This window comes from Crocodylus siamensis, chromosome 8, assembly GCF_052110815.1.
Source record: "Crocodylus siamensis isolate JL-2025a chromosome 8, ASM5211081v1, whole genome shotgun sequence".
Taxonomy (NCBI): domain Eukaryota; kingdom Metazoa; phylum Chordata; order Crocodylia; family Crocodylidae; genus Crocodylus; species Crocodylus siamensis.
The window spans coordinates 41062994-41134229 of NC_143402.1; the positions used below are offsets into that span (position 1 = coordinate 41062994).

Sequence of the window (71236 nt, forward strand, 5' to 3'; positions counted from 1 at the left end):
GTTTTTTGGCCTCTTTCCCCATTTTCCCTCACAATGGGATCATCTTCCTTTGCACCTGAAGGATCGCTTCCTTTACGGAATGACCACCCTTTCTGGACTCCCATCTCACTAATACTCTTGTCCTGCAGTGCGTCATTGACTAAACTCCTGAGCACACTGAAATTAGCCTTCCTAAAGTCAAGCGCTTCCACCCTACTAGTTCTCTTTCCCACCCTACGCCATATGGTGAATTTGACTGATTGATGGTTACTGTCCCCAAGGTGACCACGAATCTGCAGATCCCCTACCACGTCATCCCCTGTAGCCAACACCAAGTCCAGTAAGGCATTCTCCCTAGTGGAGCCATATACCTCCTGCGTTAGGTGAACGCCCTGTATGCAGGTTAAGAACCTATGTGAACGGTTATTTGGCTGACTCCTCCTCCCAGCAGATGTCAGGGTAGTTTAGGTCCCCCATGACCTCAATCACTTTTAGGGTGTCCCCCAAACTCGCCTACCATAACTTCAGATGGATCTTCAGTGCAGGGGGTCCCCTTTGAGGATGCCTCCAGAGTTGTCTTGTGTCTTGGCGGATGTCCACAGGGTTTCAACCTCCCGTACACCCCGGCCATACACCAACCTTCAAGACGAGCCTCGGGATTTTTAATGGCTAGCCCCTTTCAATGTCTTCCTCGGTTCCTACATGTCCTCCTTCATGGACAGACGCCTTGGGCTCCGACTAGACCCAGAGGGTCTGGGGACACTCTGCCTTCAGGGTTGTCCCTTCTGATGCCCTGACTGTTCTATGACAGATGTTGCTGGTCGTCGCTGTCTTCACATGTTGTCCTTTATCTTCAATTGGGGTCTCTAATCCCCAAAACCCGGTAAGGTGTGCTAGGCTAACCTGCTCTAGGCAGGGAACTAAAATAGAACAGGCCAAAAAGGGAAAACACAAGAGAATACACACCAACAAAAATCCCACACGACAGGAATGACCCGAAGTGAAAAAGGAAATAAAAGAAAGGTCTGAGGAAAGAAAGCAGAATAAAGAAAAAAGGAGAGTAACCATGGAGCTGAGGATCCTACGCTCCCCTCGTCCCTAATGCCCCTAAGCTAGCACATCCCCTAAGTCAGGACCCATGCTTTCACCCCAGCTGGGATTTCTTTTGTCTTCTCCTGGATCTGCCTCCGCTCTGGAGTCTCGGCACCAGCCGCCTTCAGCAGGAGCTCCTTCAACGGCTCTTGTTGCCGCCGCCACCGACTTCTCTGCAGGCTCCTCTGATCCCTGCCAAGCGTCCCTGGCATAGGGATCTCCCGCAGCCCCTGTTGCCACCGCCACTACTCTCCGTGCTGGCCCGTCTGCTCCCTGCAGCGACTGGACATGCTCAGCCCAGTGGTCCCCCGCTGTTTCTCCAGCTTCCGGTGTTTCTTTTCCCATGCTCCCAGAGCTGGTTTTTATCTCCGCCGGGTAACATCTCTTCATGATGTCACCCGGCTCCAGCTGTAGATGAGCGTGGCTGATAAACTGGGGTCTGCCTATGGGTGTGGCTTCCCCCTTGCCCAATCCTGCGTCCCTGGGACACTCAACTTTCTCTTCCTCTTATCCCATTTTGATTAGGGTAGATGTATAACACTCTTTAACATAGAGTGCAACTCCCCCCCTCCCCCGCCACTTTTCCTCCCTATTTTGTCCCATCTGTAAAACCTATAGCCCTCAATGCATACTGCCCAGTTATGGGTAGGGTCTCACCAGGTTTCCATCAGCCCCACTATATCAAAGTTATTGTCTGCAAGTGGGAGTGCAAGTTCTTCCTGCTTGTTCCCCAGGCTCCTAGCATTAGTATAAAGGCACTTGAGCCCTTCGAATGTTGCCTTTGGTGCCCCCCACCCCAGTTCTGATGCCCAGTGGGCCCCTTCATACTTACCTGGGATGTTCTGTTGCATGTATTACATAGATTGTAGGTCCTAGATTCTCTCCATCTTCTGCCTCCCAGTCCCCCATTGAACCTAGTTTAAAGCCCAACATAGGAGATCAGCCAACATCTAAGAAAAGAAACTCTTACCTTTTGCAGAGAGATGAAGCCCATCGCATCCCAGGAAGTCCCTTGCATGGAAGTGCGGATTATGGTCCAGGAGGCCAAAACCTACATGATGGCACCAACTCCAAGAGCCACAGGTTGACCTCTCTGACACAAGTGATGTGATGCCTACTGCGACTGCTGACCAGGAGGATCGATGAGAAAACCACCTGCGCCCCTGTCTTCCTAAGAGTAGTCACTCATGAGACAGTCTGGACTACTCCTGGCTGCAACATTTGTTCTCACATGGATGAGGACCACGGGATAGTAATCAAAGGGCCGGATGACATCTCACTGTGACGTCCCTGATCCTGGCTCTAGGCAGGCAGCAAACCTCTCGCGCCATGGCATCCAGGTGGCAGATGGTTCCCTCTGTTCCTCTCAGCAGGGAGTCTTACCCTCTACAACGATGCGGCATCTCTTCTTCCGGTTACCTGGCTGGCCCTCAGCTCACTCGGTGATGGTTGTGGGCTCCTCCAGTGCACTTTTCTCCACTGCACACTCCTCCAGTGGCTTAAAGCAGGCTTGTAAGGCATTCAATGTTTTGGTTACTGGCACCAAACCAAAAGTAACTAAGAAGGAACAGATTCAGCCATTGAAAAATCCTCACCATTGTCGAAGAATCACTGCATAAAGGCATAGCCTGAGACATCTGGATGACATTCACCTATTCATGGTTGTCAGGGATGTCTTGGCCAACTAATTAGACTCTGATCACCACCTAATTCTCACCTGCCATGACTTGATGGATTGTTCTTTTGGAAGGTGCTGTTGTCTTCACGAGCCTAGTTGTGGTGCTAGGCGTCTTCCCAGTGGGGCTCCAACCTCCCATTTACCCCAGCCATATACCTACCAGTCGTCATCACAGGAACAGATATAAACTGGACCATATGTGTGTGGTCAGCCTAGCCATTTTCTCTCACTCAATGCCAGTTATCGGTACCTGCTCCAGATAATTACCTCTGACATAAAAAAAATCTTTAAACTGTCCAGAACTCAGATTCCAAATAGTCTGCCCAGTCTGATATATCAACCAAATCCTATCCCTCTTTTTGTCTTGTAATCCCTTCTTTTCTAGGGCTGGATGCCCAGGATCCAGTCACTCTGTAGAGTTCCCTTCCTTGATGGGGCAAAGGAAAACTGCCATGGGGAAATCTTCCCCTTCTTAGTAAGCAAAATAAAATGGAATACAAAAAACTGAAATCAGTGCTTCAAGTGCTGCCACCCCACAGGTGTTGGTCCTTTCAACTACAATCCCTCTTTGGCTGGCTAGACTTCACTCCCGGGCTCAGCTAATTGCCCTCATTAACATGAGGGAATGCCCCCCTGGGGCTACCCAGTCTCCTGATCTGCATTGTCAGTGCAACTCAAAAGAGGAAAATGTCCCTGTATACTCAGGTTCCCCTTGGCAGTCCACAAGGCTTTTAACCCTCACTGCCACTGTGAATGCCGGATGGCAGCACTCACAGAGCTCCTCTGAGCTCACAGACCATCTCAGTCTCAAGCCCCATTCCTGGGGATAGCCTCCTCGCTCTCAACCAGAGCTTCCACCTTGTTGGTGTTCTCTCTCCTTCCCCCTCTCCCTCCCCAGGGAAAACTCCCTGCCAGAAGTAGCCCCAGGGCACCAAGAGGATCCAATGCAATGCACCTGGCACTCAAGTAAATTCAGTGTTGGGCACAACAGGAGTTCCCTCAACATCATCACTGCCCTCTTACATAAACCCCAGCCTGGATCACATGTCTCCTCTGAAGAGGCACTTCCAGCCTCTTCACAACCATCAGATGGCTGTAAAAGTTTTGCAGACAGCTTTTGAAGGGAGGACCACCCCCTTAAGAGGAGAGGTGTGCCCCCATCCCCGGTTCATTCTTTCTGATTTTAACAGCCAGTACTGTTTAGGTGACCGCCCTTCTGTACAAAAACAGCATGGGGCTGCAGTGTGGCTTTTATGGCAGGCTGTGGAAAACAAGTGCTGTTTCATAAAAGACAGAAAAGTGAAAGCTATAAGGCATTTGTTATACAGAGGGAAATGTGAAAGTGTTTAGAAAGAGAGGCAGTGAACAGATTAAAAGTTTGGATGCAAGAAAGGGCAGGAGGAAAGAGTAAGAATAAAACTTAAGTAAAAACTGTTCTAAGAAAAAGTTGTAATCCGGTCTCAGTGCCTGAGGTCATGCTGTGGTTTTTTAGGTTAAGTACAATAACTTTTATTGCTGGTCCAATAAGAAGTCAGTAGCAGAGAAAATTAACCCGTGCTAAAAACGGTGCAAATGTACAGAAGTAGAGCCCAAGAAGCCTAAGGAATGAACAGCTTTACAAAGGTTGTTAAAGTATTGGTGTAAAACAGAGGGTGTGAGCAGTGTGGTGTGTTTGTATTGGGTATGTTGCAAGGTAAAGAGGGACTATTGAAAGTGTAAGTGTGGGCATTCTCATTGGTAACCGGGAGTGAGAAAGGAAAGGTAAGAAATGTTTTTGCTACCCAGAATAGTATAAAAATCCTAGAAAAGAAAGTGTTAACAATTTGTTAAGGCAAGAAAAAAGGTGTTTGTGAAAACTAGTGTCAGCTATTAAGGCTCTTGCTGTAATTGATAGAGTTAGTCAAGACAAGCATATAAAGGCATTTCTTAAGGTACAGGCAAAAAAAGTTAAAGATACAAGCATTAGGGATGTGCGAAACGGGCCGCACTTGATTTGGATTTGGCCCAAATCAGAGACAGTGATTCAATTCATTGATTCGGATCACTGTCCTGATTCAATTCGGCCAAATCCAAAGATTCAATGCTGATTCAGAGAATCAGCAATTCTGCCATAGGCACAGCTTTAAAAGTTTTTTCTACGTATCTCAAGGTACCAGGTGCAGCTCATGAACACTGCAATAGTGGAGCAGATGGAGTGTCCCACAGGAGTGGGGGGTGGGGGGTGAGGGAGGAGGGCCTGCATGCTCAGCGGCGGACCCAGAAGTGCTTCTGGTCCACTTCCAGGTCTGCTGCTGAGCATGCAGGGGAGGCCCCTGTGCCCTCCTGGCTCAGCAATTGGCCATGGGGGGACCCTGGATGCCCCCCCAAACACCCAAGAGGCACCAGTCACCAAGCTGGGGGGGGGTGCAGGGGGGCCCCCTGCATGTTCCCTTGTGGACCCAGAAGTGGACTGGAAGTGCTTCTGGTCCACTTCCAGGTCTGTTGCTGAGTGCACTGGGCACTCCCCTACACTCCCGTGGGATGCTTCATCTGCCCCAGCATCTCAGCATTCAATTTGGAAAGATTAAAGGGTCTCCTGATGTGATTTGAATTCAGAGATTTGGCCACCAAACTGGGCTAAATCTCCATCGAATCAAATCAGCAACCAAAGCTTTGCACAGCCCTAACAAGCATGTAGCTTGAATGAAGAATCAAACTCCATCCCCAATAAAGGCAGTGTAAATATTCACTAAATGTTAAAATGAGATTATAATTTATAATAAATAGTTTAAATCAGGGAGTGACAATACAACTCCTTAGGGTATGTGAGTCCCTGACTTGGGTCTATTCTGAAAACAAAGGGGAAAACCTAAAAACAGACAATAAAATTCAGAGCTTTGAATTCAGTAACAACTGTTATAGCTCCTGGTATAGCAAAACACCCTGAAATTCCAGCAGCTATAGCAGAAGTAAAATGATTTTTAGTATTAAATTTGGCTAATATAGGGTTGTTGTTTTTTAAGGTTATTTCCTTGGCACAAAAGTGCTGGTATAATTTGAAATTGATATTCATGAGAACAATAATATTGTTTTATCCAACCATCTTTAAAAATTTACAATGTCCCAGCAATAAAAATATGCAAAAAGTTTAAGTAAATATTCTGAGGGAGAAATTGTCCCTCTAAAAGAAAAACTCATTTCTGAAATAATAATTTGGTTAAATTATAACAAGGGTATTGGCATCCCTCAATCAGACAGAAGCAGGAAGACAGTGCTGTGTGTGTCAGGCACAAAGCATAGGTGAGGACTGCATACTAGGAGCTGCAGCATACTAGGTCTAGCTCTAAGCAGAAGCACTAATAGGAAGAATGCTTGTAGTAACCTGCAGTAGCTGATGGAAGAGGTTGTTTATTTCATTAAACAATCATATGTCCAGAATGAAACTTTCTCCCCCCCCACCCCCAGATCCATTAAACTCTCTCATCCATGTTTCAAGGCTGAAATCATCCTTATGTGGGCAAAATAGCTTCTACAAGCTACACCCTGGCTGAGCAGCCCCTCTGCAGCTTCTGCCTTGCAGCCAGGGAACTCGTCCCACTCTTCTGTATCAGGAGTCAGTAGCCTTCTGCTGACATGTACTGGAGCTTGAAACCCAACAAGCCCTGGCTATGGGTTACAAGTGTCCATCCCTCCTCCTGCCTCTGGGTGGCCAGCTGCCAGATAGTCACCCCTTCTCCAGTGAGGAAAGCACAGGTGAAGCAGAGCAGCAGGCTCCACAGCACACAGTATGGGCTGCATGGTTCAGGCCTGTGGCATAGATCCCCTCTCTGCTGGATCAGACCTTCACAAGCTGATTCAAATCTCCTTGTGGGCCAGGTTTAGCCCACAGACTGTAAGTTACTGACCCCTTTTTTACATAGCAGCTATGGAGGTACACTCTGGTCCATCACCTATGGCTACCTGCTTCCATACTTGCAGATCTTGGCAGATACCATCCCATGCCTCAACACTTGTTGATACAACCATCTCCTCTCCAGCATGGTACATGCTCTCCAGCATGGTCCAGCATAGCGAGAATGAATTTAAAAATGAAAGGAAGTAGAGCAGGACAATAGGGCTGTGTGAAGCTTTGGTTGGTGATTCGATTTGGAGGAGACTTGGCCCAATTTGGTGGCCAAATCTCTGAATCTGAATCGAATCAGGGGAACCATCTAAAGGTCTGAATTGATTCAAAGCTCTCTGACTCTTCGGGAAAGATTCGGAGAGCTTTGATGATTCGGGCAGTCCCTGGTGGCTGCAGCAGGGAGCTGCAGCTGACTCCAAACTCATAAGTACTAGGGGCAAGGGAGTGGGGGTTGGGAAAAGGGGGAGGGGACCATGGGGGGAACCCCACTAGCCCCCTGACCCTCCCCCACTCCCTCAGCCCTCCCCATGGCTGGCCCCAGTGCTCACCGGGCGCTGCTGGGGAGGGGGGGGGCGATCCCTGCTGCCTCCCACTGCCTCACGCTGCATGGGGGGCTCTGCCACAAGCCGCCCAAGCTCCCCTCATTCCCCCAGCCCCTCTCCATGGCTGCTCCACCTGGGCCAGCTCTGGCCCTTTAAGGAAAAAAAAATGGATAAAAGCCCCAGGACTCACTGTTCCTGTAGCAGCCTCGGGGTTTCGGGGGCTCCTGCGGAGCCTCCCACATGGTGCAGGGCAGCAGGAGACAATGGGGATTGACCCCGCCCAGCAGGAGCAGTGAGTCCAGGGGTTTTTGGGGGGGTTTTTTTCCTTAAAGGGCTGGAACTGGCCTGGGCAGGGCACCCATGGGGGGACTGGGGGGCTCGTGCACAGCCCCATGCAGCGTGGGGCAGTGGGAGGCAGCAGGGATTGCTCCCCCCCCCCGACCTGGCAGTACCCACTGATCCGGGGTTTTTTTTTTCCCCAAGTGCCAGGAGCTGGGGCAGCCATTGCCAGGCTGGGAGAGTGGCGGGGGGTGGGCCTGACCTGGCTGATTTGGAGATTCAGCAGCAGCCAAATCTCTGAACCAGATTCAGCCAAATCAAATTGGGACAGTGATTCAAATCACTGAATCAAATCACTGTCCCCTGAATTGGCCAAATCTGAATCCAAAGCAAATACTTACCGCTTCGCACAGGCCTATAGGACAACCAATCTGATGTGGGCATGGGTAGAGAGCAATAAGTGGTGGTTATGCACCCAGGGAGGTTCTTCATGCACCTTCCAGAATCTCTGGATGCCTCCTGCAGAAGACATAGAAAAATGCCACAGGGAACTTTTTCTGCCCTGCCATCACTGAGAAAAACTCACATTGGAGCTTCTTTCTGACTAATTATGGGTATATTATCTCCCTCCACGTCCTACCTCATCCCCTTCATTGCCCAGCTTTATCCCTGTGGGATCAAATTGGGTGGAACTATAGACACTCCTGAGGGCAGAGCTAGGATCCAGAATGACCTGTATAGACTACAAAAATAGTCCACAGTCAATTATATGAGATTCAATAACAAGTGCAAAGTCCTGTACTTGGGACCAAATAACAACATGCACAAATACAGACTGGGGAACAACTGGCTTGGTAGCAGTACTGCAGAGAAGGGCCTAGGGGTTATGGTGGCTGATAAGCTGAATATGAGCCAATAATATGCTCTTGTTGCAAAAAAGACCAACAGCGCACTGGGTTGTATTAACAAGAGTGTTCCTTGCAAATCAAGGACATTGAAATAGGCTACCTAGAGAAGCTTGGAAACTTTCATGAGCAGGTTAGGCAGACACCTGGGTGGGATGGTTTAGTCAGGGATGATACAACCTTGAACAGGATGCTGGATGCATGGATGACTTTGTGAGGATGACTTCCAGCCTTATTTCCTATGATCCTATAAGCACGTTTCAGTCCTCTGTCTCTCCCAGCCTAACTAACTGAAAACTAAAACAAATATGGTCTTTGTGCTCTGGGCCAAAAAGGTTGAAATGTTTCATTTCAGCAGCATCATCATCTTTGTGGCTGAGCCCATGTTCCTTTTAGAAAGAGATCTCACATCGTGATTTAAAGGCTACAAGAAAGTTCACCAAAGCCCATGAAAGCATCACAACATCAATGCCTGAATCCTTAAAGTGTGTGGTTCCTCATGTCCATGGTTCACCCAAGGGCATGACCTATGTTGTGTCCTCCTCTGATCACTCTCGTTAACACTTATGCTGGGATCCCCAGGCTAAGGTTTAAAACAATGCCAGCCTGCTCAGGGAGAATCACTGGAAGGTAGCAAAGTGTATCTGTCAGGAAGACTACTAAGAACACATCAGCAAAGATTCAGTCATTTTGTTTTAAAAATCATTTATGCCTCACAACCAGGCCCCAGTGGTATCATGCAACAATGCTGTAAAAGCAGTAATAAGATGGAGAACCAAGGGGTAGGGATGAACCCCAAACCCTGCACAATGGCAACATGAAACGGCAATACAGTATGTAACACCTGGCCATAAAGGAACACCTGCATTCAGTCTCTACAGCAGACTGTAGCTGTCAGAAGAAATAAAATCTACTTTTAAGGATTTTTCTCTGTGTGAATTAAATGAGAAAGGAAAAAAAAAAAAAGAGAGATCTCACTATGCCAGCCCAACACTGAGAATTCATGGCTTACATGTGCCCATTAGCACAGTGAGCACTGAGCAAACCAAGGCTCCTAGATACCAGGAAAACCTAATGACTGGGCTAAGAGAGAGCACAGTGCTACAATATGTCACTGTTTGGTTTTGGTTGTGAAGCTGTTCTCAAAATATTAATGAGTAACTGAGAGAGATCTAGAATGAATATATGAGACCAGAGGTAGGCTTTTGAAGCTCTCACTGCAATTGTTTTGCCAAACCAAAACCAGGGAGTCTCATTCACACTTACAGACATAGGGAAAGCCTAAAGCTTTGCTCAGTGCAAGAAGACTGTGTGTAAGGTCAGTCAGCCAAGCCACACACTTTGGACCTTGACTTTCACTATTTTCAGGAATTATGACAGCACTCGAGTAAAAGCCAACTTTATGGAAATGGGAGGCTTCTCCCTAGCTTGTTCCTCTGGCCATATGATTGAGGGCAGGTGACACTTGGGGGCATCCAAACCACAAGCCTCTGTGCTTGGGCCTGCACTTAAGATGCCTGCCAACAGACTTTAGAAATATCTGAAGCCCCTGAAGGGGGTGGAAGATATTTGCCAGTTATAGGGCCACTTATGGTTCTGGACTGACTCATGGATTTGGACTTGATTTGGCTGATTTGGCTTGGAACACAAAAAAATTTCTTTAAAAAAAAAAAAGCTGTTACCATACACTCCCAATTATTGGTCACAAAACCCACTGGGGTGTATTGCCTACATTAAAGATGTATTGATAGCATGGCTACTGATAAAAGAATAGATAAGGTTACAGCTTGACCCTTTATTATTTATACTCAAAGCACAAGATACACAGCATGCATCAGGGCTACCCATCAGAGTGGAGCACATGTTCTCACCTGTGCCCTCACTAGGGAGTCATGATGTTGGGTATATTGTGTCATACTGGCAGTAGCTGTTTCCAGGAGCTCTCTGAGCACATCTACATGTGTACTTACTGTGCAGTAACCAAAATTACTGCATAGTATGGGTGCATGTCTACATGTGCACACCCATACTGCACAGTAAATATGGCAACTTACACTGACTTGAGTGTAAATATGATACCTGCATCATGCAGGTATCTAATTTACACCTGATTAGTTACTGTGCAGTAATGCACATGTAGATACCTTACTGTACAGTAACACTGTGTGTAAACTGACTTGGGACTAACTTTAGTCCCAAGTCAGTCCACACATAGCATTAATGCACTTTAACACCTGCACGTGTAGATGCCAGCCTATTCCCACTTACTGCTGTGCAGTAATTTACTGCACAGTAAATTTATGCCTGCATAAATGCATGTGTAGACACGCCCTCTGTGTCCTTGTCCAATTTCCCTCTGATCAAGTCAACGTGTGAATTCTCTTAAACTAATAAGTATCTTCTGATTGGCTAGCTTGATGTTTAGAGAAACCAGAAACCAGCCTGAACCGGCCTATATGTGCATGCAGGTTGTGGAAACTAACTTGAACCAGGTCTTAGTGATCATTTAAGTGTCAATTAGGCAATATTTATGTGAAAAAGAGACTGCACTTTGCAGCAATAAGTGCACTTTCTAAAGGAAGATGCTAAAAACTGAAATAGAAATTATGCTAGCAAACTGAGAGAGAAATTAGATGCATGCAAGGCTAGATCCAGGGAGGGAATACTGGTGCACTTGCACCTCATTTCTGATTCCGTTCACCCAAAGTTTAAGATCAACTGCCTGACATAATAAGCAGTAGCAGCATTTCTAGTCAGGCTGTGCTGAGAGGGTCACTTGACTTCATGGCTCATTATAATCCACCTGATCCCTTCTAAACTCTTCATTCCACAGGTTTTATCAACTCTCTCTTCTTTTTAATAGCCTTGATGCCCTAGGCCCCTCCTATATTAATAAAGACTTTAGTCTATTAGTAACTGGAAAAAAACGTGTTGTTTGATATATGATGATGCATCCCACTTTCAATAATTCTAGATCTGCCCACAACTGCATGTAATCCAAGGTATATTCGAAAGAACAGCTGGAAGACACCAGATGTGTCCACCAAGTGTTAAACCCAGAGCAGCTTGTTAGTTCACATTCAAGAGGTTTAAGCATCTTGGCGGAATATTGGAGCAGTTCAGGGACTCTGTATCCTCAGAGTATACAAGGGAGCTGAGCTGCAGAGGTCAAATGGCTTGATCAAGGACATACAGGAAATCTGTGACAGAGCAGGGAGTTAAGCCCAGACCTCCCATGCTTTAATCACTAGGACTGATTTCCTCTCTCATTCTTAAGTAACAAATTAGTCAACAGTCCTAATGTTTAAATGTCATCACCAGGCCTCTTCATTAGAACCTCCTGATAGGCAGCATTCAGAGCCCATGTTTGAAGTTATATGCAGACACAGAGAGGCAGTATAGCAATGGTGATACTCAGCACATACTTTCAGCATTTTCTTCATGGAGAGCTGGAAACATTTTCTAATAAGCAAAACTGAGATTTTGGAGTGTACAACTCTACACTTAGAAGCCAGTGCAACAGCAACATCACGGAAGACAGGAGCAGGAAAGCCTAGTCCCCACTGTATCAGCCTCTCCTACTACAGCAGCTGGGTAGAAGTCTAAACCCAGAGCAGCTTGTTAGTTCACATTTAAGTTGTTTCTTTTTATGTAGCATTTATCTAGCTTCATAAATGTGAGTTCATTCTGATTATCTCCAGTCTATGGAGAGACAGCACACTTAGGGCCATCACATGGCAGCAGGGTTTGCTCAGGGAGAGAAGCTCAGTCCTGGCTCGCGGATACCTCTACCTTTGCTAGAGCAGGAGGACTATGGGCATAGAGTCAATTATGCCAGCTTTAATAACCAGCAAGTCCCTCAAAGGGGACCATCACTGCAGCTCCTGTGTGATGATCTACAGGAGGGAGAGCTTTTCTGGGGCCGGGCATGTTTTAACATCAGTATCTACAGCAGGACAAAAGCTTAACTAGCACCAGCTCCACTGCAAGCACTTGATCACTGCTTTGCACCAACCTTGCAGAAGTGACAGGGTGAGCCAGGGCACAGTATAAGCTGGAATCTGGCTCTGGGAGGACAGAAAACCACAGAGACACAAACAATCCAGAGGAGCTCACTGGCCCCTTTTGCAAACTGTACTAATTGTAACAAATCACCATCTGGAAACCAAGCCGCATCAGCTCGTTGTTAGCAGAATGACAGGAACTAGTAGGGCCTAGACCTAATCCAAACAATCCTGCACATTATTGGCACAGCTCTGTGTTTTGGAACCACTGTTAATTCCACTATCTTCCCCATTGGTTGATCTCTGTACCTGATGGCTGTTGTGCTGTGCTGAACTCCTGTTACAAATGAGACACATAAATTGTGCCCAGTTACTGCTCATCGTGGTATGATCAGTCAGCAGGCAACTTCAGGGTCTTTGGGAGGGCACTGAATGCAGCAGTGTAGTGCCCTTGCAGAGAAACTGTGCACACAGGCCAGTGTGGCAAAGGTCACTCAACTTCAATAAGGGCAGTTCACAAATGGTCTGTCTGTACAGAGCAGGTGGCTACTGATGGGACAAATGAGAATGTAGGCAGGGAAGTGAAGGGGAGGCCAAGAATCCTAATTTTGGTACAGTGGGTGGGGGAGGGTCCAAGGATGATACTACAGTGTCATCAAAGGCTGGTATGAATTGATGGCCCCCTGCAGTCAGGTGGAGGTCACAATGGGTCAGACAGGAAAGGATGAAAATCTGGACAGCAGTTTTTAGCTATGGGTTGAAAATAGAGGACAGACCTGGGAAACACTAGGGAAACCGCAACTGCAGACTTTGGGGCTTCCTGGGTGTGTGCAGTGGGATGGGGAGGGGCACACAGCTTCCAGGCTGGACACTAGGACAGAGGCAGTAGTTACAGGTGTTTGGAACATGATTCTATCAGGACCCAGACTCAGCTTGCTTGCCTGAGGGTGAACACACTGACTGGATTCAATGCAGTCAGCCATTCAGTGTATTCACCTTCCACAGACCCATCCCAGCTCATGCAGTGGGCTGGAAACCTGTAAACATATTCAGAACTGCCCACCCATGTAGGGTTTCTCTAGCTTGCCCCCAAACTTGGTAATCCCATATGCAAAGATTGCCCTTCATCCCCAGCATCTAGCTACAGTAGCTCTGAGTTTGCCAGGTCAAGTCCACCAGATACCTCCTTTAGCTCAGCTGCTGCACTTGCCCTTTGTTAAAGTAAACTCATTGGCTCCTAGCTTGCTTCCAAGTCCTGCATAAACCCCTTCCTCCTTGATGTAAAGCACTGTCCTGCCTGAGTTCAGAGTGATTGTTCCTGAAGGTGTGTGAAACAGACCCTTTTTGATTTGGATTCAGATTTGGCCCAAATCAAGGACAGTGATTCATTGATTCAGATCACTGTCCCCAATTCAATTTGGCCGAATCTAAATCTGAAGATTTGATGCTGACTCAGAAAATCAGCAATTCAGACACAGATGCAGCTTTTAATGTTTTTTCTAAATACTTTGAGATACCAGGCACGGCTCGTGAATGCTGTGAGGCTGGGGTGGATGGAGCATCCCACACAAGTGCAGGTCCCCACCCCTGTGCGCTTGGTAGCGAACCTGGAAGTAAATCGGAAGTACTTCCGGCCCACTTCTGGGTCCACCAGGGAGCATGCTGGGTGAGCCCCCTGCACCCCCCCAGCTCATTGATCAGCTGCAGGGGGACCCCGGGTGCCCCCCAGGCCCAAGAGACACCAGTCACCAAGCCGCAAAGGGGTGTGGGGGGGCCCCCAGCTCGCTCTCCAGTGAATCTGGAGGTGGACTGGAAGTGCTTCTAGTCCACTTCCAGGTCTGCTGCTGAGCGTGCTGGGAGCCCCCATGCTTCTGTGAGGCGCTCCATGTGCCCCAGCATCACAGCATTCATGAGCCACCTGCTACCTAGAGGTATGTAGAAAAAATATTTAAAGCTGTGTCTATGTCTGAATCGCCAAATCTTTCCAAGTCTCTCCAAATCAATCCAGAGGATTCCAGTTGGATTCAGAGAGATTAAAGGGTCCTCTGATTCACACAACACAACAGCACTGCAGTTAACTCAGGCACGTTTCAGCCCTGATCATCTCTGTCATGGCTGCTTTCCAGCTAACACTGCCAAGCTGATTTATTAGGGTAAGTACTCTTTCCCATTCTGAGTTGGGCTTTTCTTCTTGAAGATGAATCCTTCCTGTTACCCAAGACTCTTGAGTGGCCCATGCAGTGTCATGCAGACTATGATCCCTCAGTGGAAAACCATGCTTACAGGCAAACAGGCAGAAGTAATCCTATGGATTTCATCCTGGCCTCAGGGTAGCAGACGGCAGCTGAAAGTAGTCACAGCAGAGTTTATGTGGTAAAGAGAAACTCAAAACCAACCTGCATACTCTTTCACCTACTGATCCCTGGTAAGATCCAGGCTAGGGCACCACTGTTTTGGGGATATCAGGGAGGAGTGGGTGGGCAGAGAACAAAAGAGTGAAAAGAGCCCAGCTTTGGGCAGAAACAGTTTTTTTCCAGGCAAAACCAGTCACTTATAAAAACCTCTCATTACAGCATGAGTGGGGGCAGATAACAGAGAGGACACTCAGAGCTTTTCTTTTATGATTCCTGTCTGAGGCTGACTGCTGTCACATTTCAGCTTTCAAATGTTAGACATTTTGAACAGTGCTAGTCCTTGCAAGCATAGATTGAGATTGTCACTGAGGGTGTACAGTCACAGGTTTCTGAGAATGTCTGCTGCATGGAGAAGAACTGTGCCTTTGGGGAAGTACTTAGACATGTTAGTCTGAACTCCAGCAGAAGGGTAGAAACACATCTTAGAAGAGCTCTGATAAAGTGAGCTCTTGCTCACAAAAGCTTATGCATCTCCAATTCAGTTAGTCTATAAGGAGCACCTCTACCCTGCCTTCTCTTTGAGGGGGTCCATGGCCATTCTCACCACTGAGAGCTAGGGCTGTGCAAAATTTCATCACCAGTTTTGTTTTGACGCTGTTTCAAGGTTGAAACAGCAAAATCAAAATGGAACAGATATAGTCAAAACAGCCTCAAAACAAAACGAGGCAAGTCGAAACATTTTGCCATTTGGCTATAATGGGGAAGGACAAAACAGCCTATAACTTTGTCATTTCTAGCCTGATTTGGATGAAACTTGCAGGGATGGTAGCCTGTTCAGAGGGCATGAAGTCTGCTAAGTTTTAAGGAGATAGGTGCAACAGTTTGGGGGAAACTGCACCCCAAATTCTTGAAAGCACAGACCCTCTTGGTATCACAAACTATCAGTTTCTAAGCTCTGACTCCCCAACATCCAGGTCATACCTATGACACCTGGTTCCTGAAGGAATCCACCAGGAGACTTTAATGACACTGCATATACTGCCCCACTGGCTGTCATTGGCAGGGGCATGAACACCATAGTCCTTGCAAAGCCAGAGCAGACCTGGGTAGAAAGATTAGAGTTCAGCGGGCTCCCATGGACAAAGCCTGAATAGGTACAGAGCAAGAGCTGGCAGTTGTGGTAGTGTTGGCATTGCAATGTCTTCCAGCCATTTCACTGATTCTTCTGATACTAATACCTCCTTCCACCCCCACCCCCTATCTGGTGGTATCCAGCAAGTTTGCAGTGTGAGATGCTACAGCGCAGCTGGGGGAATCTCCACCATGAAATCTCCCACTCAGACTTCCCTGTTAGTGGCTTGTTGCCTGACTCCCGACGCCAGATACTCCTTACGTCACTGGGAACTCTGGCTGGTTTAGCCATTTTGCCTGGCCAAGCCCCACCTCCTGTTCACACTGCTATCACCTGCCAAGCTTAGCTGCTGAGAGCAGCTCATTGCTTACTGTCCCACACAACCCTGAAAAATAGCATCTAAATTGAGGCCACATCATAAAGCTCAAGCCACACAGGCCCACTGCTCACCAGATCTCTTACCTACAACCAAGGCTTACTACTCCTCTCCTATGCAAGAGCCACTATTCAAACTACTAATTAGCTGGCCACTTTCCTGGCTCTCTCCTTGTGTTGAATAATATGGACCAAGTCATGGAAAGTTCCCAGTGCTCTGCACCCTTTAACTCGTTTTTCAACCTTTTTTCATTTGAGGACCCCTTTGGAAATTCTGAATGGAACTGACACCTGTGAATTGTAGGTGTGGGTATTCATATAGTGTTGATTGATCATAGTCATCTTTCATGGACCCCTTATAGTCCATGGACTCCCAGGGGTCCACGGACCACAGGTTGAAAACCACTGCTCTAGCTCAATGGCACTCAACTTTTCAGCCCTGAGGGTCGGATGGATGGCTGCAATCTGGTGCACAGAGCCACATTATCCAGTCCCTGGACTATACATGGGTCTGGAAATTTGACAGCAGGAGAACAGTAATTAAAGCTGCCACTGCTCCCCTGCCACAAGTATCCCCACAGGCTAGATCTGTCTAATGGGCTGGGCATTGAGCACCCCTGCTCTAGCCCTCCTGAGATGCTCTGAAACTTTCTGGAGCATTTCCACAACCCCATAGGCTCAAGGTAGTGGAATGAGTGTCTGGTGCTGTGATACAGCTGTCACAGACAGGCCTAGCAGGAAGCATGTAGGATGGGCTCCCCTGGCGGAGGGCAAAGGGAGATCCCTGTCCCAAGGCAGCAAGGCCTCTCCGCATTGTGTCCTGACCTAATTCCTGGGGGATGTTACCAGAACTGCTGCAGACTGACCTAAGCAGAAACTGAATCACGTAAGCAAAAACCAGCTGGAGAATGTCAAAGACCAGAGGGACTGATTCTAGCCCTTGGGGCTGTGAAAGAACTCAGGAAGCTCTTTTGGCCCCGGCACAAACAGCTCAGTCCTTCCTTGCATGCTGACTAGAGATCATGCTGGGAAGAGCTGTAGAGCTGAAGTTTTTTGCAGCACACAATCTTATAGAGATTATGGCCCACGGCACAGCTGGTAGGCAGCCTGTGGAACACCAGTAAATGAGAACAGCTGCTTCAACTTGCAGCAGGGCCTTTTTGATTCCTATAGCAGTGCTGAGGATAAAAAACATTTCACTGTCTCTACTGTGCCTCCTGGAAGAGTAGCGCAGAATCCCTAGTGTGGGGGTGTCTCCTGGTACCACGGGGATAATCAGGGAGCAAGCTGAAGGCTTTGGGGCCCATCTGGCTTCTCCTTCTGCAAGAGCAGGGCAGGCAGCCCTCCTTTCATGTATTTGTTGGTTCTCTGCACAGACTGATGTTACCATCAAGCTTCCTGCTGCTCCTTGTGCAGACAGTGTCCATCTTCCCTTCTTGGTGTCCAGCCCTTGGGCTGTGGCAGAGCACCACTGGTGCCTGCCACTTTAAGGGCTAGATCAGGGGTGGGCAATTATTTTGGGCAGAGGGCCACTTACTGAGTTTTGGCAAGCCATTGAGGGCTGCATGACAGGCAGCCCAGATTAATATTAATTCTCTAAATTTTTTAGGGGCCCTGCAAGCCGGATAGAATGGCCTGGAGAGCCCCATCTGGCCCCTGGGCTGCATTTTGCCCACCTCTGGGCTAGATCAAGCAGCCAGCAGGTGTTTGATTATGGTGGCCATTGTAGAACATTGTCTGCTTATATAAACAAGAGCAGTTTGCTGCTGGGACCAAGCAAAAAACATCACCTGGCTGAGCTGCTGCATGGGAACATCTCGCAGATAGGAACAGGAGGCTCTGGTCCTGGACATGACCTAAAACTGCACCCAGCTGGGAATGGGTGGTCTGGGGAGACTCCCAGTGGCATGGGAGCCCCCAGGACAAACCAGGCCAGTTAACCAGCCCTCACCTTCGTGTGGGTTATATGATCTATCTAATCCAGGCAAGGCCAGGTAAGCTTCTTGAAGTGCCTGAGCCTGCTGGGGTGAGTGACCCCACAGGACCAGGCACACTTTGTGAAGCACCTGAGCAGGGAATGGGGGATCCCGATCCCTGAGTGCAAGCAGGCAGCTTAGACCTAAACCAAGGGACCCGACTGGTCAATGCTGGGGTCAGGACCCAGATAGGGGTCAAAAGGGCCAGGGGCCCACTGCAAGGGATGCCCATTTAAAGCAGAGAAGCTTGGGGTCCTGACTGGCCTGAGACACAGCCAGGCCTTAAAGGGAAGCCAAAGGTCCCAGGGAAGGGGCCACAGCTAAGGGGGAAGAGCCATGACACAACACCCGAGGAGTGCTCACTGCACATGGCCTGCAGAACAAACCAGTGCTGAGCACTACAGTACAGCCTCCCCAGTGTCCCTCTTGTGGTGGACATAGCGGGCACTTGTTCATATAACGTGTTACCAAGGGCTGTGTGAAATTTCGCCAGCTGTTTCGTTTCAACACTGTTTCGACTCATTTCAAGCTCGAAACAGCGAAATTGAAATGAAATGAAGGGCTTCAAAACAGCCTTGAAATGAAATGAGGGCAGTCAAAATGTTTCAAAACTTTTGAAATGTTTTGAGTTTCGAAGCTGAAGCTGGGCTTGCCTGCAGAGAAACAGAAAGTAAGGAGGGGGAGGGGGGAAGAACTGCTCTGATATTGACTGTGACAGTTTGGCTGCTTAAGATGCTGCTGGTGCCCCTGTGCTGCTTACTAATTGCCTGTTGTCATTTAAAGTGGAGGACGGGACTAAGGCTGGAGGGGAGGAGGCGGCCTCATTGAGGCACACTACTGTGTCATGTAGAGGCCCCAGCGCCAGTGAGGGCACACCTTAACTAACACTCACTAGCAAAAACACCCTCACACCCCAACTCATCTCCCCGCCCCCACGTTTTGCTTGTCAGCAGCTTGAGATGCAGTTCCCCAGTGGAGTGAGGTAGAAGCTGTCTCTTCCCAACATATCACTGCCTCTCTCTCTGAAGAGCAGACTGTGGTCATAGGAGCAGAAGTCTTCACAGTGGCACCAGTGCTGAAGTCTTCTGCTTACTGTCTTGATTCATCTCTCTCTCTTTCCATGACCCATAACCAGAAGGATCAAGGAGGGGAGGTTCTCCATCGCAGCTGGCAGGAAAAGTTGTTTTTGGAGAGAAACGGGCTTTTAGGAGGGGGACAGGTTCCCTGTAGTGTCTGGACAAAGAGGGAGGAGGAATAGGGACCACCCCTGGGCCTGTGGGAGGGTTAGGCAGCCTCTATGGCAGCTGGAAGCTCCCTTTAGGGATAGAAGAAAGGAAATGAGCCGAGGGAAACAAGGGAAAGGGGTTTAAGGGGAATAGGAGTCTCTTCGTGGCAGCTAGGAATGGGAGGACACAGAAAAAGAGATGCAAGGGCTTTAGTCCTTTAAAGGGTAAATGGCAGAAGAGAAGAAAGGGGAATGGAGGGGGCTAAAGGTGGACAGTTGAGGAAAGGGAGGCAGAATTACCTAGCAGTGGAGGGTACTTGTGGGAAGGGGGTTTCTCTCTTTTGCAGGAATGAAAAGGTTGTGGGGCAGGAGATGCAAAGGGGGAGCCTTTCTCCTAGAAGGGGGGACCTGGGGGAGAGGTGCGAAGAGGAAGAAGGTCTGGAGGAAAGGAGGTGGTGGGGAAGGGACACTTGGAGGAGAGGTAGGACTTCTTTGATTTTAGGGGAGGGACCATAGACAAGTTCTGGGGGAGGCAAAGAAGACTAGGTATAAGGTAAAGTGTGGGTATGTTCTTCACGGTGACAGAAGGGGTATAAGGAGGGGACAGATGGATAGGATAAAGGGAAGGGGGTGAAGACGATAGATACACCTTGGGGTTTGGGGAGACCTGAAAGGGAAGAAGTGTTCACATTCTCAGACCAGGGGGGTGGGGCCAGGAACTGAGATAGTGGGCTTCTTCCTGGCAGGAAAACTGGGAGACGAGTCAGGATTTGAGGGGCAGGACGGATGAAAGAAGAGGACAGACAGCTCAAGGGAAGGTTTTATTCCATTCAAGAAGTAGGTACTTTTATAGTTGGGGAGACTGGAAGGCATGATGGGAGAGATGGGAGCAGAGAGACCTATTTGGAGAGGGAAGAGGCAAGGCTGACAAGGGACTGTGTAGGAAAAGGGAAATGGGAGTTCTTCTGTCCAAAGGCCTGGGGTGTAGGAAAGAAGGATGGGAAAATGAAGTCAGAGAGGTAGGACTTTCCTTCTTTCCAGAGGAAAGGGGCAGGGTTCTTCCCTAAAGGGCTGGGCTAGGAAGCCGAGAGGAGAGAGAGGACAAACAGAGAGAGAAAGAAAGAGGCAGCTGCTGCTAAAACCCCCTTCCCTTGTGTGGGCACAGGAGGCCCCTGCTCCCCTGCAACAATAGGCAACAGCAACAAGTACAGCTGGGTGCGAGGACTAAATTAACAAAAAGAGCAGCAGCTACAATTGCTCACAGGAGCAGAACTGGAATGACAAGTGGAAGGTTGATGGGTCTTCTTTAAGTCAGAGAGCACAGGACGCTACAGAGGTAAAAGGATATGATGGGTGTGCAATGGGTGGGGGAGGCAATCTCCCCATGGAAGGGATGGTGGGATATTTCTGGGCTGGGGTCTGCCCTTCAGAGGAGGCAGAGGGATGGATCTGTGTGTAGGTAAAAGAAAACTGAAAATAAACTTCTACTGAACTGCAATGGATAGGAAAGTGTTGCAATCAGACTACTATGTGTGCCTGTTTCCACCCATAGCAGAAAAATAATTGCTGCTTTTAAATATTCAGGAAATTCACATATTAAAAAATTAATATGGATGTGGTAACAATTATCAAATTGTATTTTTATGTGAACAATTTTATCTTAATATACTAATATTCTAGACTTTCCATTATTAAGACTGAAGAAATATTAAGATATGCAACTGTTAAGGGAAGTAGCATTATTTTTTAAATCAAATACTTATTAGACTGCAAATAACTACATGGCAAGTGCTTCTGTATATCTATATATTATAAGCACTAGGGTCACTGAAGTTTGTAGAACAATTCATGTGAGTCAAGTTCTATAACAGTTCAAGTCATTTGCTGGAACAGGAGTTTAAGCTTTTGCTTCTACCTGTTTTAGCAAATGCAGACCAAAGGGGGTAGGTGGGGCAAGGGAAGAGAATTGGGCAGCCAGTCAATTAATGCTTTCCTATGCACTCCACACCTCCACTACCCAGAACCCAGGAGCCCAGAAGCCCCATGCCCCCTACTCCCTTACACCTCTCCTGGTTTAGGGGTGAGAAGGGGAAGAGAGGGAAAGGGACCTCTAAGATTTTGAAGCACTCCAGCACTTCAGCAAACAAGCCCCAAAGGCCAGAGCTGCTGGATGAGGGGGGCCATTCTTAGAATTGAGCCACATTATAAACCTACCAGAAGCAAGATGTAATGACCACAATATCACATGTAGAACTACCCAGCCCACCTAGACTCACTCAGCTTGCACACCTGAAAAATCCCAGTCCTGGAGGTACTGCAGACACATGAGCAGAGTCTAATACTTGCCGATGGGCAGTGTCCTTGAAGGCTGGATGCTTTGTGAACAGAGACCTACATGTCATGATAGTTCTGCTCTACTGCATATGGAATGCCTTTGGCCATTTCAGCAACGGGCTGAGCATGTCAGAGAGAACACAGTGTGATAACTGAAGCAGCAGACAGACAGGAAGCCTGAAGTATGGACTAACCCAAACAGTCCTGTCAATAAATAGTTTAATGAAGTTACACGTCTGCAGGAAAACACAGTAGCACCTACTATGGCCTCCACCTTATGTCCTGTCCTTAGGCAAGGCTCAGAAACTCACAAACCCAGCTGAACAAATACCTGCATTGCAAGGACACCATAATGCACTGATCTTCACAGAAGATGCCAATTCAGGCCCAAACAGTTGCACATTTGATCCTTCCCTGGCAGGAAACACCCTCTTCCTCCAGTTCCCCATTCTGCTCCAGCCAAGACATGCTCCAGGGACCATGCATTCAGTGGGCATGTGGGTCCCAATCCACGTATGCCGAGACAAGACATCTCAGGGAGAGTGAAATGAGGGGAAGGGGTGGAGGTGACCGCACTCTTGGGTTGCTTGTTTCCAGCTGTACATCTTGAAGATGGTACTTGCAGATCAGAGCCAGCCCTTAGAATGGGAGTCGCTTCAGTTGCTCATAGGTGATAAAAAACTTATGAGTGTTGTCAAGGAGCTGAGTCTGTCATGCTATGCAGCCTCCTCCAAACCCCACATCAAAGCACTAGCAGCCCTGTGCTCCCCCCTCCCCCTAAGGTCAAAGATCTGACTTAGAGGGTTAATTCCACTGGCCTCTTCACAGGTAGATACCCCTGGATAGATAAAAAAGCAGCCAGGGAAGCTGAAGGAATTTCCTCTACAGCAGTTTGGACAGTTCTGCAATATAGCTAATGCTACTAGAAGGCAGGGCCCAAGTTGGCAGTTACAAAAGGGCAAACACTGCCCAAATTTTTCACAAGCAAGACAAAATGTTAGGGAGCTGCAGTAGTGAAAAACAGGGGAGTCCCAGGCCCCAGCTGGCTCCACTTCACCTCTCCAGGACATATGCATTTTAAGCTTGGAAGAATACATAATCTTCAGAAAAGGATCCAGTACAAAAACAAAGCTACGTAGAGTCTGAAGACCAGGCCCAGCACCCACTCCACAAAGTACAAGAACCTGAGCAAAATTTAACCCCAGAAACTGGAGTCTGCCCAGGCACTGGCTCCAGTCACAGTGGGCTCAGCGCACAGAGAGAAGTCTTGCTCAATCCAAAGGGTACACTTACCTTAATGAGGGTTGACTAACACCTAACAACTCACAATTTTGGCTTCACAAGGAATAGCCATTCAAAGGGCATTAGGAACCACAACACGCCCTTCAAGTGGGTTTTTTTACACTGCAATAAGCTCAGTGGCACTCTATTGTGCACCTTCCATTAGCTAGGTAGGGCAAGAAATGCGTCGGGGTCAATCCAAGGATAAGTAGGGCCTGACTCAAAGTAGTGAGTGGGGACCAGGCTGCCCACCAGGTTGAGAACCTGTGCAGCTTTCAGTCTCATCTTTCCCAAACTACCCATCTCTGCTCTCCCTCCCAGCCACACTCTGAAGGATACAATGATGTTCCAGGGTCCAAGCCGAAGCCAGTTGGGCCAGAATCCTTTATAGAGTGCAAAGAACCCCTCGCTCTTCCAAGTCTGCAGAGACACAAACTAGCCATAAGATACATAAGATACTAACCAGCCCCTTCCACAGGCTCTGCAGAACAGCAAGAGTCATGGCAGGATGTTTTTTCTGGCCATGACACCAGTAACTGCTGTGCCAGAAAGTTCACATTTCACCAAGATATGAGTTCAAGGGGCAGACATGCTTTTCCACCCCCATACGTGTATCATTCCCCCAGTATGAAGTGACTCCAGGACAGCTGCCTGTTGCAAAGCAAGATCTTGACAACTCCTCTGCTCTGTCCATCTCCCCAGCTGACAGGGGCAGGCAGAGATGGGGAACTCCTAAGCCTCATCCTTCTTGCTCGGCTCTGGTTGCAATGCTCCCTCAAGTCCATTCTGCGGTTTGTGCCTTTTACGGCTGGGATCAGAACTGCATGCAACATCTGTCTAGCCAGGCTCAAAGAGACTCCATGGATGTAGCCTCACCTGCTCAGCTCTACCTGACTTCTTACCTTCACAAGACCATCCAAAGTGCCTTTGTAGAGCTCCACACTCCCCACTACTGCTCGCTGATTCATCATACGGGTCCGTACCACGTCCACAGGGTTGGAGGCAATGGCTCCAGCCAGCCCACACGTAAAACTGGAACTAAATATCAGACCATTAGAGAAGCTGCCGCAGACGCAGCAATTCCTGGCTCAGACTTGGTGACATGCCTCAGACACATGAATACAGCAGGAAACACACCCTCCATTGGCCTATGTGGGAAGATGTAATGACAAAAGTTAGCTGCATTCTCCAATCTCGTGTGGTCTGGTGCCATGCAAAAAGACATGGTGCAGGCAAAATGCACAAGCCATCACCTGAATAGGAAATGCACTTTTAACAAACCAACCCCTTTCCTGAGTCCATTCTCCAGAGATGACACAAATGTCTCCTGAGATGTTCCATGGAATTGTGGAGGAAGACTGCTCAGCCTTTTCTAACTACAGTCAAGTTGCTTCCCTCCAAGATCTGCTGAGGGCTATGGTACTTCAGTCATGGCAGGTGATCATGGGCTCACGATAGGACTGAACTCAAGGACAAGGAGCAAACATGCTGGCACAGCCTCTTGAAACTTTCCTCAGAGCACACACTGCTTTGGGTCTAGTAGAGAGCTGAAGCAGGGCTGAGGCAGCAACAAGGAAAGAAAAAGAAGGTAGCTCTTCCTCATCTCCTTCTTGCCATGCCATCATGACCATCATCATCACAGCCTTTGCATCACTTCCAGAGTTCTGCCAGAAAAATCACGCCGGAGGACCACCCAGCAGCAATGGCCTAGAACCCACAGCAGAGCATATTTGTGGAGAGAAGTTTCTGAGAGAGTAACAGTCCACCTCATGTGCATGTGCCCCCAACATAAGGTCCCTGTTTGCTTGTCCTCCCTGCACTGTTTGCTGGAGGAGCATGTCAGGAAGAGGAAGGCTAAGACCAGCATTTCTAGAGAATCAAGTGTCTGAGGTGAAAATGTAATTGGCAATTCCTCCTGCCCCATCACTATACAGCCTGGCTCAAGAGGTTGGAGTACCTACACTTTTCTTGCCTCCATGAATTCCAAGAAATGGGTGCCATCTGCCCTTGACCATAGCTAGGATACAGCCAAGATACTGGCATTGCTTTCATTGTAGCCAAGAACCAGTCCAGGGTTTCACCAAGGGCTACGTAGCGAGACATAGTCCCATCCTGCTTTTCTCAGACTGGTAACGCTTCAACTCCACACACCCATATCCCAGACATCGGTAGGCCTAGAGTAAGGAAGCGATCAGAGATACTCACATGAAGTGGGCAAGGACTGTATCTCCCATCAACTCTGACAGAATTAAGTGCTTCTTGGTGATGTCATAGACTGGCAATTCCACTCCAACCACGATGGCAGCTCTCTGTGCAGTGGGGACCACGCCCTGCCAACCAAACACCAGCTTTGCAGTTACAGCTGCAAATCACTGCCTGGGCCCATGCAGCATGCAGAACAACCTTCTCCCAAAACACTCAGCAAGTCCCTCACCTGGGTAATCTGCTCTGCATGCTACTGGCCGCATCTTCCAAGAACCTGCCCTAATATGCTAGCCGCCTCATCCCTTAATTAGGAGATACCTGTTGACTGCCAGTTTACAAATCCAAAACCAGAGCCTTCTTTCCTCTCTGGATTACAAGTTGCATTCCCTTTATAGATCCACAGATGTTAGGGTCAGAAGGGACCTTAATAGATCGAGTCCGACCCCCTGCACAGACAGGAAAGAGTGCTGGGTTCAGATGACCCCAGCCAGATGCCCATCCAACCTCCTCTTGAAGACCCCCAGGGTAGGGGAGAGCACCACCTCCCTTAGGAGCCCATTCCAGACCTTGGCCACTCTAACTGTGAAGAAGTTCTTCCTAATGTCCAGTCTAAATCTGCTCTCTGCTAGCTTATGGCCATTATTTCTTGTGACCCCCCAGGGGCACCTTGGTAAGTAGAGCCTCACCAATTCCCTTCTGCGCCTCCATGATGAATTTATAGGCAGCCACAAGGTTGCCTCTCAACCTTCTCTTGTGGAGGCTGAAGAGGTCCAGGTGCCCTAGTCTCTCCTCACAGGGCTTGGCCTGCAAGCCCTTAACCATACGAGTGGCCCTCCTCTGGACGCTCTCCAAGTTATCCACATCCCTCTTGAAGTGCGGCACCCAAAACTGCACACAGTACTCCAACTGCAGTCTGACCAGCTCCCAATAAAGGGGAAGTATCACCTCCTTGGTTCTGTTTGTCATGCATCTGCTGATGCATGATAAAGTGCAGTTAGCTTTTCTGATGACTTCGTCACACTGATGACTCATGTTCATCTTGGGAGTCCACTAGGACTCCAAGATCCCTTTCCACTTCCGTGTTACCGAGCAGGTCATTTCCTAGGCAGTAGGTGTGCTGGACATTTTTCCTCCCTAGGTGCAGCACTTTGCATTTCTCCTTGCTAAACTGCATTCTATTGTTTTCTGCCCATTTCTTCAACCTGTCCAGGTCTGCCTGTGGTTGTTCCCTGCCCTCTGCTGTGTCCACTTCTGCCCACAGTTTTGTATCATCCACAAACTTGGATAGAGTACACTTCACTCCCTTGTCCAAGTCACTGATGAAGACATTGAAGAGTATCGGTCCAAGGACCGAGCCCCGCAGGACCCCGCTACCCACTCCCTTCCAAGTCAATACCAACCCCTCCACTACTACTCTCTGGGTACGACCCTCTAGCCAATTTGCCGCCCACCGGACTATGTAATCATCCAAGTCACAGCCTCTTAACTTGTTCACCAGTATGGGTGGGATACCATATCAGAGGCATTCCTGAAGTCTAAGTAAACGATATCAACCCCTACTCCTGTGTCGAGGTGTTTTGTAACCTGGTCATAAAAAGAGAGACTAGATTAGTCAGGCATGATCTACCCACTACGAACCCGTGCTGGTTTCCCCTCAGCATAATTTTCCTTGTTGGGCTGTCACATATATGAGCCTTAATAATCTTTTCAAAGACTTTTCCAAGGATGAAGGTGAAACTGACTGGTCTATAGTTGCCTGGATCCTCCTTCCTCCCTTCTTAAAAATAGGGACCACATTGGCCCTTTTCCAGTCTTCCGGGACCTGGCCCATGCACCGTAAGTGATCAAATATATATATATCAAATATATATATATAGCCAGTGGCTATACAATGACATCGGCCAGTGCCTTCAGTACCCTCAGATGGAGTCAGTGCCTGCTGACTTAAACACATCCAGTCCTTCCAAGTGACTCTGCAACATCTCAGGATCAACCTTTGGTACTCTGGCGCCCAGCTGTTGCCTCTCTACAATCCCACTGTGAGACCTGTCTTGCCCCTTGTTTAGGAAGACTGAGGCAAAGAACTCATTGAGATGAGTTCAGCCTTGTCCCCCCTGTCTGTCACCAATTGCTTTTGCCCATTCAGTAGTGGTCCTATTCCACCCTGGGCCTTCCTTTTACTCCCTATATCTGAAAAACAATTTTTTGTTATCCTTAACTTGGGATGCCATCCTCAGCTCCATGGTAGCTTTGGCTTTTCTAACTGCCTCCCTACAACTGCAAGCTGAGGAGGTATACTCGTCTTTAGTAATCTCTCCCTGCTTCCACTGCTTATATGCCCCCCTTTGTGCCCTTAGGCTGCTCTGGATTTCTCTGGTCAGCCATGGATGCCTCTTGGCCCCTTTCCCCCGCATCGGGATCTCCCTCTGTGCCCAAAGGATCATTTCCTTAAGGCACAGCCACCCTTCCCTTTAGTCTAGTATTATTTCTTCAAGTAAGTTATTCTGCTCCTAACCTCTAGCCTGGCTGAATTAAGCTCTTTGCCTGCTCCAACCAAGGTCCTTGAATCCATTTGACTTACCAAGTACACCTGAAAATCTGGATGACAGCAGATTCACTTGGAAGCAAAAGAGGCAACTATACAGAGGTCAGGTCCACCCTATCGTATGGCAGGAAGGTGACAGGACTCAATACTTCTGTCCTCTTTGTCTGTCACTAAGGGGTTTGTGAGAGCCTGGGGAAGGCTGTGGAGTTTAAGAAGGCACTCTGATTTGAGAGCAGGTTACAAAATTATGAACAAAACAAGCACAAACTGGAATCCAAGCTGCTACTTGAACACTGACTCAAGTGTCCTACAAACACTGTCAGTGGCACGACACTGGCAAGAGAACATATGAGAACTTTCTTGGGCTAAAGAGGAAATCATGAGATACTGGGAGCATGCAGGTGGCTGTGCTGATGGGGACACATGGGCCACTCCTTTAGACATTTACAGAATCACAGGGCATCAAGGCTCTGGCAATTGCCATCTTAACCAAAGGTACAGCCCTCTAGTCTCTGGCTTCATGGACAATCTTTTAATACATCTAGACCACAAAAAGGTCCCAAAAGACATGTGGTTTTTGGAGCACATGACTCAAAAGCAGGCTCTGAAAGATAGGTGTATGGTTCCTGTGGTCCCTTGAGCTGCCTCACATCTAATTCTATCCCCTCAGGCTTGTCTCTAATCCACTCCAAACTCGGCCTGTTCTGGCATTGTCTGACCTCTGGGGAACCAGTACCAAAGCCAGAAAAAGTCCAAGACAACGTAGGCAGCCTTATCTCAGAGCCAAGGGAACGGGAGAGAAAGAGGCCAGTGTGAGCCATCTTGCCATCACCCCTAATATACCCACACATGACTAACCTGGCTGCGCACTGTATCCTGCCTGCAAAATGAGTCAGTAAAACAGACATTTTTCTTCTCTTTTCTATCCTCTTCTACCCTCTTGCATGCTTTTATGTAGAGAGCAAAAATAATTTTAACAGTAAATACTGAGCCAAAACCAACAGTGGGATGACTCCTCCCCTCTGGAATCCCATCCCAGTACTTTCATTCTCTCCAGATCATGTTGATTTATTGCGAGTGGGATAAGTATTTCTCTAGCAAGGTACGTGAAACAGCAAGTCCACAATACACAACTAGCCCACACACCCACACCCTGCCAACTCAAGCTCTGCACTCCCATTACCCCCTGGGTGTGAGCTCTGCATTGCCGCCAGTCCAGCCCCATGCTCCATACTACCACTCAGGTGCAGCTGCCTGCCTCCACCTCACCCCCCCCACCCCCTTCCCTACCTGGTGCCCAGAACAAGCGGGATACCAGGGAAGCCCAGTAGGTCCCCCTGGTAGCTGCAGCTGTGGCAGCAAGCCACCCAAAAGCTGCATGCTGGCTGAACCAGGCCCTTCCACACGAGGGTGGAAGTGGGTATGTTGGGAAGGGCAGTGTGTATGTGTGTGTGAGGGCTGGGTGAGGTACAATTAGTTGATGGCAACCCACAAGCCGAATGAAATCACCTGACAGGCCAGATCCGGCCCACAGACCATAATTTTGCCCAACCCTGAGTTAGAGATAGACAGCAAGCTAGGATAGAAGGCAGATATGAAGCCAGTCGGGAGTGGCAGCCTAATTTTCCCACCCTCAGATAATTAAATTTATTTACACCAAAGTATTCTATTAGCAGGATCCATGGGAGACATCAATAGAGCTCTTGCTTGAAATTCCTCCTCTTCAATGCAGAGCGCTTGGGGTTGGAGGCCTGCCACAGCTCCTCCCAGCTGGTCTCTCCACCAACGTAAGAGGTCCCCCAGGCTGAGTAACCCTCCAAAGAAGAGCAGGGGGAAGGGGCAAGTCCTGGTAACAAGCCAGATCCAGGTAATGCTTGCTGGAGCCCCAAGTTAGACCCATGCTCTGGTCTTTTAACCATTCAGCAGCTTTAGGTGACCTTGGGTCGTAAACCATGCTTTGGCCCATGATGGTGGGAAACCATCTCATCCAGAGCACAGCAGTGGATGTTGCTGATGCTGACCCAAAGAGGCAAAGGCCCAAATGACCTACTCCACATTACATTCCCAGAGACAGATTTTGCTGTGCTGCCTAAAACTACAAGGCTGCTACTGCTCTTGGCTCATTTTTCCTCTTCATGAATTTCACTTGCACCCAGGGATCCTACTACAGGAGGATTAGAAAATGAATGGACCACTTGGCTTTAGTCAGCAAATCCAAGATTAAGAACCAGTTTATTCTTCCCCTATTAGAGCAAAAAAGTCTCAGCATCTAGCACTTACCCTCCAGAGACCTCGTGTGCCTTCCTGCTGGTAAATATCGATGAAGCTGCCAATCATGCCTCCCTGAAATAAGCTACCTTGAGCTTGCATTCGAATCTGAAAGATGCACAAAACTCAGTCAGCCAGCAGCATATGACCGCCTATCTGAGTAGCATTAAAAGATGGACACAGCTCCTGTCTATGTTCCGAGTTACTGAACCACTCAAACCATAAGCACCATGCAACTGGCCTACATAGGAAGAGTTAAGTGACCATGAAACTGAATGCTGAGGAGTGGCAAGTGGGTAACAGCAGCAAGGGAAAACATGGGAAGCTTGTGTGACCCTATCTAAAGCCTGAGGGGGGGTAGTATGTTTCAGAATTCACAAATTCATTGTTCAGACATCAAACAAGATCAGGGAAGACATTTCTGTACAGCAATAAGGCCTACTAGACACAACTGACCCAGGAAAGGAGTGGGTCAGGCAGCTCCTACTAGCTCCCACTGATGGTTAGAAAATGACATTTAGAGGTTTGCTTTTGGGAACTGGCTTGTAGGTAAAATATATATGCAATGGAATAATGGCCCAGGGCATCAGCAAGGGTTAAATGATTTCTAAAGACCTGGTTGGTGCACAGTTTCATAGCTTTCAGGGCAAGCGGGGCGTCTAACCCAGGCAAGCAACAAGGCCAATGGATATACACACAGCCTGGGAAATGTTGGGTATGTACCACACTGTTCCATAACATGAGATACAGTGGCATCAGTTTACAAGGCCCAAGAGTGGGGGTCCTGAGAGTTCTGGTTTTGCAGGAGCAGACCAAATTAAGAAAAGACTCAGAAAGCCCAAATTAGGATGTGTGCATGTGATAGGTTTGTAAAACAAAGGAATATGTTGACAGGACAGAAGTATTGACAGTATGACAACCACAGAAACACCAATCAGCGATGCCCACAGATGAAGTGTCATCAGGAGGGGAAAAGAATACAAAAGAAGGGACTTTAGAACAGAAAAGGGTCCCCGAGGCCACATGAAGAGGTCCCTGACAGGAGAAACTGAGGCACTATGGACAGAAGGCATGCCCATCTCATCCACATCAGTGGGGAGGCAGAGAGAGAGAGGGAGAGAGAGAATTGGTTTCATTATTTTTTTTCTGTTATCATTGTGTATCAATAAAATTTGCCTATTATCAAACACAAAGGTCACAGTCAGTCTGAGGGTTTTGGGTCCCCTCCAGAACAAGGGAGCTGGATCATAAATCCAATGCCAGCACCACAAGACAACTATCAGGGAACTGCAGGTCAGGACTAAGAGTATCAGCAGAGTCATGTTCAGTGCTCATGGATGAGACTTACTGCATATCTGGCTATTGCTCAGCACTCACACTTCTGCCCATTTTACTCACTATTAGGAAAACATGTCCCTTGCACTATGGCACTCCACAGCTTCTCTCATCTAAGAGCTCATCAGCAATATTCTCCACTTCCTTCTCACCTCAGACCTTTGCTCACTTTCATGCCTACTCCCATCCAAAAAGAAGTGCTAGGTTTCTACCAAAAAAACAACACTTAGTCAGTAGTTGGAAGACTGTTCATTCCAGCTAGAAAACAAGTAGCTTCATGGGAAAAGAAGAACCTCAACAGGACAGAAACAGGTCCAAGTTGGGAGCAGTTCCAAGACACAGACACTTCTTACCTTCAGCACATCTGTCGGGTTGGCAATTGCAGATGAGATGACTCCTGAAACCACTCCACAGATCACATTGAGCAGCAGTGTCTCATCTGCAATCCATAAGGGGGAGAGAATATCAATACCCAAAGAGACAACATAGAGACTTGCCAGAGCAACTAAAAAGCTTAGGGGAGAAGGAGTGGAAGAGTCCAGTTCCTAAGTCACAGAGCAAAGCTACAGGAGCAGAGACCAAATAATTAAATGCAAGTTGTTGGCAAACCCATTGTCCTTCCCTTAGCTACCAGGGCCAGAGGGCAGCGGCTGGGACACTCGACTGTTTGCAACATTCTCCAGTGGAGGAGAAAGTCTGTGAACTCTAGGCCAGGCAGATCAGAACTGGAACAGACTGCCAAGCAGTTAATTGCAAATCAGCACCCTTTGTGACTTAAGCCTCCTCCAATGCCATTGGTGAGTTGATCTTGGATGAGGAGAATGATTTCAAAAAACTTTTAGGAGTCACCCAGTGCTGGAGAACTTTGAGCAGGAATCCCATCTTATGCACACAACTACCTCCAGAGAACAAAGGCTGAGCAATCCAACAGAAGGAGCAGTTAGTTCAGAAAGAAAAGCTTCCAAGACCAGAGTTAAAGTACCGGTTAAGCTGTAAGGGTACACCGATAGGTTTTTTGGGCCAATACTGATAGCCAGTTTTTAAGGAGGCACATCAGCCAATACCAATCCGATTTCCCCATACACAGCCCAGCAGCTTGAAAACCAGTGTTTGGCTGGAAAGTCTGTTGTGGTAGAAGAAGAGGGGTGGCAGCTCAAGGCCCCTGCAGTAAGAGAAGCAGTGGGGAATGGGGCAGGGGCTGAGGCAGGCGCTGCACAGCTAGGGCAGGGCAAGGTGTGGGACAGAGCCGTGGCTCATTTAGGGGGCTATGGGGGTGGGGCTTGTGCCCCTGGATCTGCACAGGGTGGACTGGGGGGGGGCTCTGGGCCCTTCCCAGCGGGAGAGGGACCATGGCGATTTTTGGGGTGGCTGCAGCCTCCCCACTGCCTACCCCAAGCACAGCCTGGTCCAGCCCCCACTGGGAAGAGCCCAGCGCTGCCCTGGCCCAGGCTGTGCAAACTGAGGGGCACAGGCCCCACATCCCTGGACAAGCTACAGCTCTGGTCCTGCACCCTGCCCCGACCCAGCTGGGCAGCACTGCCTCCGACCCCAGCCCCACTCTCTCACCGCAGGGACCTTGATCTGTCCCCTCCAATGCCCCTTCCCTTCTACCATAAGAAACTTGGAGAGCTGCATGTAGCTCTCCAAGCTGCCAGGCTGCGCTCCTCACTGCCTACGTGCTGCACTGCGGCTGCACGCATGCATGCATTTAAAATCAGCCACATCAGGGGAAAAAAGCCAATGTAGTCAATTTTCTTTATATCGGTGCACCTCTATTAAGCTGGAAAAGAGGCAGTGTTACTGACCGCAGCATTCTCCAAAGGAGACCTGGCCACTGGCAGCCCCAGGCCTGCAGGAAAACAAACATTTAGAAAACAGTACCCAACTGGAAATGCTGCAGCAAATCACAGGTACCTGTAAGCCCACATCCAGGCCACAGAATTAGTTGTGGAGAAGAAACTTTACTTGGACGCAAAGCAGCACCCAAGAGTTACTAGTAATGCATCTTCTACCATGCTCTGTCTCTGGCTTCTCCTTCCTGTCTCTGCCCTTCCCTTTCCCCATCTAGGACTTGTAGCTAGAGACCAACCAAATACACAGCAGGAGTGGGGTGTGCAGCAGCTCCTTTAATCTCAAAGGTTCCCATGTGCACCCCACCAACACTGATTGGTGGAGCGGCCCCCCCTGCTCACCACTCACTCCTGATCAACAAGAAAGCAAAAACCGCAGTTTTAAATACAGCACCATTTTTGCCATTCATCACTGATTGGCCAAGAAGCCCTGGCAGCCCCACTGTCTGGTGCTGATCAGTTGGGAGACGAAAACAGCACCACACTTAAAATTGCAAAGCCCCTCTGCCAACCAGAGTTGGGGGGAAAGAAACCTTTGAGATTAAAGGAGCCCACTCCTGCTGTGAATTTGGTAGGTACCTACTTATAGATAGCCCTGACCCACCTGTTAAATTGCGAACTGCAAGTCAAAGTCTGTTAGTATGTGTCAAATGCTCCAAGCTCCCCAACTAAAGTACAGGCAGTCCTCACACTTGTGAAGAAATTGGTTCCCCCACCCTCTCCCTCCACCTCCCACCCCGGCTGGGCGGGCAGCATTTGCCCCAGCCCATCCCAGCCTCACTGCAGAAGTGTTGATCTGCCCCTCCCCCACATCCCTTCCCTCCCTGCTCCCCCACCACAAGGGACTTACCAGCTGGACACAGCTGTGTCAAGCATTGTAGTCAAAACCAGCATCAGAACCTCGAAACAGGGTGTAAATTTATAAAAGTCAAAAGTGCTGTTTGTCCTAACTCAGAGTCATACATTGTGGGCTGCCTATACAGCATTGCTATTTTTCTAGCATGTAGACGGTTCTGGCAGACTCTATGACCTACCCTAAAGCAGCAAGGAGGGGCCATGTCAGGACTGTTCACTCTGCCCGGTGCTTCAGAAACAGAGATACGGCCAGAGTTTAGAGATGACAAGAGCTACTTGATGAGAGCTGTTGTACAGGGTTCAAAGCTTCTGGCAGGGAGGTGGGGTGTGGGAGGTTAGTTACTGGGGGAATCTCTGGGGCTGGAGACAGCCTCCTTCCTCAAGGCAGCAGGAAAGAAGACATGATAAATGAAAATACAGACACTCTGATAAAAGGTTAGAGGTCTTTTGGATCTTAGTTCTACAGATGCAAAAATCAGGATCAACTTTCCTATCCCCCAGCCTATGTCTGTAAAGTGCACACAGTTTTTCATTAAGCATCTGGCCAGCACCAGTCACACTGGGATCCCAATCTCTGTCAGGGCTTCTAGGTTCTACTGCTACACAAATTAAACGTTACCAACCCCAACACGGAGACTGCAGGAAGTGGGGAACTCTCACTTTCTGGAATTCACCGGCAGGCCAGGGAGAGGCAAAAGAGAACCAGGTGGTACAGAAAGGAGTGAGTCTAACAATAAGAGTGGACTCTGTGCCCTTGGTGACAGCTCCAAAGGCATCTCAACACCACGGTTTGCTGACACTGACCTTCCAAACGATCCACAAACAGTCGCTTCATGCTCTGGTAAATGCCGATCTTTATGGTGCCATAAGATGCCTGTCTCAGTAAGGCAGGAGCAATCCTGCAGCAAGCAAATAAACACAAGATCCAGTTACACCCTGCAGAGCCTGCCAGCCCCTATCCCTACAGCCTCCAGGACAGCTCACCACTCCCGAGGCAGAGGAACTAGCGTGCAGAACACATGCTGCTCACACTCATTTTGTGGGCTCCAGGATATTGGAAGGTGCAGTTCAGTACGTGAACTTGGCAATCGGAGGAACTGTTCCAGTGCCAAGACAATACCTACAACTAGGGCTGTCCCTAGGGTGCGAATAGGGTCGACTGCCCTGGGCCGCGCGCTTGTGGGGGCCAACACGGAGCTGGGCGGAGCAGCAGCTTCTTTGAGTCCGGGAGCAGAGCAAAGCGGAGCACAGGCAGGGCCCCTCATGGGCTGATCCCCGGGTCCCGCACTCTGCTCAGGTCACCTCTACCTACAACATACAGGCCATTTTAACTAGGCTGGTGGCAAGTCCATGTGGATCCAGCCTGGATAGGCCAGTGGTGAATCACACAGTAAATTCAGACCAACCACAGGCTTAAAGTAATTATTGTACCAGAAAAACATCCCCGGGCTACAAGAAGAGCCAGCTACTAAGTTACTGCCTCAAAATGTGCAACTACTCTAAGATGGCTTCTATCTAGCTTACGTCTGAATGTGGGACAAGGCATTACAGAGCAGAGCAAACGTCAGCCACGAGGGCAAAACACTGCCTGCGGCTCTCAGCAGAGGCCTCAGGCCGCCCGTGGGGAGTCAGACCCCCGCAACCGTCTAGGCCGAGCGGCAGTCCAGCAAGGCCGCCCGGGGGTGGCGGCAGTGGCCGGCAGCGCGGACAGCCCCCCAGCCGGGCGCAGCGAGGCCGCGCGCGTGCACAGGCAGGCGGCTCCCGAGGAGCTCCGGGCGCGGGGCGGGGCGCACGGCCGCAGCACTCACCCCGAGTACAGCGCGCGCGCGCCCTCCTCGCGGCAAATGCGGAACAGCGCGTGGAACATGCCGCGGTAGCGGATCTCGCGGAAGCGCGCGTCGGCGCTCTGCCCCTGCACCTGCAGCCGCGTCTTCGTCAGGTCCAGCGGGAACGTCCCTGCGGGCAGCGGGAAGCAACGCCGCCGTCAGGCCCCGCCCGCCCGCCCGCGCCCTCCCGCTGCCCCGGCCCCGCCCTCACCGAACTCGGCCACGATGGAGGCCAGGCCGCCGTAGACGAAGGGCTTCCAGCTCAGCGCGGACATGGCATGGCGGGGCGGGGGCGCAGAGCCGGGCGCGGCCGCGGCAGCACGGGAAGCTGCGCTCCCGCTGCTACTGTGCCCGAGCGGGGTGGGGCTTTGCCGCCGGAAGCGGGAGGAAGGAGCGGACAGCGCCGCCGCGGTACGTAGGACGGGCGGGGCCGGACCTGGAGCGGGCGGCGCCTGGTTGGCGTGCCGCCCCGCTGCCCCTCGGCTCAGGACCGGAGCGAGGTGAGGCTGAAGTTGGTTCCTTACTCCCGGTTCCTTTTTCCAAGCCCATCTAGACCCAATAAAACCTTGTTATTAATGAATTATACATCCTAAAGACAGAGAATTTCATTAGCAATGCATATGTACTAATTAATATGTAAAATAATATCCCGTATCAAGTACAGAGCACTAAATGAAGGTCAGATTAGGATGGGATTATGGGGCAAAATACTTACTGGGCCACCCCAAATTTCATGGCGATGCCACTGCGGGACTGTCCCAAAGAACCCTGACCACAGTACTGTTTGCCCCAAAGCACAGTTTGGCCATGCCGGGCTGCCAACTAACAGCCCCCGTGCCCACTAAGTATAATGACTTGAATAAGGAACTGATTTTCGGGCTCGGATTAAGGCTAGAAAATCTGCCTGGGCCACCCATCAGAATACCTCAGCGTGACTGGGGGACTGTCCTGGTCATCTGTGGCTAGAGACTTGCCCAGCCCAAAACACAGTTTGGCTATCTATGCCCGGGTGCCAACTAACAGCACCCCAGCCACTGTGCTAAATTAATGGCCCTGAATAAGGAATTGGATTATGGGCTGGGATTATACCCAGAAATCCTTGTTGGGCCACCCCAGACCACACCTCAGTGGCACTGGGGACCCTCCAGAACATCTGTGACCAGAGACTTGCCCAGCCCAAAGTGCGGTTCAGCCATGCCAGGCTGCCAACAGACAGCACCCCAGCCACTGTGCTAACTGTATGCATCTGGATAAGGAACTGGATTTTGGGCTGCGATTATACCCAGGAACCCTTCGTGGGCAACCCCAGACTAAGTCTCTGTGCCACCAGGGGATGCTTCTGGACATCTCCAACCACAGATTTGCCCAGCCCAAAACGCGGTTTGGCTGTGCCAGACTGCCAACAGACAGCACCCCGGCCACTGTGCTAAATACATGGAACTGAATTAGGAACTGGATTTTGGGTTGAGATTATGGCTAGAACTCCTGTTTGGGCCACTACACAGCATAGTTCTGTGGCACCAGGGGACTTTTCCGGACATGCCTTGCTCTGTCCAGAGCGCAGTTTATTTGTGCCATGCTGCTAACTGGGTGCCACATCACACCTCTTAACCACCAGGAGGCTCTCCTGGACATCTCTGGCCAGAGACTTGCCCAGCCCAAAGCGTGGTTTGGCCACGCCAGGCTGCCAAATACAGCCCCCCAGCCACTGTGCTAAATATATGGACCTGAATAAGAAACTGGATTTTGGGCTGGGATTATGGCTAGAAGTCCTGTTTAGGTGTAAAAATTTACTAACAAAATCATAAATAATATTGTAGCAGGCTCAGTGCTTCAAGGACAGGCTGATAAGACACAGGCCTCGTCGCCTTGAAGTCTAAAGCAGAGATAAAGCTCCCCCCCCCCATTAGTTAACACGCAGCCAAAAACCAGTTTTGAAACAATTAAGAGTTTTCCCACACTGACCTAACATCTTGTTTTCCTTCACAGTGGAAAATTCCCACCTGCACACGCATCTTGTCTGTAAACTACAAATCGCCTCTAACAGTTTTATTCGGGGCCTCTGAGTTTGTTCAGAGTGCCCAGCATGCTGAATAAATTTTGAGACAGACAGCGACTCTGGGTCTTTGGGAATAGCTCTGCAAGGGGTCACAAACTCCTCAACAATTTTGGCACCCCAGATGGGACCCCTTGTGTGCTGACCCGGCTGCTTGTCATTCGGACCAACCTTCCCAGCCGGCATAGGTGAGTTTGTCACCATTCGGAGGGCTTGGTCCGGGCATCGGGTAAGTGGGGCCTGCCGTGAGGGGTAGCTGTTCTCAGGAATTTATAGACCAGAGTGCTTAAGTCTCGGGATGATGGGACAATCGGCTTCAAACGTCCCACCGGGATCTCCTTTAGGGAGGCTTCTCCAGGTTTGGGGAGAAGGGAATCTGCTGGTGCAGTCTGGCATGGGCAGGAAGCGCGCTTATATTTTGTGTACACAGGAGTGGCCTGTCTTAACTCGACAAGGTGCTCCGGATAAACAGTGGCCGAAATTTGGCTTATTTGATCGGTCTCATTTGGCATTCCTTCAAATGGAATTGGTAGCTTTAAAACCTCAACAGATGGATTATTGGTACCTGTGGGCTGAATTAGCCGAAAAAGCCCCAAAACCGGTTCTTTACTCTACCACTCCACCTCCTTATGATCCTCCGATTTCAGTCTCTGTGGAGTCTGAAGATGGACCTGAGCCTCTCTACCCTGCTCTCCCTGTCCCCAGTCAACCCCTGCCCCCTGACAAGAGCGCTGCAGCTCCCCTGGCATCAGCGCCGGCACCGAGCTCCGGACCCCCTGCCTCCAGAGGCTTTTCTTCAGTCTGGACCTGGAGCCAGGGTCCTGTGGGAGAGGCATTTCCACCCAGCCAGAGGAAGGAACACCCGAATGCAGTGGTTCAGGCTCCTTTGTGAACCTACCCGGTCCCGTTTGTGGATGGCGGAGGCCGCTTCCAGGTTCGCCCTACTCTAATTCATGTGCCTTTCACCCGAGGGGACCTCCTCATTTTGCAACAACAAACCCCCTCTTTTCGGGAAAAACCTGATGAAGTAGGATGGACTATTCGGCGCATAGTCCATACTTATGACCCTTCTTAGTCAGACATGCAGGAACTCATGGATACCGTGCTGACCCCAGATGAGCGGGCTAAAGTTTTAGACTGTGCCAGGGCTGTTGCCTCAGCAGCAAACAGAGGTCCTTGGCCTTCTAATGAACCTAATTGGAATTACAACACCCCCGGGGGAAGGGCATCCCTGAGGGAAGCCCGGAATGACTTACTAGCAGGCTTTGATGAAGCGAGTAAAAAGCCCGTGAATTGGGGAAATTCCATGCATGCAAACAGGGACCCAAGGAGCATCCAGATGCCTTCTTTACCCATTTGTGTGAGGCAGCCAAGACATACGTTCGTCTTGATGTAGATAAACCAGAGCATGTGCCTTCGCTGGTATCAGCCTTTGTAAACCAGAGTGCTCCCGATATCAAGGAGCATTTCTGCAAGTATACTCCAGGGTGAGAAGGAAAGAGTATGTTAGAGATAAGAAACATAGCAAGCTATGTGTTTGATGGGAGAAAGGAGAGGGAAAGAAAAAAGGAGAAAAAGGAAGATTTTAAGCTAGTAGCTGCAATGGTTGAGGGAACAATGCACAGCATGTCGGGAAGAGGACAGAACAGGGGAAGGGGCCAGGGAGGGTTTCAACGAAGGGGATTAGGTCAGAGAAACCAGGGCAAGGGGTGGTCCACAGTTCAAAGGGCCAGCGAAGTATGTTACTACTATAAACAACTTGGACACTTCAAACGAGAGTGTCCCCAGAGGAAGGGGATGAACATCAGAGCCATCTCAGAATGGGGGCCCCCTCCAGACCAGTGACGCGAGGAGCCGGTGTCAAAAGCTACTCCCAGGAAAGAAGGACTCAATGACCCGACTGACTACCCTCACCCAATCTGCCCTGTGGTAACTATAAATTGCAATAAGAGTGACCCTGTTGCCTCAATTCAGGTAGGAGAACAATGATATGATTGTTTAATTGACACCGGCGCTACTATGTCTATGTTATCTACAACTCCTGAGTGTGCAGGTCTAATTGAGGAAGGAACGGAGAATGTGATGGGAGTGGGGGGGCAATTGTTCAAAACTAGCAGAAGTGCCCCTACTCGAGTCCAAGTGGGACCCTTGTCATGTGAACACTCCTTTTTGTTGTCTGCCCATGCTCCTATGAATGTATTAGGACGGGACTTACTGTGTAAGCTGAGGGCCACTCTACGCTGTAGTCTGGAGGGAATAACTTTAGAATTACCAATTGACAAACTGCCTTATTTCGCCAGGGCATTGGTCTCGGGGGGCGGGGAGAGAAATTTACCAGTGGAACTACAACGATTGCCAGCGCCATTGTGGGGCTGGAAGTCCACTGATGTAGGACTGCTGAAGTCTGCCACTCCGGTTGTTATTCAAACCAAGGGGGGAGTCCCGCCTTGCGTGCCTCAGTACCCGCTGAATAAAGAAGCAGAAGAAGGTTTGCAGCCCCTTATAGATGAATACATCAGGAAAGGGATTTTAGTGGAGTGTCAGTCTCCTTGCAATATCCCCGTGTTACCAGTCAGGAAACCTAAATTAGGAAAGGATGGCAAGCCTGTTTATCGTTTTGTGCAAGACTTACGTGCTATTAATGATTATGTGATTCCCAGAGCTGCCGTAGTTCCTAACCCTGCCACTATTGTTACCTCCATCCCGTGGTGGGCCACTCGATTCACAGTAATTGATTTGTGTGCTGCCTTCTTTTCAATCCCAGTTGCAGCCCAGTCTCAATACCTTTTTACCTTCACTTAGAAGAGAAAACAACATTTAACCTGGACACGACTTCCCCAAGGATACACCGAGAGTCCTACTATCTTCAGCCAAATCCTGATGAGAGACTTACAAGGTATCATACGTACTTCGGATACAGTGCTTGTACAGTATGTAGATGACCTACTACTAGCATCACGGACTCAGGTAAACTGCCGGACGGACACTTTAAGACTATTAGAAGGATTAGCTGAAAGAGAACATAAAGTATCTCCAGGAAAGTTACAATATTGCCAAAAGAAGGTTACATACCTGGGGTATGTGATCTCAGAGGGACTGCGGGAATTGTCTGATAAAAGGGTAAAGGCTATAAAAGACTTGCCAAAGCCCACCACTAAGAGGCATATGCGAGCCTTTTTAGGAGCGGCTAGATTTTGCCGGCCGTGAATCCCTGCTTACGGAGAGATGGCTAAGCCTCTGGTACAGACCACTCAGAAGGGAGAACCTGAAGTGGTTCAATGGACCCCCGAGTTAGACCATGCTTTTCACCAAGTTAAACACCAGCTATCACAAGCCCCTGCTTTAGGACTCCCCAGCTACGAAAAGCCGTTTGTGTTGTTTGTCCATGAGAGACGGGGAGTAGCTTCAGGAGTTCTAACCCAGAAACTGGGACCTCAGCTACGCCCAATCGCTTATTACTCTGCCACCTTAGATCCAGTGGCAAAGGGGTGGTCAGCTGTCTGCGCGCCGTTGCAGCGGCAGCACTGCTTGTTGAGCAATTGAAAGAGCTAATTATGGGGTACCCCCTCAAAGTCAGGGTTCCTCATGAAATTGAAGCCCTAATGACTAAAGAAAAGACTCAAGCCTTCTCTCACCAGCGTTTAGCCCGGTATGAAATGACTGTGCTAGCTGCTGAAAACGTACGCATCTCACGCTGTACTAGCCTCAACCTGGCCTCGCTTTTGCCTCATCCCAAGGATGGAGAGCCACATCACGACTGCTGCACCGTCGTTTGTATGATGAAAAAGCCCCAAAACGACCTCACTGATGTGCCCCTGAACAGTCCTGACTTAGTCTTCTATGTGGATGGGTCCTCCTACATAGAAGCTGGAGTTCGTCAGACTGGGTATGCAATCATCACTGACTTCAACATCGTTGAAGCAAAGCCCTTATCTCCCTGGCTAAGTGCACAAGCAGCTGAACTGATTGCTTTAACTCGTGCATGTAAACTGGCAACCGGGATGACTTTAAACGTATACACTGACAGTCAGTATGCATTTGGAATTTGCCACTCCACCGGGCAATTATGGAAACAGCGAGGCTTCATTACTTCTTCCGGAGCAAAGATTGCGAACTCCACTCAGGTTTCTGAGCTCCTGGAAGTCATCCAGAAACCCAGACAGATAGCCGTAATACATGTTGCCGCACACACCGGCGGGAGCACGCCTGAGGTTAAAGGAAATGAGCGGGTGGATGCTGCTGCCAAAGCTGCTGCTCAACAACCTCTAAGTCTCAACGCCCTTGCTCCTGTGTGGGAGACACCCAGAGCCTTGAAAGGATATGAGCAAGCGTGAAAAGGAGAAGGAGAAGACTGGAAACGTCTCTATGGGGCTTATTCAAAAGATAGACTGTGGTACACTAGCGATAACCGCCCCATCTTGCCTAAAACATTACAACGGCCCCTGTGCCAAATAGTCCATGGGCAAGGTCATTATGGGGCAACTGCCATAGCTGAAACCATTCTCCGAGTTTGGTTTGCCCCTGGAATACATGCAGTGGCTAAACAAGTGCCCAGCGTTCAACTCTGGCCCAGAGAGAAAAGCCCCACCTGGGGGCCGACCTTGGGCATATCAACCATTTGAGAGATTGCAAATAGACTTCATTAAACTTCCCTGGTGCCGAGGATACAGATATGCCTTAGTAGTGCGAGATCAGCTCACCCATTGGGTGGAGGCGTTTCCTGCCACCCATGCCTCTCATCAGCAAGTCGCTCAGGCACTTCTAAAGGACATTATTTCGCGGTTTGACATACCTCAAGTCATTGACTCAGATCAAGGAGATCACTTCACCTCCCAGGTCTTACAAACAATTTACACATGGTTGGGAATCACTAGGCAGCTTCACACCCCTTATCACCCTTAGTCATCTGGAGGGGTGGAAAGGGCAAATCGGACTCTAAAAACCCTTCTAGGCAAAGTATATTCGGAAACTCAGCTTAAGTGGCCCGAGGCATTGCCCCTTGCACTGTTTGCTATGCTAAACACGCCTAGAGCTGATGTTAAGATATCTCCCTATGAGCTTTTGTTTGGTCATCCACCCCCCATTACCCGTGGTGTCCTTCCTCCAGCTACAGGATTGCTAGCGGAGGATGAGAATTTAACCCATTATGTGATTTCTTTGCAGAAGCAGCTTACTTCTTTACAGCGCTGTGCTGCCGTTCAGCAACCTGTACCCTTTGATTGCGAGATACACCCCTTCAGTCCCAGCGACTACGTGTGAGGCCATGTTCCACAACAGAAAAGTTGCCTGGAGCCAACGTGGGAAGGACCATACCAAGTCCTACTAACCACCCACTCCATAATCAAAAGCGCCGAAAGGAATTCGTGGATCCATCACACACACGTGAAACCTGCAGTGTTTACCCCAATGAAACCTCATCGTGTACCTCCCCTTTGGCTGCAGAGATCCAACAATCAATGGACAATATGTGCCAAATGTATTAGAAAGTGATCCCAGCCTTTGAAGGCCAGGATCAAAAGGGGGAATTGTAGTAATTTACTAACAAAATCATAAATAATAGTGTAGCAGGCTCAGCGCTTCAAGGACAGGCTGATAAGACACAGGCCTCGTCGCCTTGAAGTCTGAAGCAGAGGTACAGCCCCCCCCATTAGTTAAAACGCAGCCAAAAACCAGTTTTGAAACAATTAAGAGTTTTCCCACACTGACCTAACATCTTGTTTTCCTTCACAGTGGAAAATTCCCACCTGTGTGCGCATCTTGTCTGTAAACTACAAATCGCCTCTAACAGTTTTATTCGGGGCCTCTAAGTTTGTTCAGAGTGCCCAGCATGCTGAATAAATTTTGAGACAAACAGCGACTCTGGGTCTTTGGGAATAGCTCTGCAAGGGGTCACGAACTCCTCAACATAGGCAACTCCATGGCATATGTCTATGCCACCAGGGGACTCTCCTGGATACATCTGACCAGAATCTTGCCCTGTCAGGAGCACAGTTTGTGCCAGGCTGCTACCTGGCAGCTGTGGTATATGGTATGTACCTTTAAAGGGCCTGCAGTGGAACGTTCTAGTCTTTCCCCAGTGCCTTGTGGGTGTGGTTCATGGGTGGTAGGTTGTAGTTCTCCCTGCAGACTGTGAGCATATGAGTTGCTGAATCCTGTTCCTAATAAAGGTAAAGCCGTTTACCACCGCACCGGTCTCTGCTGAATGCTGACTCAAGGACAGAACCCCAGGGGCATGGAGGTCTGAGAGAGTGCCCCATCCCTGGAACCCAGTGGCCAAGGACAAACACTACATGATGTCAGAAGTGACCTGTCTCTCAGTGTAGTCACCAGCAGCCCAATTAAGGGGGCTACAGCTTTCATTCAAAAGACAAAATAATAATAATGGAGCATTTCAAACCTCTACCAGCATTGTCCTTCACTGGAAATCTTGGGGAGAATTGGAGGAGATGGGAACAGAAGCTACGATTATACCTTGCAGTCAGCTGAGCAAGAGGGAGAGAACTATAAAATTGCAGTCATGCTTCACTGCATGGCGGGGTAAAGCCGTAGCAATTTACAACAACATGCAAGGAGTGTTTGCAGACCCTAGTAACAAAACCATTATATTGGTGCTAGCAGCATTCACAACCTACTGTGAACCCAGAAAAAATCTGTTTTTGAAAGATATCAGTTCTGGCAACTTAAATACAATGAGGCTATAGGCATATATGATTATGTTACAGAGTTCAGAAGTAGTATAACAAGAAGCTCCTTCGTACCAGCACCCTCTCCCCCATTTTGTCCTGAGTATTGGCAGAGACCTAGCACACACATTGCATTGCAAGGTTCAGAGCTAGCCAGGAAGCTGAAATGGCTTTCTATAGGAGAAACCTAGAAACTACATCTACATATCAATTGAGTTCAGTATCACTAAAGAAAACAACAGAACTAAAATATCCACTTCAAAGACTGTAAATATATCCTGGTGTGAACTGTCATGGAAAAACATGTGTAGACTTTAGGGTCAGGCCAGTAGAAGCTTTTATTCAGAGCTACAGCTGTAGGAGAGAACTCAGAGCAACATGGATTCACTAAGCACCCAGGGAAATCTTTTCCTTCAAGCAGAATCATCCAGCTTATATACTTTCAAACAGCCTTTACACAGGACATGATTGCATAGTCAGTTTTCCTGAGCAAGCAGTCAAAGATATCAAACACGCACTTTCTGTCCTCTCAAAGGCAACAGACACATACTTCTCTGCTATCTCAAGGCTGTGGATATGGGTGAAGTAGAACACTGTGGAATACAAAGAACAAACGTTTCTTTCTGTCTTTGCTCTAACATGCAGAGCCAGCAATTTCCCACTTAACTGTCACGGTCATCTTACGACTTGCAGTTTAGCTTGACCAAAGTTTAAGGCATCCATTTTGTTTGATTCCACGCAACCTAACTCACTGTCCCATCAAGCCAAGGAACTGTTGCAGAAATTGCTGCGGTTCGTTTCTCGGGAGGCGAAGAACTCTCAGACACACGCTATTAGCAACACAAAAGGTATATTTGCAAATAGGGTCAGAGCGAAGACAAAAGACCACACTCTGCCCCCGGGGAAAACTTCTCAGCGGGCTTTATCCCCTCTCTCCTGGGCACGTGTGCAAAAGCAGGAACTCTTACAACTCATTTCCGGTTCATACAAACATATATGAAATGACGTCACGTCATCCGTCGCATGTGTATTATAATTAACTACTTAAGTATGCGGGGCGGATAGGCTTATATGCATTAGCTAATTACGCATGCTTAGAAAGCTCTTTAGGTTACCAAAAGTTCAAATCCTCTCTGTCCCAAGGACAGGATCATTAAAAATTGCAATTACTCTTATCTACATGAGAAAATGAAGAAAGCATGAAAGGGAGTGTGATTTAGTGTAACAAAGAGATAGTAAATTTGCAAAACAAAGAGAGTGATACCTTAATACAAAGAGCCCTTGGTAGTTTCTCCTCCAACCTCCTCCTCCCACCAGGGAGAGCTGCCAGCTGTGCTGTTCTAACAACACTATTCATAATGCATTTTTAATAATATTTCTAACAATATCCCCCCTCAAGATGCTTTCTGCTCTTTACTTCATTTAGGCAAATCAAGATAATTACGAGGAATTTTTCTGAGGACCATGACTTTTGCTGCAGTCTGTGCTTTCAGAGGGACTGCTGCGACCTGCATCCCTTCTACTGTGGTGGTTATCAATCTAGTGAGACAAGGAATAAGGCAAGGGATAAAAATCAAACCAGTCAGAGCACACAAAAGCACAAATCCTACTTTTTTCCACCAGGGTCCTCCAAATAATTGAAACCACCAGTCTTTACTCCATGTGGTTTCCCACGTTTGTATTGGTACATGGGCTATTTTCCTGATCTCTTTGGCAATCTCTAAGACTACTTTCCCGTTATCATCTATTTGGAGACAACAATTAGAAAGGTTGAACTTTCCACAGACTCCGCCATCCTCTGCGAGTAAATAGTCTAAAGCCATTCGATTTTGGTATATGGCTTCCTTCATCTGAGAACTCTGTCGGGCCAGCAACTCGAGAGCAGTGGCGGTCTGGTTAGTAATTACTTCCAAGACTGCCTGCAACCGGATGATTCTATTTAGCATATATATTGGTGTCCGGTATCCCCAACTCCCATCATTAGCCCATGTAGCTGGTCCATAATACTCAATAATCCTCTGAGGAGGCCACTCATCCTCCTTCCACTTTTGGGAGCCACCCTGTGTCAAACTTACATCAATACCTCTCTTGGCCCTTTTCCAATCATCATACAAAGAGACTCCCAGCTTATTTCCGACCTCAGATGGTAGCAAAAAGAAAGATGGTACAATTACTCCAATATAGCAGGTTCCTGTCCACCCTCGTGGTAGTACCGTATAGGCTCGCCTTCCACAAATCCAATAATGTCCTTTTAGGGCCCTGTTTTCCCCTCCCAAGGCTAGGGGGTCACGGCTTTGGAAAAGAAGGGGATAGTATTTGTTGCCCCTATGCCCTAGAGGGCCAGTGTAATAGTTACTCAGTTTAAACTGACATTTCCATACGCCATCTTTATCCCTATACTCGCACTCGGTTATTTCATTTGTGTCATTTAAGGCACTCCAATACGCATTAAACCTTGCCACCGTGCTATTCGGGTGTGCCCATTGCCAATTATAGATGTAGGTGAATCGTTCACTTCGGGCCTTTTCATATGCCTGACATCTTGTAGGGTCAGGATCGAAAGGTAATATTCTTGTCCTTTTGATCTTTTGCATCTGCGTGGAGATTGGGAGCCTAACAACAGCAGAATTCCATTGATCAGCATACTTGCTGCATACTCGGGTCCATTTCAATGTCCATGTACACTGGCTATGTCCCAAACTCCTCTCTGTACCATTACTGCTAATACAGTACTCTCCTAATGCCACTTGGGAAAGATCCCAGCTGTGGTTCTCATCCCATTCTTGACCAGTACTCTTAACATCTGCCTTGTCACTTACCAACCATTTTGGGGCCAAAGGAAAAGCCCTCCAAGGCCACTGTTCTCCGGCCTCTCGGAGCCCCCCACAGGCCCAGCAGTTGGTAAGATTAAAAGTACCTGCAATTCTTTCCATCATATCAACATACAAATTTGTCCCTGGGGGAGCAATTTGGGAAAGCGAGGGTGTGGGCCAGCGGCTAAGGCTGCTCAATTCTGCTTCCTTCACTATACAGACAACAACAAGGCATATTAAGATTCCCACCATATTTTCCCCTTTCATGAGATCAAATACAGCCTAAATGTTCCCCCTTTTTACTTTTCTGTCTAATTTTCTGAGCTTTGATTAAGCCGTCTCAAGCGCACTTGGAGATCACCCTTAGGTTCACAGCTCCACTTGCTGGCTTCTTGTTCCGAAGACGACTCAGCTTCCGGAGTGAGCTCGTCTTGGGAGTTGATGTCCTCCGACACTCGTGGATGTCGTTTCACACGGGTATGGTGTATCCAACGGTCATGGCCAGTAATCTTTACAGCGGTGTGGGTTGTTAGAAGTACCTGGAAAGGGCCACTCCACCTCTCAGTCAAGGGTTCCTTTTTCCACCGCTGCACCAAGACCCAGTCTCCCGGGGAGAAGTCATGTACCGGTACATCTAAAGGCAGGCGCTGAAAGGAGGCTGCATACCTGTGAAGAGAAGACAAGACAGACTGCAAAGCAATAACATACATATGAAGCTCACTATTACCTAACTCAAAAGTTACATTTTCTCGCATCCCAGGGGGTAAGACTCGAGGCGGTTTGCCAAACATAATTTCATATGGGGTCAATTTGAGGCCCCGTCGGGGAGTGTTTCGAATGCAAGTAAGAGCTAGCGGCAATGCTTGAGGCCACTTAAGGCGTGTCTCAATACAGATTTTGGTGAGCAGAGTCTTTAAAGTCCTATTCATGCGTTCCACTTGTCCTGAACTCTGTGGTCTCCATGGTGTGTGTAGTTTCCAAGTGATCTTGAGAGTTTGCGCGACTTCTTGAACCACTTTTCCCACGAAGTGTTGTCCTTGATCCGACTCAATGGACTCAGGCAGGGAATACCGTGGAATGATCTCCTGCAACAAATACTTCACTACTGTAGCCGCAGTGGCAGTCCTGGTGGGCCAGGCCTCGACCCAACCAGAGAGCTGGTCTACCATGACAAGTAAAAACCCGTGATGTCCGGACCGTGGGAGCTCGGCAAAATCAATCTGCCATGCCTGTCCAGGGTACGCTGCCCAGGGTCTACCTCCCATTGGCACAGGGGGTTTCCTTCGAGGGTTTACTTTCTGGCATGTGATGCACTTGGTAGCAATGCGCTGAGCTTCTACATATAGCCCTGGGGCTACTGCTTGGCGGATCACTAGATCACCCATGGCCAAGCCTCCCATATGGGTTCTTGCATGGAGCTGTTGCAGCACCTCCTGAAGCAATGGCCTGGGTATCATGACTTTCCCTCCCGGTACTATCCACCACCCCTGGGAGTTCTTTTCTGCACAAGCTTTCTGTGCAAATTTATCTTCTTCAGGGGAATACTGTGGGACTAAATCCTGAACGTATGGCCATATGGCATGGGACATGGCCTGCTTGGATACCTCCTCCGCTTCTCCCCCAATAAATGCGGCTTCCTTTGCTGCCGCATCAGCTTTTGCATTTCCAAGCTTATGCTTTTCCTCAGCAGCCTTCCCATGGGCCCGCACATGAATGACTGCTACCTCTTTAGGCTGGTGGAGTGCCTCTAGTAGCTTGATAATCTGGGGGCCATTAGCAATCTTATTCCCAGAGGCCGTAATGAAACCCCTTTCTTTCCACAATAGTCCGTGCGCATGGACTGTAGAAAAAGCATAGCGAGAGTCAGTGTATATATTAACCCGCTGGTCTGTCCCCAGCTGTAATGCTCGGGTGAGCGCAGTGAGTTCCGCGGCCTGTGCCGACCATGAGCTCGGCAATGACTCCCTCCATACTACCTTATCCAAGGTTACCACTGCACATCCTGTTCGTCTTTTTCCATCGATGACAGAGCTGGAGCCGTCTACGAAGTATTCAACATCTGGGCCTTCAATTGGGTCCTCAGCAAGATCAGGTCGCACCTGCGTGGTTTGGTTCAGGACCTCAAGGCAGTCATGCGTCGGTTTCCCTGGCTCCGGCAGCAAGGTTGCAGGGTTTAAGGCTGTAGTATGTTTGAAAGTAAGTCCTGGATTAGAGAGCAAAAATATCTCATACCGTGATTGTCTGGAGGGGTTAAGAAACTTCCCTCCCTCAGTCCCTAGGATCTGGGGAACTCCATGAGGAGTGAGTATTTCCATATCCGCACCCATGACTATCTTCTGGGCTTCTTCAACAACCACTGCTGTGGCTGCCACAGCCCGAAGACAGGCTGGCCACCCGAGTGCAACTGGATCTAGAACCTTTGAGTAATATCCCACGGGTCTCCAGGTCGGGCCCGATGGCTGTGTCAGCACCCCTGATGCAACCCCTCGATTCTCATGAACATACAGTCGATATGGCTTTTTACTATTTGGGATGGCCAGGGCAGGGGGCTGGATTAATGCTGCCTTCAGCAGATCAAAGGCATGCTGCATTTCTTTATTCCATTTCCATTTAGTGAGACTCTCCTTAGTCAGTGAGTCATACAGTGGTCTAGCCTTCCCACCATAATCTGGTATCCATAGTCGACAGAACCCAGTTAGCCCTAGGAATGCCCGCAGCTCCTTGGGTGACTTAGGTGGGGTTAGACCTTGGATTGCCTGTATGCGATCTGCACTCAGGGCTCTGACTCCTTTTGAGAGCTTATATCCCAAAAATGTGACTTCAGGCTGACATATTTGGGCTTTCTCTCTAGAGACTTTATATCCTTTTTTCCCCAGAGTGTTTAACAGTGACCTGGTGGCTTCCTCGCAGAGCTGCAAGTTTGGGCTTGCAACTAGCAGGTCATCCACATACTGGAGGAGAGTCACTGCGGGGTGTGATCCCTTCCACTCCTCCAAGTCCTTCTGAAGGGCAAGTCCGAAAATATGGGGGGCTGCTATGAATCCTTGTGGAAGAACTGTCCACATGAGTTGGGCTTTATGGAAAGTATCTGGATCCTCCCATTCAAAAGCAAACAATTTTTGACTCTCTCGGTGAAGGGGAATAGAGAAGAAAGCATCTTTCAAATCTAGCACTGAAAATATTTCAGCTTCCCCCGGTACTTGTGTCAAAATCGTGTGAGGGTTCAGGACTACAGGATGGTCTGAAAGGACCTTCTTATTTACTGCTCGTAGGTCTTGGACCAGTCTGTATGAGACCCCATCTGCCTTCGGCACTCCAAGGATGGGGGTGTTATAGGGTGAGGACCCTTCCACTAGCCATCCGCACCTCTTGTATTTCTCTATTAACGGCTTGAGTCCAGCTCTGGCCGCTCGGCTGAGTGGATACTGCTTTACCCGAACGGGCCCCTCCCCATCCTTGAGTACGATCCTTACCGGGGAGACGGACTTAGCTCGCGCAGGGGTTCCATCAGCCCATACCGAGGGGTCTACTCCAATCATGTGATCTTCTGGACTTACTGCAGGGCATCGGTCCTCCAGGAGAGCCATCTGATAGTTCGAGCTCTGCTTGACAGGTAGCTGGACCACCATCTGATCGTCTCTGAAAAAGATCTCAGCTTGCAATTTTGTGAGTAAGTCCCGCCCAAGGAGTGCAACCGGGCAACTTGGTGAATATACAAAGGAGTGCTCGAGCAAATGGTCCCCCACTTTGGTGAGGAGTGGTTTACAAACAGGGAGTCGAGTTTGCGTTCCCTCAATTCCTTCCACAAGTACATGCTGTTCACTAGTTCCTGCACAGGGGGTTTTTTCTGGAATCATTGAAAATGTAGCCCCAGTATCCACCAAGGCTTCAAAGTTTTTGCCACCAACCCTAATGGTTACCATGGGATCTTCTCGGGCTCCAACCCGAAGGGTAGTGGTCTTAGATCCCCGTCCCCTTCATTCTGAGTCCTCACCCTTTTCTTCTGCCCGCATGAGGTGACCTCTCGGTTCCCTCTCTCTCTTCTCCTTCAACTTTGGGCATTCCCTCTTCCAGTGTCCTTTCTCTTTGCAATAAGCACAAACGTCTGCTCCCACTCTTTCTCCTTTCCCCTTCTGTATCCCAGCCTTTCCAGGGTTACCTCTAGTTATAGCAGCTGCTGGTGCTGCCATCTGTCGCTGAGCCTTTTTATCCTCCTTGCGCTCCTGCACTTGCTCACGATTCCCATATACCTTATATGCAATTTCCACCAGCTCTGAAATCGGTTTCCCAGCACCTCCCTCAGTTTTCTGTAACTTCTTACGGATATCAGCAGCAGATTGACCAATAAACATAAGATTTACCATGCGTTGATTATCTGGGGCTTCTGGATCCAGATCCGAAAACCTGTGAAACGCCTCATACAGCCTCCCAAGGAAAGCTGAGGGATCCTCCTCTCTTCCCTGTCTCACTTCATACAACTTAGACAGATTAGTAACCCGAGGCACTGCCTTTCCCATTGCTTCCACTATAATTCCCAGATACCGTGCACTCAGCTCTCTTCCTTCTGCAGTATGATTATCCCATCTTGGCTCCTCAACAGGGCAGGTATCACGCAGAGTACGACCAGCAGCTCCCTCTGACTCAACTCTGGCTGCTGCAATACGTTCTGCTGTTCCTACCACTAATCTCCTCTCCTCCGGGGTTAGGAGGGTCTGGAGCATCATCTGGACATCAGCCCAAGTGGGTCGATGAGTCTGCCCAATAGATCGAAACAGGTCCCTCATCTTTTCAGGGTCTTCACGAAAAGAGGGGCTCTGATTCTTCCAGTTAAATAAATCTGAAGTACTAAATGGGGTGTAGACAAAAGTTGCATTGCCCCCTTCTCCAATAACCTCTCGCATCGGGCAGTTCAGCACCGGCTGTGACTCTACAGGCTTGCGCAAATAATAACCCTTATTCCCTGATTCAGATGGGGCACTTGGCTGAGGCTCACGCTCTAAATCATTAGGTATGCTTTGATACGCCGGTGGTGGTCTCCCTAAGGGAGGGGGCGGTGGTGCAGAGGGACTGGATCCCGAGGAGGCGTCTGACTCATCTTCGCTACCTGACAGGGCAACCGGAGCGCGGGTCCGATACTCAGCCAATTCAGAATTCCCCCCCTCATCAGACTCAGGGAGTACAGGCGGTCCTCCTCGAGTCTTTTCTTTAACAACCATCACATGAGACTTTACTAAGTAATTCTTAATCCAAGGTGGCTGATTTTGAACCACCCACAACCAACAATCAATATAAGGAAACTGATTCCAATACCCGTTCTGCATAACAATTTCATGGATAGCTATCACTTCTTCTACCACAAAGGATCCTTTCGGGGTCCAGTGGACCCCAAATGTTGGCCACTCGAGTTGACAAAACTTAATTAAATCACCTTTTTTCATTTTTACTCCGTAATCGGCCGGCTTTGCAAATTTATTAAAATGACGTAATATGAATTTTAGCGGGGTATCCGAGTTTTCTACACGGGAGCTAACCGTACCCATTTTGCCCACAAGAGTGCGCCCAAGGCACACCAAATACCAAAAGATCCTTACAAAAGGTTTACTGAAAGCTGAGCCTGAAAAATTCCCCAGCGATCATTTACCCCCCCTTGTTTTGGATCCAGAACCAAATTGGGCAAAGGGAATTCGTATACTCACTCAGATACCCCAGAGATCTCGATCAAAATACCAGAATGTGTCTGACGTCCCCAAAAACTGAGAATTTGCACGGGAGCCTTTAACTTCCCGAATATCCCGACTCACGCCTCAGATTCCAGGGGCGAGCCCAAAAAGTCGGCTCGGTGCGCACTTCCCCTGGTACCGGAGGCGCTCCGCCGCTGGATTCCGGGGTAGTCCATGAGAAGGTCCCGGCGGAGTCGCCAATTTGTTGCAGAAATTGCTGCGGTTCGTTTCTCGGGAGGCGAAGAACTCTCAGACACACGCTATTAGCAACACAAAAGGTATATTTGCAAATAGGGTCAGAGCGAAGACAAAAGACCACACTCTGCCCCCGGGGAAAACTTCTCAGCGGGCTTTATCCCCTCTCTCCTGGGCACGTGTGCAAAAGCAGGAACTCTTACAACTCATTTCCGGTTCATACAAACATATATGAAATGACGTCACGTCATCCGTCGCATGTGTATTATAATTAACTACTTAAGTATGCGGGGCGGATAGGCTTATATGCATTAGCTAATTACGCATGCTTAGAAAGCTCTTTAGGTTACCAAAAGTTCAAATCCTCTCTGTCCCAAGGACAGGATCATTAAAAATTGCAATTACTCTTATCTACATGAGAAAATGAAGAAAGCATGAAAGGGAGTGTGATTTAGTGTAACAAAGAGATAGTAAATTTGCAAAACAAAGAGAGTGATACCTTAATACAAAGAGCCCTTGGTAGTTTCTCCTCCACCCCCTCCTCCCACCAGGGAGAGCTGCCAGCTGTGCTGTTCTAACAACACTATTCATAATGCATTTTTAATAATATTTCTAACACAATACAGCCATTGAGTCAATCAAGTCAAGGGTGAACTCCCAAAACTGCACCTACCAGTAGGCAGAGACCCCTGTGACTGACAGCTGTCATGCACTACTCAGGACCCACATAGGACAAGGACCTCCAGATTGGGCAGCCAAGATGATGCTAGGGGGATCACACAAGTCTGCCATAAAGGGATAAAAGGCAGTGCAGCATGACCCTCAGGAGTGTCCTCTCATCCAGCACCTGGCCTACTGAAACAGAAGGACAAGTAGTCAACCCCCTTCTGGAGAAGACATCACCTTAAAGGAAGCTGACCATCAACAGCAGACTCCAGGGCCTCGGATAGGGAGATATACTGATACCAGTGCTCTCACAATTACTACAGCAGCTACTATACACTATACTACATGGGTTTAAATGACATGGTTTGAATGAGTGAGTGCCTGTGCACTAAGATGATCAGTACCCCTTGTAAATCAAAGTATGTATTTATGATTTTATTGGTAACTTCACATCCCATATTATAAATTAAGATATATATTGATCCTGTGAGTTGGTCCTTTGTAGCCAACAGTAGAGCACAATGGGGACAACGGCAGATTGTGCCAGAAGCAACAGATCAAGTGAGCAACAGAGGATCGGGACGATCCAGGAGGAGTTCGGAGACCTGGAAGTAAGTTCCAAGACAGTGGGTGTGGGACACGCCGAAGAGGGGCGAAAGACCGAGAATCACCGGGCTGAAGGGAGATCGGGGCGGGATCGCCACCAAGACCTGTGGACATCGGGTAAAGGAACAGGAGTGGGGCCACCAGAGGGCCGCTGAGGGGGGAATCCCTTCCCCTCTGGGTCCAGGATAATAAGGTCGGGTGAAGGGATAGCAGTATAGTTAGTAACTTCACATGGGGAGAGTAGCACCGGGTGAAGGGCTTGTGGCGTGGGGTCTATAGAGGGTGTAGATGAGGCTGCGGTGCAGGCTACTGTGAGGAGGTAGACCATAAGGTAGCGGTATTGTGGCATCCCCACGGACTGTGGGGTCGAGTAAGAAAGCCATGGTAGAAGCCGGCAGGGGCAGCGGAGCAGACTCGGGGAAGTGGAGCCCAGCGGTGGCGTGAGGCTGGGGTGTAGGGGTGGTGGAGCCCCATGTGCAACTGGTGGGCCAAGCCCGGGCCACTGAGGGACCCATGAACTAGCCCCGCACCACTAAGGAAACACCAAGTCATGGCAGGCGAGGACGGGGCTTGGTGACACGGGAGAAGAACACTCACGGAGACAAACCAGTCCAGAAGGGGAATAGGCACCAACCTGGAAAACAGAGCTCCCAGGAGGGGTACAAGAAGGCCTGTCGGAGACAACATAGCTATGGTGTTAATTAGGCGGGAGACTGCCCATTTTCCTGCCCCTATGCAAGAGGGCGCTATCTGTGGCTCTGTTCCTCCCCTACACCACAGCCCAAGCCTTGCAAGTGTTCCCTCCAGCCAGCTAGCACTGGGACCCAAGCTCCGGAGTCTCACCAAGACTCTCACTCCCCACCGGAGCTCCTGGTCCCAGCACCCTCACACTGGGTTTACTCGGTACACACACAAAGCAACATACACCCAGTTCTGTACGCTGGGCTCCAACCCTTTCTCTGGGATCAGGGCTCCGAGCCCTGTCCCCAAGCTCTCCCTGGGCAATCCCCTTATCCCTGGCCCTGGGAGCTTCCTTAATAGCTCCCTAAGGCTCAAGGCCCAGCCCCCTGGAGCTTCACATTGGCTCCTATATGCAGCCTTAGACCTCCACCACAGTCTGGTCTCCACCACAGGTCTCTCCACCAACCTTAGCGGTGCCTCAGTGCTCCATGGGGATCCTGGCCCCCCCTTGCTCGATCTCACCCACCAGTGATGTGGGAGCTGGGGTTATTAAGGCACCCCAACCCACCTTTCACCACGGTGGTAACTGGCCTGGCATTTCCTGGGGGCTCCTGCACTACTGGGAACCACACCAGACCACCCACTCCCAGCAGGGTGCAGTTTTAGGTCATGCCCATGTGGAAGAACTCAGAACTGACACAGCCAGCTTTTCTTTATTTAGGGCTATACTGTGATCACAGGAAGAATGCCATACAGCAAGGGGAATCACACAATTGTCTGTTTCAAAGGAATTCTCAAACTCTATAAGTTTACAAGTATATTTATAATTAAGACAGAGAGAGAGAAAAAAATACGACCTTGGACAGTAAGTCACTGACCTAAAACACACACAGACATACAGGCTGTTTACTTAAAGAAGACTGAAACATTGTGCTTATAGAAATAGTTATTTTCAAAGAAAAATCTTTGGTTTCAGATGCCGATGGCAAGAGAAAGGTCAAAAGGCTAACATAACATGTTTCATCATCATAGCTCTGTATCTAACCCCCTCCCCAGCCTAAATGTAGAGTACGTGCGCAGTCGCTCTGGCATGAAACCTGAGCAGACAAAGAAAGCCTGTTTACAGTTGTAATTGGCAGTCTCCTAATTATTCACACCTAGCGTGCTGTGGTTGGCCACTTAAAAATCTATTCGTTCTCACCGGTCCGTGCACAAAAGTTTTTGAACCGAAGAAACTTGTAAGCTGTGTTGAAAACCTATATTGAGTAGTTACTGAACTGCAGACTGAACGGAACTTTTCCTGAACTTTTCTGAAACTGAACTGAATTTTTCTTCTTCCTCACTGTGTAACAACAAATTCTTGCCTACACTACAGTCTCCGGTCGTTCTCCGATCGTTCTCCGGTCGTTCTCTGGTAGTGTAAGTAAAAATAAACTTTTCTATATAACCAAAACGCATTTTAATTCCCTGACTCCTCTCGCACTTCCACCTGAACGAACCCTGTATTCTACCCGCATCCAGCTGGTCGTGCCGACCTAGGCCTGCAGGTCAAGGGTACACTGGTCCTCAGGCGCGACAGTTATCAGTTTCTGGTTTCTCAGAGAGAAAAATAAACTTAATATCCATACACAGGGTAATATATCAAGACAGAATAATGCATGCAGGATTCCTTATCTCAGAACATTTAACTGAAATAAGCAGTATCAGTACCTCTGGTCTCGGTCTGTTTTCTTAGTCAAGTTAGGAGCCAAGTTAAATTTATTACCACATTCCCTCCTTTTTTTCCCCCATCAAGTTAGATATTTAGAGCCATTAGCCTTTCAACTTCTAGTTTTTCTTTCTCTTTACTTTCTGCTATTTCAACATACAAATTATATACTTTGTTTCTGGTTGATGGGCTATTCCGCATTTGCTTGGCAGCACAACTTAAGCAACATTGTACTATCATAAACACTAGGCGTACTCCAATAAAAACAATAAACGATATTAACAAACTATGAATGACGGTAGAGCCTAAGGAACTGAAAATAGAGCTAAACCAAGAACTCAAATTCCAACTATCTGACTCATGCAATTTAGCTTCTTCTTTTCAAATATGTTTATTTAAATCCTGGATTTCTTCTAAATTATCGGAACTATAAGTATAACATTCTTTACCTATTAAAGCACAGACTCCTCCTTTGCTGGCTGGCATAATGTAATGCAAGTCGGTTTTGCAGTATCATTTGCCTTATTTCCTTCATTTCTGTATTTATTTTATCAAAACTATCAGCAGAAGCATTCGCAATCTTTTCCAGAGATGCTACAACTTTCTTTATCTCAGACATAGCTAAGCCTGCACCATAGCTAGGGAACATTATACCCCAAAACCTTTGATTTTCTGTAATTTTGCAAACCTTGCGAATTCTTCTTTTAGGTAAGTGAGATCTAATAGTAAAGGCAGGATACACTGCGGAGACATAGTACATTCCTCTCCAACCAGAGGGAAGGTTTTTCTAAGCCTTATCTCCACACACAAAATAGTGACCAGCTAATGCAGTAAATTCACCTGTATTACAGTTCATCATTTTTTAATAATAACCTAAAAATCCTTTGATTAATGACATAACAGAAAGAATACTGGTGTCCCAGGAACCATTGATCCATGCACCTTGCGTATTAAATTCTGCTTCACATTTACTGACTCTTACTGCAACACGAGATCCATTACAGGTCCAACAAAACTTTCTAGGGATGGCATACGCTAATCATACATAGTCAGACTGGTTCCAACTTACATTCTGCCAGGTTTCGTTCCCATGAAAATTTGAATAGTAAGGGGCTAACATCTGAGTTGGATTCAAGGGTACCAGTATCATGGGTAGAATAGATAGGGACATGACTACATATCCAACAACAAGAGACATTTAAATCTATTCCAATTTGATTAACTAAAGACAAGAACACATTTTCATGAAATGATCTTCTTTGTCGGTATGGAAGTGTAGTTTGGTTTACAGAGTTTCTCATAACTGATGAGTCAAGTTCATATAAGATGGCCCAAAAGGAAATACTGAGAACTATCCAAATCACGACTAACCAACTCCACCTCAGGAACCAGGAACTAGGTAGAGGCCTTTTTCCTGTCTCGAAGGGCATAGTGGTGTCATTGGGGCACATCCTCTTGGCTCTGTAGTGGCAAATCCTCTTCGCTAGTAGGCGCTTGGCTCACTATCAGTCTTGAGCTCTCCTGGCAGGCACTAGGCTCCCTACTAGTTTGTGGAGGCTGATTACAAAATTGATATAGAGGAGACTCTGGGTCTAACGGGGCTGATGTTTCTTACTGTGTGAAGCGTGGATCCATGTCTGGAGTCCTTGACACTTTATTGCAGTGTTTGTGGTCAGGAGTACCTGAAATGGGCCTTTCCAGTGAGGTGCCAGCGATGACTTTTGTTGATGGATTTTTATATGGACCCAGTCACCAGGCAGGATAGAATGGCATGGCTCATCTGGTTCTTTGGGGAGAGCTGCCTGTACCTATGAATGAAAAGCCTTAACACACTTCATTAGTGCCTTACAATAGTCTAGAATGGTATCATCAAGCGAATGTATATCACAAAAGTGGGAGGCAACAGGTGGCGAGGCGGGGAGCCTCATGGGTCTTCCCATTAGAACTTCATGCAGGCTAAGCCCAGTCTTTCGGTTGGCAGTAGATCTCATACTCACAAGGGCTATGGGAAGTGCATCTGGCCATTTCAGGTGAGTCTCAGCACAAATTTTGGCTAGTTTATTTTTCAGAATGCCATTTTGGCGTTCTACTTGGCCCGAGACCTGTGGATGGTAAGGGCAATGAAAGTTCTGTTGGATCTTCAGGACTTTGCAGATTTCTTTCATCTTCTGTCCAGTAAAATGAGTTCCTCTATCAGAGTTCAGGGATAAAGGAATACCAAACCTTGGAATAAAGTCTCTGAGCAACTTTTTGCTTACAGCACATGGGTAAGCTTCTACCTATCCAGAGAACATACATACAATAACAAGAACATATTCATAAGAACAACATTTCTGCATTTCAATAAAACCTAATTGTAAATTTACAAACGGTCCCCAAGGTGGGGGATGTGCTGCTTCTTCGTTTTTACAGGCTTTCCCACATTATGGGCTTGGCAAATAGGACAGGTGTGGCAGTACTGTTGAGCCACAGATGGAAAAGTTGGAGCAAACCAATCAAGCTTAACAGCTTCTATCATCCCCCCTTTGCTCACATGTGCCGTGCCATGGTGTATGCAAACAAGATGAGGAAGAAGGACCACTGGGGCAACCAGGCAGCCGTCTGGGGAGCGCCACAAATGGTCAGGGTGTAACAAACATCCAGCCAGTCTCCATGTATGTTACTCTGGCTCTGGAGCCTGATCTTGGAGGAGAGCAACATCGTGAAGACTTGCCAATGGAGACTGGTCAGTTGGAATAGACAAAAACACAGGCATAGCCTGAGGAGTGGAAACAGCCGCAGCTTTGGCAGTGGAATCTGCCAGAGCATTCCCACGTGTAACATCATCATAAGGTTTCTGGTGATCTTGGCATTTAATAATAGCAACAGCAGAAGGTAATTGTAGAGCATTTAACAAGGCATTTACATATGGACCATTACTAATCTTGGCACCTCCTGAAGTGAGGAAGCCTCTTTGTTTCCAAAGTTGACCATAACCATGTTCAATACCAAAAACATAGCGAGAGTCATTATAAATATTAACAGAGGCACCAGAGGCTAAGGTGCAAGCCCTGGTGAGGGCCACGAGCTCGGCAACTTGAGCTGAATACACATTAGGTAAATGATGGCTTTCTATAACATCATATTGGGAACATACTGCATATCCTGCAACAAGGGAACCTTTTGAGTTTCTTTGACAAGATCCATTAACGTAGAATACTAGATCTTGGTTTTGCATGGGGTTGTCCTTTAGATTAGTGCAGGGCATTGTTAGGTGAGCAGAAACAAAAATGCAATCATGGTGTTCACCATCTGAAAGGGTAGGGAACAGGGAAGCAGGGTTTAAAACAGGGCACCTAGTTAGGGTGACATTTCCAGCAGAGATAAGCAAGATTTCATACTTAGTTAATCTAGCATTTGAAAGGTGTTGGGTTTTTGTTTTTAGTAAAAGGGCTGCTACAGCGTGTGGGACAGCAACAGTAAGGAGAGAACCTAATACAAAGGTAGAGGAAAGTTCAACAGTGACGGCGGCTACAGCTACAGAACAGAGACATGGAGGAAATCCGGCAGCAACAGGGTTAAGAGCAGAGCTATAAGCAGTGGGACGGTGCTTGTCTCCATGTGTCTGAGTAAATACTGCAAGTGCAAATCTGTCCTTTTCATGACAAAAAGAATAAAAGGTTTAGTATAATCGGGAAGGCTGTGCCCACCAGGCTTTATTCACTCTGTAGGGTACCACCCTTTTGATGTCGCCCCACCCCAGGACCCTTGAGGGCAATGTGGGTGTTCTTTCTCCTCCTTGCCATCCCTGTTCTCTCCTGCCACGTCTTGCTGTACCGTCAATGGGGGGGGGGCCATCTAGCGAGTCCCTCGTTGCCCCGGCCCGACCCAGCAGATGTACGCGGGGCTCCAACCACCCCTGCACCCCAGCCTCACGCCACCTTCAGAAGTGGACCCTAAGGAGGAGGTATGTGCCTCCTCTTGCCCATCTGTAGCCTTTCCCTTATACCTATCCCTTACACCTAAAGGGTCGAGCCTTTACAGTTACCGGTTTGGCTTCGGACCCTCAGTCCCTAGGACCTTCGCCCCAATAGACACGGGCACCTGTGGTTCCGGCGGCGACCCCGCCCCGATCGAGCTCCTCCCTCGGGATTCTTGCCACCCTGCCGTGCCCAGCATGCACCTGGTTCCCGTAGGTCCTCCGCGACACCTCCTTTTCCCCGTCATCTCGTCCAGACACCGTCCATCTGCTGCCAGCTCCTGGGAGCTGTTGCCGGTTCCCTCTCTCCGGCTCTTCCTGCTCCGACCCTTTGTCCTTCCCTGGACACCGCGGGGCTTCACTCTCTTCTTCTGTCATCGACGGATCTCCCTCTTCAGGGCCATCCGCCCCTTCCTCTGCAGCCGCCGCTGCTTTTATCTTCTGGTGCTGATGTCACCGGCCGGCCGCAGCTGTATAAACGTCGTCCCCTGCTGCATGTAAGTGTCTTGTTTTACCCCGGTCTCCAGGACACAGGCCTAAGTCAGGAGCTTGCGACAGAGCTTGTTTAATAGAGGCAAAAGCGGCTTCGATTTCTGAAGTCCAGGGTAAAAGTTCAGGGATATTAACAAGAGTCAGATTTTGCAACGGTTTGACTATAGAGGCATAGCTAATTATCTACTGATGGTAGTAGCCAGCCATGCCTAGGAAGGTACGCATTTGGGACACAGTAGTTGGTCTAGGGATTTTAAGAATAGCTTCTATTCTGGAAGAGGAAAGCAGTCGTTCTCCAGCAGAAATATCATGACCTAAACAGTGGATATGAGGAAGACAAAGTTGTAGCTTGTCTTTAGATGCTTTATGGCCTTTTAGGGCAAGAGAGGTGAGGAGAGTTAAAGAATCAGTTTTACAGGCTTCAAGGGAGGTAGATGCCAAGAGCAAATCATCAACATATTGCACAAGCACAGAATTTTCTTTAAATATTATGTCATCTAGATCTTTCTTCAGAATTTGAGAAAAAAGAGAAGGGGATTCAGTATAGCCCTGGGGCAATCACGTCCAGGTATAATGAAGTCCTTGATAAGTAAATGCAAAGAGAAACTGGCTATCAGGGTGTATAGGAATAGAGAAAAATGCAGAACACAAGTCAACAACAGTAAAAGAACAAGCATTAGGAGAAATACAGGACAAGATAGTAGCTGGATTTGGTACAACAGGAAAAGTAGGTAAAACTGCAGAATTTACCACGTGAAGGTATTGTACAAAGCGACAGGTATTCTTTCTAGGCTTTTTTCCAGGAAGACTAGGCATATTACAAGGGCTGTTAGTTGGGACAATGATACCTTGCTTTAAAAGGGCAGTTATAACAGGGTGTATCCCTTCTTCAGCTTCTGGACGTAAAGGGTATCGAGCAACTTTGGGTAAAGGCTTAGCTGGGTTTCATCTAATTTTTACAGGCTGGGCAGTATGGATTTGTCCTACTTCATTAGTCTGCTGGGACCAGAGAAACAGAGAGACAGCTTTTATGATTTTCTTCTTGCAACACAGAAAGATCAGGGAACTCAGGCTCAGGAGGTGAACTAGCTAAAGCAGCAAGTACAGCTATTTCATTATCACAGGGGACATCTAAATAAACACCATTAGGAGAGCAATAGATAGTACAGCCGAGTTAACAAAGCAAATCTCTGTCTAATAAATTAACAGGAGAACAAGGACTAAGGAGAAAGGCATGTTGATCAGAAACAGGACCAAGAGAAATATGTAATGGTTGGGAAACAGGATGAGGAACTGTTTGATTTGAAATTCCTACAGCTTTTACAACAGCAGAGGAGAGGGGAGTTGTTGAAAATTCTTCAGCTCCAAAAGTAGAGCGGCTTGCACCGGTGTCTACTAAACATTTTGTAGAGGTGCCATTTAACATGCAAGAAATGAAGGGATCATCTTGATTAAGTGGGAGAAGCGGGGCTGTGATGATGTTACTATTCCTCAGGCTGGCCTAACAGGAGGCTCCCTCATTCAGGACAGAGAAATGAGTGAGAGGAGATGGTGGCGGGTTAAACGTCATCCCCTGGTGGCCAGGCCTGTGAGGACATTGAGCCTCCCAGTGTCCTGGTTGGCCACAATAATGACAACTGTCATTATTTTGGGACTGAAATCCTCCTCGTCCTATCCCACGGCCATGTCCCCTGCCTCTGAACTGTCCTCGATGGAAACCTTGGTTTCTGCCCCTGCCTAAAGTCTGTAATTGTAATGACATTAGGTTAGTTTCCATGGATTCCTTTTTCTTTTCCCGGCAGGTTGTACAATGATTTGCAATGGTGACTAGTTCTGCAAGTGGCTTAGTCTGCCAACCTACAGCAATTGTACACAACTTTTCCTGGACTTTAGGAAGAAGTCTGTGGACAAAAGTGGAAGCAACTGCTTCTGGGGCAGTTTCAGCAGCATTTTCAATACCAGAATGTCTTTCAAATACTAGTTTCAAGCGGTCCATGTAGTGTACTGGGGATTCTCCTTTATTTTGTTTATAGTTATGTATTTTGGCCCAGTCAGTTTTCCTGGGGCAAATTTTAAGCACATCGTCAAGGAGGCGTCTTCGGGCATCTGCTAAATGATCTCCTATTCCTGGGTCTTGAGTAGGCCAAGTAGCCTGTGCGATGAGGCGGTTGCAGACCTCAGAGGGCAGAACACTTCTCATTAATTGGTTCAAATCTGCCCATGTTGGATTATAACAATGGATTACAGTTTCCAATTTATCTCTAAATTTCTGGGGTTCCTCCCTGGTGTTGGGAAATTGTTTAACAAGGTTTAGGAGATCTCCTGGGGCCCAGGGGACAGGGACTGTGATTGTAGTTTCCCCATTTGTACCTTGCCCTGGAAGTTGGCGTAAAGGCATAAGCTGAGCCTTTTTAGATTTTAAAGAAGAGGTTGGACCATACTGGGTACCAGACCTTAAACAAGAGGAGGGGGTTGAGATTTCAGGAGACAGATGCCATGCCTCCGGTGGACACAGGCATGCCCCGGGGGCCGGTGACGGTTGTTGAGTGATAGTTTCCTGGTGAGGTGGGCTGATCCTGCCGGAAGAGTCTATTTGGTTACTTTGGACTTCTTCAGGTTCAGATTGTGCCTGGGACTGATATGGGGGTGGCAAATTAAGAAAATCAATTACATCTTCTGGAGATTCATTCTCAGTTATTTGTGGATAAAGTTGTTTTGGTGCTGATGGTACTGTTGATGGGGGAGAGCCCTTTTGGTGCACTTTTCTGTTTTAATTCCTTTATCTGAGATTTCAGTTCCTCTTGGGAGTCCTTAAGACTCCCAGCTTGAGATTCTTGACGTCTTTTGAAAGCTTCTTCATACCAATCAAAAAATGTGTCTGACTGAGTCTGTGGTATATTACTACCTCTTAACTCAAGGTCTCTGCGGAGATAAATAATTTTATTTAAATCAAATGTTCCCTCCAGGGGAAACTGCCGGCTAAAATCATCTCTGGTATACCAATTCCATTTGTCTAGAACCTTACAACTTTTATGGCTATAGTGTGTACATGTACAATGCAATGGTACCAGTCCCTTTTGGCGGAGCTGGTATGTCTTTAGACTTTCCGCTCCCAATATCTTTAGACTCAATTCACACAGGTCTTTCAAACAGGAATGGCTTATACAGGGTGTCCAGTCAGGTTGTGGCACAGAGATGCTGTGGCTAATATCCAAAGACAAAACTCCACAGCAATAACAGCATACAATGCAGTTACTCACGGTTAGACACGGCTCATTTATGAGGGTGGGGAAAGGGTAAACCTGTCCACTGGGCATGAAGTTCCAGTCGGGCCCCCTTGCATTCAAAACTGCCCTTCTGGACAGCCTTTGAGTGGCTGAACCCAACCTTAGTTTCAGACCTGGTCAGTGGCTCATATTTCTCAATTCATACAAGGGAATTTCTGCGTTGAGGCACGAAGTTCAAAAGCATTTCTTTAGTCTCAGCCTTGGTCAACGCTTATCGTGGAAAACTCTCACACTCTAAGAGTTTCCACTTTGCACCCTTGCTTTCGAAGAGCACACAGAACAAATCTGTTGTCTTCAGGGCGGCTGCACAAGGTTTCCACTCCTGGCCTCAGAGAGACCTCATAGTTCTTTACAGAACTTAACTCAATTCACACGGGGAAATATTTTCATTGACAACAGCAACACAGAGGCTTTAACCTTAACTCTTTCTACTCACAGTTACTACTTACACAGTGGGTCTGACAGTTCTGGCAGAAAAAAAGTTTGGATAGGGTGAGCCTCAAGCAGTGAATCAGGAAGACACAGAGACCGCCTCTCACTGAAAAGCCCCAGTAGAGATTTCAAAAGATCTCTTACCTTGGTTTGGCACCAGGGCTTCAGTGTCCCAACTGATCACTCCGGGCGTCTCTATCCAAGTCACAGCACCAAATTGTGGAAGAAATCTAACTTCACGTTGTGGTTGAATCAGAACTGACAGAGCCAGCTTTTCTTTATTTAGGGCTATACTGCGATTGCAGGGAGCATGCCATACAGCAAGGGGAATCACCCACTTGTCTGTTTCAACGGAATCCTCCCCCTCGCTAAGTTTTCAAGCATATTTATACTTAAGACAGAGAGAGAGAAAAAATACCACCTTGGACAGTTAATCACTGACCTAACACACACACAGAGACATACAGGCTGTTTACTTAAAGGAGAGTGAAACATTGTGCTTATAGAAATAGTTATCAATTTCTGGTTTCTCAGAGAGGAAAATAAACTTAACATCCGTACACAGGGTAATATATCAAGACAAAACAATGCATGCAGGATTCCTTATCTCAGAACATTTAACTGAAATAAGCAGTATCAGCACCTCTGGTCTCTGTTTTCTCAGTCAAGTTAGGAGCCAAGTTAAATTTATTACCACATCCAGGACCAAGAGCCTCCTAGCCACCTACATCAGCTCTTGCTCTTACCTCCTGGCTGTTCCTGCTGCAACTCAGCCAGGCAAAATTTCTGCCTGGCAGCAGCAAACTGCAGCCTTTATATACTAGGTTCTCAAAATGGCTGCTGCCATCAGGCACCTTGTAGCTGCCTGACTGCCTTTCAAGTGGCAGGCACCAACAGTGCTCTGCCACAGTATTACAGCAGGAGGTGCATGTAAACCACCCGGGCTTCCCAGTCCCCACCCCCATCCCCCAGACTCTCACTGGGTAGTCCTGACTCTCACTGGGAGTCTCCCCTGGACACAGTCATGGTCACCCTAAAATCCTTGTCACTTGCACCCACCTATGCTCAGTTGGTCTGGTCTCTCTCTGTCAGTACAGAAACCCAAAAAACCCATCCCAATCCCAAAGACAAGCCACTTGAATCCTCCCTTCCCGTTCCTTTCCCTTTCCATCCCACCATGTTACAAATATATGTGTTTTGTCTTTTATTTACTATGCTGCTATGATAACTGCTATGATATCATAAAATATTCAGGGTTTAGAGTAGCAGGTGGATGGGTGGGTGTTTGTTGCCACCTGGTTGATTGGCAATTGCTGTCGATGTTGGTGGTGATAGCAAGCTCTTCTGGCACTTTTTTTTCTGGTTTTTTTGGACTACATTTCCCAGCATTCCCAAGATCGTGGATCTTCATGCAGTTTCCAATGTGGGCTCCCACTGGAACTCTCATGTTCCCTGCCCAGGTACACTACCAAGCTCTTTGTGTAGTGCCACATACAGCTTTTGGACGTGTGTTGTGAATTGTTTTATAAATGTTTTCAGAATGTTTTTGAAAATGTGGGTTGCTGCTTGGCTTGGTCCCCCATCCGCCTAGCCTGCCAAGAGCTATAATAGTTAACCTTCTCACCCACGTGGCAGGGAAGGCTCATTCAGATGTGGGTGATGGTGTCTAATACCTCCCTCCCCAAAACAACTCACAGTCCAGAAGCAGCAAACTGCTAGCTCAGTCCAGATTTCCTCCCCCTTCCCCTGATCATCCTCCCTTCTGCCCCACATCTGCAACACTTTACACCCCTGTAGACAGGCACAGATTTAAAATTTAAATGGATTTATTTTAACATAACTAAAAGAAAAAACAAAATAGTCCTAGATATTGTTGTCAGCAATATATCCTGCCAGACAATCAGGCATAAGGGCTGCCTGACCAGCCTCTCCTTGAGGATATCTCCTTGGTCCCTGTGCTGCTGCCCAGACACGTCTCTGTTCTCTGGCCACTGCCTGTCACACTTCTTCTTCCCACAATTCCTTAAAAACCTCTCTGCGGCTCTCACAGATATTGTGCAGTACACAGGCTGCCACGACAAAGGCTGTGATATTTTCATGTTCCATCTCATATCAGCACATAAGCACCCTCCATTGTCCTGGCCAAACATATTCCACAGACATCCTGCAACTGCTCAGATGGTAGTTAAAAAACAGATTCTGTGAGTCAGTGACGTTCCCTCCATAGGGTTTCATGAGCCAGGATGCAACTGACGGGTCTCGAACATGAGGTCTCGCGCTGCTCTGCCTCTGGCATATGGGCCTGCTGGCTGTTTCACCCCTGGAATGGTCTATTCCAGATGTGATCTTAACGGTAGTCTCTGCTGCTATCTCTCCTGCCTCGACTTTGCTGGAACCTTCAGTGGAGAGGCCGACTACTTCAACTTATCCGGGGTTCGGACTCTCAGCTGGTCTTCTACGAGGCTCCACCCTCCCCTACACCTCGCCCTAAGACTCAGCCACACCAAGTTGCTTACGATTCCCGGGACCCATCCGTCGCCTTGCAGTGCCAAGAGATATTTGGTGGCGACTCCGTTGGTTTGTCTTGACTCTAGACTCTGTGGGTCAGGAATCTTTCTGAGGTTCCCCTCCTGAACCTCCAGCCGTAGGCTACTCCGCCCAAAACTCCCCAAAAGAAAAACAATGCCCGCAAGTCTCTCGGGCTTACAAAATCAAAGTCTGGACTCCCTGTCCGGAAAGAAACCTCTACTTGCTTAATTTCCACTGCAGCACCCCTCTGGCTGGGTGCTGCATTTTCTTAACAATCACTCAGGACTGCTTCTTGGCACTCTGGTTCCCCTCTTCGCTTGGTCCCTCGCCGAGTGGTCCCACCTGGCTGAATCCAGGACTCTGCAGTCCCTCCCGCTGTTTGAGTAATGGTTTCCTGCCAGGATGGGCTCTGGGGTGACCTCCTGACCCGTGCCGCTCCCACCTGACCCGTCGGGTCTTCCTCCATCCTCCTCTCTTTGGGGTGTCTCTCAGCCCCAGACTCTGTCCCTGGACCGTTGTGCCCGGCTCCGCCACCGCAAACCTGGGCATCCACTGCTTTTCCCTCAGCGCTCTCCATCCCACAGCTGGGGGATGTGTTCCAGCCTCGCAGACAGCTGCTGGCCTCTCCCTCACCTCCGGAAAAGGAGCCAGGCTTGGCTCCCCTCCGGGCTAGTCTCTAGCTCTCCTCTCCTGCTTCTTCCCTCGGGATGTTCTTTATCATCCCATGCCAGCTCTGATCATTATTGATCGCAGCTGGCCACAGTTTTAAAAAGATGCGGCTAATCAACCGCGTGGGTCCCACCGCCGCTTCTGTCGTTCCTGGGTCGTCGGCTGCAGGTAAGGAACTCGTTGTTTTCTTTCTTCCCTCCTCTCTCTCCCCCACCTTATTTCGGGTCCCGGGGCACCCCTTTTTCCCTTCCAGGCTATATTGTGCCATCCCCCTGCGACACAGGGTTTTAGGAGATAGGCAGCATCCACTAATAAAACCAGGAAAATGGTGAAACCGAAGATCACTGTCTCCTCCATGCCAGGTGTGTAGTGTCCTTTCTCCATGAGGCCAGGCAGAGGGGAGTTTCTGAACACGTGCGCATCATGCGCGCTGCTGACCCACCTGGTATAAATGTTCATAAACCAGCCCCGGTGGTCCACCATGGCTTGCAGGATCACAAACCCATATCCTTTCCTGTTTCTGAAAGCCCTCCTCCCTCCTTGCAGGGCACAGCACTGGGATGTGAGTACTGTCTATGCCCCCCGCAGTTGCTGGGAGCTAAGATCAGTAACACCACTGCAAGGATTCCTAAACTCATCAAGCCCTCCCACTACTACCCCATGGTCCTTATCCATGTGAGCACTAATGCTGCAGCTGAGAGTAGTCCTGACTGCATCATGAAGGACTTCCACGAGCTGGGAGTCAGCCCCAGAAAGTCAGGGGCACAGGTGGTATTCTCCTCTATCCTTCCAGTTGGCAGCAGCCAAAAGTGCCAGGATGCCCACATCAGGGAAGTCAACCAGCATCTCCAGAGATGGTGTCTTCAGGAGGGATTCGGATTCTGCAACCATGATCAGTGCTTCCAGGGAGAAGGCTTCCTAGGATGGAATGATCTTCATCTCTCGCCTAGAGGTGCATCTGTTCTCCTGCAGGTTGGCCAATCTCCTCCAAAGAGCTTTAAACTAGGTTCAACAGGGGATGGGGAACTAGTGGTTGATGAGAACCCAGGGCTGGAGCCACAAACAAGGCACTGGACCTAACCAGGTAAGCACTAAGGGGAACACGCACCGTCAAGGCAAAGGGACACCAAGAGCACCCACAGGGGGGCTAAAATGTCTTTATACAAATGCCAGGAGTATGGGGAACAAGCAAGAGGAACTCACACTCCTGCTTGCTAGCACACAGTATGACCTAGTCAGCTTAACTGAAACACGGTGGGATTCTACGCATGATTGGGTGGTAGGCATTGAGGAGAACAGGTTCTATAGATGAGACAGAGTGGGGAGAAAAGGCAGGGGTGTAACTCTCTATGTTGAGGAGCAGTACACATCTTCCATCATCAAGGTGGGAGTGGAGGAGGGGAATACCGAGGCATTGTGGGTTAGGATCCAGGGGGGGCCAGGGGAAAAGAACTTGGTAGTGGGTGTCTACTACAGACCTCTTCACCAGGATAACAAGCTAGACAAGGTATTCTCCAAGCAGCTTTCAGATGCCGTATAGACAAGTGAGGCAGTGGTCATGGGGGACCTAAATTACCTGGACATCTGCTGGGAGAAACAAACGGGCACAACAAGCTGCTCAAGGAGGTTCTTACACTGTGTGCAGGACCTCCACCTAACCCCATGTGTCCAGTCCCACCAGAGGTAGCGCCTTGCTAGACCTGGTCTTAGCAACAGGGTATGATCTCATGGGGGACCTGCAGCTACACAGTAACCTGGGTGATAGTGACCACCACTTGGTAGAGTTCACTATCCAGCGAAGGGTGAGAAAAATATCCAGTGACACTAAAGTTTTAGACTTCAGAAGGGCCAACTTTAGTAAACTTAGAAACCTAGTTAGTGAAATGGCCAAACTCAAGAGCATTGGGCTAATGGGGGTCCAAGAGAGTTGGAAGTTTCTCAAGGGAGTGATCCTTGAGGCACAAAAGGAGTCTATCCACTTACATGGGAAAAGGGCTAAAGGGATTAAAAAGCCCCCTTGGCTGAACAGGGACCTTCAGGAAAGAGTGGGGGCAAAGAAAGAGATGTATAGGCAGTGGAAGCAGGGGGCAGCCACCAAGGAGGCATACACCACCTTGGTGCACTATTGCAGAGAGTCAGTTAGGCAGGCCAAGGCAGGACTGGAGCTTAGGCTGGCTTCATCAATTAAGGACAATAAAAAGTCTTTCTACAGATACATAGCAAGCAAAAAGAAGGCGCAGAGTAGCATAGCGCCCTTGCAGGACAAATCAGGTCAGTTGGTGGTTGACGCAGACAAAAAGGCAGAGCTCTTCAAGGAGTTCTTTGCTTCAGTATTCCTTAATACTGACCAAGACAATCCCGCCGCCTTGAGCATAGATAGATGTCCAAAAGGCACCAGACCACCAAAAGTTAGTGCTGACTTAGTTAAAGAGCACTTTGAAGGGCTGGATGGGTACAAGTCAACTGGACCGGGTGACCTCTATCGACAGGTGCTGAAGGACTTAGTTAGTGTCATTGCTGAGCCACTGGCACAGCTGTTTGAGCTCTCATGGTGCTCCAGAAAGGTCCCTGAGGACTGGGAAAAGGCCAGCGTGGTGCCCATATTTAAGAAGGGGATAAGGGAAGAGCCAGGTAACTTTAGGCCAGCCAGTCTTACCTCTATCCCTGGGAAAATACTAGAAAAAATCAAGAAAGAGAGTATTTGTGAAAGCCCAGCAGGGGAAGCGATGCTGAAAGGAAACCAGCACAGGTTTGTCACAGGTAAATCCTGCCTGGCAAACCTTATAGCCTTTTATGACCAGGTCACACACTGCCTTGA

At 48.5% G+C, this 71236-nt stretch overlaps 1 protein-coding gene and 2 long non-coding RNA genes across 4 annotated transcripts; 1 reads left to right on the forward strand and 2 right to left on the reverse strand.

Moving 5' to 3' along the window:
* Positions 1-2040: 2040 nt before the first annotated feature.
* Positions 2041-14191, reverse strand: LOC149858320 (uncharacterized). The gene is made up of 2 exons (XR_016444021.1): positions 7855-14191; positions 2041-2628 (listed from the first exon to the last, which is right to left on the reverse strand). It is a non-coding gene; the product is annotated as an uncharacterized LOC149858320 (long non-coding RNA).
* A 74-nt stretch (positions 14192-14265) lies between these two features.
* On the reverse strand, positions 14266-36268 carry SLC25A14 (solute carrier family 25 member 14). Of its 2 annotated transcripts, XM_090061711.1 has the most exons (9): positions 36135-36268; positions 35906-36053; positions 34902-34996; positions 31746-31831; positions 30070-30165; positions 25245-25369; positions 23942-24077; positions 23379-23459; positions 14266-22439 (listed from the first exon to the last, which is right to left on the reverse strand). In XM_090061711.1, exons 1-9 carry the CDS (start codon positions 36196-36198, stop codon positions 22398-22400), a joined length of 873 nt encoding a protein of 290 aa, XP_089917837.1. In that variant the 5' UTR covers positions 36199-36268; the 3' UTR covers positions 14266-22397. The 2 variants fall into 2 exon arrangements, with proteins under 2 accessions (XP_089917837.1, XP_089917838.1); XM_090061712.1 differs by lacking the exons at positions 14266-22439; positions 23379-23459 and having other exon boundaries at positions 24050-24187.
* A 16-nt stretch (positions 36269-36284) lies between these two features.
* On the forward strand, positions 36285-45414 carry LOC149858322 (uncharacterized). Its single transcript, XR_016444020.1, has 3 exons — positions 36285-36423; positions 37913-38167; positions 43143-45414. It is a non-coding gene; the product is annotated as an uncharacterized LOC149858322 (long non-coding RNA).
* The last annotated feature ends 25822 nt before the right edge of the window (positions 45415-71236 follow it).

What these genes read in the sequence shown, in the direction of transcription:
- SLC25A14 (XM_090061711.1), bottom strand. Translation starts at nt 36,198, where the DNA reads ATGTCCGCGCTGAGCTGGAAGCCCTTCGTCTACGGCGGCCTGGCCTCC. An exon ending in GTTTGTGGATCGTTTGGAAG is followed by an intron (nt 31,832 to 34,901) that starts GTCAGTGTCAGC and finishes TATGGATTGCAG; the next exon opens with ATGAGACACTGCTGCTCAAT. An exon ending in GCACACGAGGTCTCTGGAGG is followed by an intron (nt 25,370 to 30,069) that starts GTAAGTGCTAGA and finishes TTTGGTTGGCAG; the next exon opens with GGCGTGGTCCCCACTGCACA.